Below are 72089 nucleotides of genomic sequence, written 5' to 3'. Positions count from 1 at the left end.
CTAAGGGCTCGTCATCAGCCAGATGTACCTTCCCAAAATTGCCAGAAACGTAGTCTTCCATTATCTCCACATTGCTGCAGGAGTGAAACGACGCCCCAGAATCCAATACCCACGATTCCATCGGACTACTGACGCTCAAGACCAACGTCTCGCCATCGTCATCAGACATGGTAGCGTTTGTTGTCTTCTTGTCCTTCTGATCCTTATTCTTATACTTCTTCGGTGCCTCACATTGATTTCTAAAATGCCCAAACTCATCACAATTCCAGCATTTAACTTTATCCAAATCCTTCTTGGATTGACTCCTTCCTCTGGAATTTGATCTTCCACGATTTTGCTTTCCCTTCGATCTGCCTCTCTGTTCTGTATTCAGTGCTGATCCCGAAGTAGAAGATCCTGATTCTCTCCGGCGAACTTCCTCACCAATCATCAGATCTCTTACTCTGTCAACTGTTAGTTTTGTCTCTGCAGCAGTAACTGCTGTCACTGTGCCAGCCCAACTCTCAGGCAGAGACGATAGCAAAATCAGGGCACGAATTTCATCATCGAATTTTATATTAACCGAGTTCAGTTGCGAAGTAATCATGTTGAACTCGTTGAGATGTTGTTGTACCAGCTTTCCCTCTTGCATTCTAAAATTAAACAATCGTCTAATCAGATGTACCTTGTTTGCCGTTGATGGTTTCTGATACATGTCCTCCAAGATCTTTATCATCTCCTTTGTCGACTTTGCTGCAGTCGTGTGATAAGCCACATCCTTGGACAACGATAGCCTAATCGCGCTCATCGCTTTTCTGTCCAGCAGCTCCCACTCCTCATGTTCCATCTTTTCGGGTTTGGTTTTTAAAGGCTTCCAGAGATCTTTACCGTACAGGTAATCCTCAATCTGCATCTTCCAAAATCCGAAATCAGATCCATCGAACTTCTCTACAGCAATTTTCTCGTCGATCCCCATCGTGATTTCTGCCTCTTAAACCCTAGGCTCTTGATACCAGTTGTTGGGAAATAAACACAGGAAATCACGAATATGAAAGAGAATGAACACAAGAAGTTGTTTACCCAGTTCGATACAATGTGTATCTACGTCTGGGGGCGATGCCAAGCCAGGGATTTCACTATATAATTTCAGGATGATTTAACAATGAGGGAGCACCTCTATTTATAAGTAACTAGAGAGCCCTAATTCTAGTCAAACTAGGAAACATATTCCATAAGGAAATATCTTTTAAGGAATAAATCTATCACAAGGAAATATACTTCAAGGAAACAAATCCTAAACATGGTAGGAGATATTTTAGGCTCCATAATTAACAGCACGGCGCTGCTCGATGCATCGAGCACGTCCGTGTCAGCGAGCAGGCGACGTGGCAGTGTGTGATTGGCCAACTGCATATCCGTTAGAAAATCATTTTTTTATTTTTTTTAAAATCGAAAATAATACCAAAAAATTAAAAAAATATATTTTCCAAATCCCAAAAAATGGCCATTTTTTGGCCCATTTTTCTGTATTTTTTTTATTATTTTTTTATTTTCCCCCAAAATCATCTATAAATACACACATTCATCATCCATTTTTCACATCAAATCATCTCTCATTCATCTCTCATTCATATTTTTCATACAACTTATCTACACCTTCATCTCTCACTCAAAACCTCAAATGGATTTCACTCATCTCATTGCGGAAGCGGAGCGCGAAGAACAAGAATACTACGAACAACATCGTGCCGCTTATGAAGCATATGTCGCAGGGAATACCCCTGCCCCTCCTCATCAACCAACTAGATCAACTCGCCGCTACATCCATCGTGACCGGGGGGAGCCCACAAAAGGCTCATTGCCGACTATTTTGCCGACCCGCCGCGGTTTCCGGAAGATTACTTTAGGCGCCGTTTTCGCATGTCAAAGCGCTTGTTTATACATATTGTCAACACATTGCCCGCCCGTGTTGAATTCTTCCAAACAAGTCCAGATGCAGCAGGTCGGCAAAGTCTATCGGCGTTGCAGAAGTGTACGTGTGCCATCCGACAACTCGCTACTGGGCAAACGGCCGACCTCTTCGACGAGTATTTGCATGTCGGTGAGTCCACTGGAATCCTTTGTCTTAAATATTTTTGCGAAGGCGTTCGTACAGCTTTCGGTGATGAATTCCTTCAGGCACCCACCACCGATGATTGCCAACGGTTGCTTCGTCTTCACGAATCAGTCCATGGCTTTCCCGGAATGCTTGGCAGCATTGACTACATGCATTGGAGATGGAAGAATTGCCCGACTACTTAGAGGGGGCAACACTTAATCGGCCACAAAGGAGGCGGCCCAAGACTTATCCTTGAAGCGGTCGCCGACTACCGCCTATGGATTTGGCATGCATATTTTGGTGTTGCCGGATCCAACAACGACTTGAACGTGCTCTATTCTTCACCCCTCTTCAATGATGTGTTGAATGGTGTAGCACCGACGATCGACTTCACCGTCAACGGAAATGTATACCACATGGGTTACTATCTCGCCGATGGTATCTACCCAAGGTGGTCGACTTTCGTGGAGACGCTCAGCAACCCGTAAGACCCGAGACGGGTTCTTTTTGCGCAGCGTCAACAGTCCGCGCGGAAAGACGTCGAAAGAGCCTTTGGGGTCCTTCAAGCCCGATTCAACATTGTGAAGGCCCCGGCTCGGCTGTGGTACGTGAAAAATATCCCCGACATCTTGTACACGTGTATTATCTTACACAACATGATTATAGTCGACAAAGGACCGAGGGCGGCTAGCTTCTACGACGGGGATGAAGCCGGGAGCTCAAGCGCGAGGTCTCCCCTCTCCCCCGCCGAGGTGTGCATACGGCGGTGGGTGAGAGGATCGAAACAAGGCACACATTGCGCGATACACGAACCCACGTTGAGCTACAAGAAGACCTAATCAAACACATGTGGGCGAAATTCAGCCATGAGTAGTGGGTTTTTTAATTTTATGAATTTAATTATGTAATTTTTAATTTTTAGGAGTTTAATTATGAAATTTTTAATTTTTAGGATTTTAATTATGTAATTTTTAACTTTTAATGTATTTTGTAATATTATTCTGGGTATGTGTAATGTATTTTAATTTTGTGGAAATGTTTTTATTTAAATTGAATAATGGAATGGTGGGACCCTTGTGCTCGTCCTTGCGAAAGAGCACGACTGTGGGTGTTGTGCTCTTGCCTAAGAGCAGGCAGAAAAAGTGGGGTCGGGCCCACAACCGTGTCCGTTGGCAAGAGCACGGTTGTGGGTGCTCTTACTTTTAATAAGTCGAGATAAAAAGTCAGCAGTTCTCTCATTATATATTTCATTTAGACTTGGTGTGAGTTTTAAGCAAATGTAAACTAAATTATGTGAAAAAAGTTAATTAAATTTGTATTATATTTTTATATACAATATTAATTTTATAAATAAGTTAATGAAATATGTGTCAAATTGGACATTAATAGTATATTTCTCAAAATCAATAGGCCTAGGTTAAAGATGTGACCACTTAACAACACTTGTAATAATAACGATTAACTGAAATGTGGCTAGATCTATTAACAATAGGATTCTCTTCCAACTAATAGACTGTTTTAGTGCTATTTCTTATTTTGTTTAAGGTTATAAATGCCTCTCAAATCATTTACATTTTAACTTAAATTCATTTTAATATAAATGTCATATTAAATACTCCAATAATTTTAATCCAACCATTTATATTAAACTCTAACTTAAAAGAATATTCTCTATATTATGTTTTTTTACTCATAAAATTTGAATTTTTTTTTGGTTTGGATTTAATGTAAACCTAAAGATTGGTATTTTTTCCCCAAAAACAACAAATGAGATTGGTTTTGAAGAACCTATCACATTTTAAGTTTTAGTGTACCCTTGGAGATGGTCTAAGTATTAATTAATAAGGAGCAATTACAGACAATAAATTAAAAGAATTTTTTTTGAAATGCTAATTTCATTTTCTTTATTTCAAAAGAAAGTAGAAATATTTTCTCTAGAAATGACCAATGTACTTTTTTATTCATATTGTCGTCAATTAGGACATGATTAAATTATGCTATTACTAGTAATATAACATAAAATACAAATAAAATAGAATAATATTAATATAAAAACAACCTTATGACTCGGATTTATTCAAAGTGGTTGTCCGAGGTGATTTCAATGTTTTTTTCTATACAACTTATAATATTTTTATAAAAAATATATGGCGTGCGGTTGTAACACAAAATTTGAGATGGACTTATGATGTGAAGCTTCTGTCTCTGCTTGTGTTTGTGACATGATTCCAATTTTATCATTTTATTTCCCCTCCATCTCATATAAGAAATACAATACTTTCTTCATTCAATAATTCAACTTTATGTACCTAATCTTTGTTTTTATCCTGCCACAAAATCATCACTAACTCTTTGATGGCTGTATTTTGTCATTGGAAACATTATTAATCAACAATAATTGTAAATGGTTACTTTCTTTGATCTTCTTTCCCGTCAACTTGTGGTTTATTTACTCTTTTTTTTTTCTCTCACTATTGGTTGAATTAAATTCGTAATATTCAAACGTAGATGACCAGAAACGAGTAGTTATAGTATACTATTTAAATGGAGAACTAGACTGAGTGCATCACATAATGGGATGATGAGTCTTGGATTTATTTTATTTTTTTGGCTTACAACTGCTATATACTCAAAGTGCACTCTAGCTAATTATATCTTGGTTTTCTTGTAATTGACAGTAAATTACATAAGATTGATATTATACTGACCAAATAAGTTTTTGTGTAATTTTGGATTGTTCAGTCAATGTTCAATGGTCATCCAAAATAAAAGAGCGAGACCTCAGTTTAAATATCTTTCATTTAGTTCAGGAAATGACAAAAAAAAAACAATTTAAATAAAATAACACTCATATGATACAACTATTAATGCATTTCCCATATTCTTTTCGTAAGCAATGATAGCCCCCCAAACACGACCTTGTCCTTGAATGTGAAAACAATAGCATGTTTCCACGCAAATTCAGCATAATAAAAAGGGCCAACAGCATAAGCAGGCAGCCAATTTCGTAAATTCCATACTTGCTTTATATATTTCGTCAAAATCAACTAAAATATTGGTCAATTAACACACACTAACCACCTATTTTTCAATTATTAAATGCTCAACTATACAATTATTCAATTCAATTACACACCCCCACACATCTAAAATACTCCACCTCATTTTAATCAAGCCAACTTTATCCTAAAAAATCAAATTAAAACACCCATCTCTATATATACACCCTCATATTTTCCACAAAGCTTGTGACTTTGTGAGGGTATAGAAATTAGCCACCCCTACAATAATAATATTTGAATGATCACACACACTCACCAACACAACACAAGAGAAGCCAAAATGGGTGACCATCATCCGGCTCATGGTGAGACGGACTCCGCAAATTCGGCTCCGATAACCCCGCGGCCGATGTCCGTGGCCCCGACCCCCCCAATCGTGTCACTCCCTCCCTCGCAGTTCCACTCGCCCTCCCTCACCCGATCGCCCCTCCTCACCCCGGGAGGCACCAACCGCAAAACGCCGCGAATCCGGACGCCACGTTTCATCACCCCATTGGGCAGCCCCCTTAGAAAGGCCATCAAGCTCACCAAACTCGACCCCCAAGATGCCTGGCTCCCAATCACCGAGTCAAGAAATGGAAATGCTTATTATGCAGCTTATCATACTTTGTGCTCCGGAATTGGGATCCAAGCTCTAGTCTTACCTGTCGCTTTCACCATCCTTGGCTGGTAAAATCAATCAAATTAATATAGTTACTTACTAATATTCATTAAATTTAGCATATGTATGGGTTTGATTAAATTAAGCAAACTCGATCTTGTTCAATTTTATAGGGCATGGGGCGTTATTGGCTTGACTTTGGCTTTCATTTGGCAACTATACACTCTCTATTTACTTGTGCACATCCACGAATCCACCGAAGATGGAATCCGTTACAGCCGATACATGCAATTAGCTAGTGCAACTTTTGGTATGTCACATGAAATACTATTACAAAATTTGTTTATACATATTTTTTCTTATGATAATATTTTTTTCCAAATAGGTGATAGGCTAGCGAAGTTTCTAGCGTCTTTTCCGATCATGTACCTCTCCGGTGGGACGTGCGTGGCGCTGATCGTGATAGGCGGCTCAACCTCAAAGATGTTCTACGGGACAATTTGTGGGGACGGGTGCACTTCGAAGCCATTGACGACCGTGGAGTGGTACCTAGTGTTCACGTGCGTGGCGGTGCTTCTGTCACAGCTTCCAAACTTGAACTCGATCGCCGGGGTGTCGCTGGTCGGGTCGCTCACCGCGGTCGGGTACTGCACCGCGATTTGGGCGGTGTCCGTGGCGGAGGGCAGGCTGCCGAACGTCTCCTACGACCCGGTCCGGTCCAAGACGGAAATTGCCAAGATTTTTGACGTGTTGAATGCACTTGGGATCATTGCTTTTGCTTTCAGAGGCCACAATCTCATTCTTGAAATTCAGGTGAGTTCATGCCATAACTCTAATCTTCCATTTTTCTCTTGAATTTAATGTTTCTTCAATATTCTCCAAGTTTAAAATTTAATGCATGATCACTGATTTTGGCTGATTTAGGCTCATAGTGGGACATTGGGAAAATTTCCATTTAATTAGCCCACATATTTGACTCAATATCATTATTTTGTGTTATATGTATTTGAATTAAGAAACTACACATATCTCACATCAATGATATCATATCATAGTATGTTACTATTACTCAAATAAAATATGAATTAAAATCGTAAGAAATCTTGACTTCTGACTGCTCTCAAATGCGGCAGAATTGACTTTTCAACAACAAATGTTTGAAGGTTATTTGCAAACAAGTCGTCATATTTTACAAATTTTTGCACAGGCCACCATGCCTTCCAGTGAGAAGCATCCATCAAGCATACCAATGTGGAGAGGTGTGAAAGTTGCTTATACGATTGTAGCGGCGTGCTTGTTCCCGTTGGCAATCGGCGGATACTGGGCATACGGTGGCATGGTTCGTACATTTTTTCAATAATATTCCATACATAATTAATAAGAAAGAATCTGACTTTCAAATAATTTTTGTATGAATCCACAGATTCCACCCAACGGAGGTATGTTAGCGGCTCTATTAGCGTTCCATAGCCGAGACGTTGCGCGGTCTATATTGGGCCTCATAAGCTTCTTTGTCATAATAAATGCCATATGCTCTTTCCAATTATACGGAATGCCTATGTTCGACGACATGGAATCCGCTTACACCACGAGGTCCAAGAAGCCGGCGCCCTGGTGGCTACGGGTGATCATTCGAGCAATGTTTGGGTTCGGATGCTTCTTCGTGGCTGTCGCTATCCCGTTCCTCGGGAGCGTGGCCGGGCTTGTTGGAGGGATCTCTCTACCGGTAACGTTGGCCTACCCATGTTTCATGTGGCTGAAGATGAAGAAGCCCAAAACATATAGCCCATCTTGGTGGATCAACTGGTTTTTAGGTCTTCTTGGAATGGGCCTTAGTGCTATTTTGACTGCAGCTGGTCTGTATGTTGTGATTGACACCGGTGTCAAAGTTAGCTTCTTTAAGCCTTAGTAATAAATTATTTACTTATACTAAATAGCTTGATAGGAGTTCAGGGGTAAAAAAATATCTCTCTTTTTATTATAAACTTACCTTCTATTTTTTTTAAATGCTTTTGGGCTGATATTTATTTTCCTGTAATTTGATTTTTTTTTTCACTTTGGGAAATTACTTAGTTTGTTAGTAGGTTTTGGGAGACAATCATTGTATTTGTTAAATGTAATATGAAGTTACTTTTATGTCAATTTTCTCTTTTTGGCCATTAATTGCCCAGATTATTTGGTTCTTTTAATATCACTATACGATTTATCAGTATATTAAAATATCGAAAATTGACACATGAATAGTGCAAGGGAAAAACATAGGTTCGGGTTCTGTCGTGGATGCTCTAAGTCGCGGGTGTCGTGTGGACCTCGTCAGTGGAACGACAACCTTATCGATGTTAACAATCCTTTAATAAGGGCTCGAACATAACTTTTCTTTACCAAGAATGCACAAGTAAGAGAGAAGAACATTTGCATATATAAATAGTCACTACAAACTAGTATTATCTCCTAATGATAAACACAAGAATCAGACTTGATCATACTAAGTGGCTTGCCCAAATGGTTACCTCTAAGGCTAACTTCACACATGACTTTTCTGTAGAACTTGGGCTTCACCAGTCTTCCTAAGATGTACGCCCTCGATCTTATTACAAAGCTTAGGTTCAGTGGCACCGACATGTCGTCCACACGCCCCTTTGCAAAGTCCAGAGCCGCTATCCCTCCATACAGGGGCACCTGCCGCCCCTGAACCACTGCAATCACTTTCCTTTCACTCTTCCTCGACTGATAAAACTTCATCATCTGCTCACAAACACGAACCACTTAGTAGTTTTCGACTAATTTTGAGCATTGTCACAAATAAGGGAGCATTAAGTTTTGAACTATTTCTAATATTAAGAAAATATCATAAGATTGTAAACACGACATACACAACTTTTTGCCGTAGTTTCTAAAAATGGAAACTACGCGACCACCCCTGAATGACACATCGAACGCAAGAACAATACAAAACAGTTAAAGAATTGCATGTCACTATTTCATTACCAATTCAGCCATGGACATACCACGTTGCCATGAAAGCTAGCATTAAAAACAGCATCCACACAAACGCGTGCCCTAGCTAATCTCATGTCGATAAAGTACGAGAGTGAAACAAGGGACGAAGGCAACTCACATGGCCGGATGCGACCTTGAGGTCAAAGTAGTGAAGCTCGAGGGGGGTGGAGGTGACGTGGACGCCAAAGAAGGTGGCTGGATTGCGATAGAAGATCTTGACCGTCGAATTCAAGGTGAGCATATCCGTTGGTACCCCACTGGCATCCATCCCAGCTTGTACATAAAAATTCTCAAACAAAATGTTCTGTCCACACCATATCATCACACTACTCAGTTTTCAATAAATGGATACACACTGAAACAGACCTTTGCAGTTGGTGATAGTAACATATCAGCACCAATCCTTATCAACTTACTATACTGAATTATTTTGATGCTTCCAACAAATTAAATTCCACTCACATTATTCCAAACTTGTAAATCCAATCTATTCACATCATTACAACAAAACTATTTCAATCATGTATTCTGAAGCAGTATTTTTAGTTCAAATTTTGTAGACTTGATGTGCCCCTTTCAAGTTAGGGTTACTAAAAAAAGGCTGTTCCATTGCTTTTAACCAGTGGAGTAAAAATCCTTTCTTTACGCTTCTCCACTTGTGAAAAGCTATTGACCGTTGGATATCATATAACCCACTATACACAATATGAGAACTCGGAGAGCGTGTTAACTCAGTAAGCTCAAGTAACGACAAGAGACCAAAACACCAAACAAACATAAAAAGTGAATCTTGACGCAATTTCCTGCTTCTTTTCAAGCATTCGAGGTCCACATTCACCGATCACGCATTCTTGCTTCAAAACCAGTAGACAAACTCGAAATCTAAAACACAAAAATGATACTAGTAATAATAAACCAAATTGAAACTAACCTTAACAAGAATCTTGGGCTTGTAAGCAAAACTCGCAGCCCAAAGAATTAAAGAGAAAATGGTAAACAGCACCACAAACGAGAGCAGGAAGCACGCCACGTAGAACCTCACCTGCAAATTAAAATTAACCGAAGTGGAAAATTAGTTTACTAAATTAAGACTAAGACACATTTAATTGAAAGACAATTGACAAAGATCTCATTTTTTTCACCTGGCCGCCGTCTTCTCTCTCATCCTCACCCTCTCCCTCCTCGCCGCCTTCCGCCTCCGGGCCGTCGTCGTCGTACTTGAGGTGCATTCGGCGCCAGCCGGAGGAGTGGCGGGGGTTCTTGAGGGAGGCGGAGAAGCGGGAGGTGGAGGACTCGCGGGAGTGGTGGATGGGGGAGCAGTGGTAGTGGAAATGGTGGTGGGCGGGGGAGGCGAAGGGGCTGGAGCCGTAAGACATCTTCTCGAGATCGTGGTGAGAGTGGGAAGGGCTCTGCACGTAGTAGAGGGGACGCCGGGGAGAACGCGGCGGCGAGGAGGCGTCGAGGCTCGTCACCTCGGAGTCGGATTTTACGTGCATTGCTACGCCCATTGATTCGCAAACAAACAACAATCCGATACTTTATTTATTTTTCTTCCTCAGATTTTGAAGAGAGAGGGATGGTTTGTTGTGTTCTGTTTTAATGGATGTGTGTACGCTTTTTTAGAAAGTGGCAGTAATAAATGGTTTTGCATTTGGATAATTTGATGGCTTTGTTTGTCTGAAAATGTTTGCGAATTCCGCGGTTAATTGTGTGTGAATTGAAATAGTAATATTTCTATTTTCTAATCTTAGAAAAAAAATATGATAAATTTATATTATACACAATTGCTGAAATTTAAATTGTAATTATATGATTTTATACATTAAATTTAATTTTCTTTGAAATTATTGAAATCTCAATTTTATAGTATAGGACTATAATTTTGCTAACTAAATATATTCAAGCTTAATTCGAATGCTGACAAAGCCATCTCAAAATTTGATCGATTATTTTAGATTTTAATATTGAGTTCGTCCACAACCTACACTACATTTTATACGTCACATCTCCATTTTCATCATATCATGACGCCTATGACCCATACTCTGCTTCAATACATTTATTTTCTTTATTTTCATTCATTTTATAAAATTAAACAACACTATATAATTTGAATTAAAAAATTTGTAAATAATACTTCCTCGTTCCTAAATTACTTGCAATATGTATATTCCATTTCGGGTCTCAAGCTACTCCTATCATTTCTTCTTTTAATAAAAAATTGTTTTTTCTTTTACTCTACCAGTAATACTTTATTTTCTTTTATACTTTATTATGTTAACTAATATTTAAATATCAATTTTTTATTTTATACTACTTAATAGAAAATTAGACTGCAAGTATGTTAGAGCGAGAGAGTAGATAATTTAAATTAAAATTTAGATTAATATATACTAGTGTTAATAAAAAATTATTAATATAATAGCTTAATAGATGATGTTGCATAATTATTAATTGTGCAATATAAAATCAGACTTATGAACAATTCAAGATTTTATACTATTACTATTTTATTACCTACATGTATCGTGGAGTATATGTCTCACTTATATATATTAGTTTTATGATAAAATGTGAATGAAATAAGTTGGTGGAATGTGAGGCCTACTTACCATTTATGGTAAAAAATGAAATAGGATTCGTATTATTGGACGGACCGAAATGACAAAACATGACTCTTACTGTGGGACGAATGGAGTAATTCATTCCTTGCGAAGTTTGTAATTTTCGCAGTTATCTCATTCATCTTATTTTTGGCTAAATATGTAATGATTTGACACCTAATTTTAAACATGTGGCAATGTTATAAATGTTATCTCTTTTTGAGCAAATAAAATTCTCTTCGGATCCATTGGGCAAGTGACCTTCTTTTGAAATATGGGCCACTTCAAGTATATATATGCCTTCACCTAAGTAATACCCCATACGATACAGACGGTCTTTAACAGTGAAATCGACGGTCGAGCCTTTACCTTTGTAGTGCTAGTTGAAGAGATGCGATGAGTTCAGGACGTTGTCTGACCCGACCACACCGAAGTAAGCATGTCAGGTCCTAGTCGTTGGTCAGCGATGGCTTCGAGGACCATCGTCGAGTGTGTGCCTTTGCACCCACTTGTGAACTAGCCTCTCCACGCGGTCAGACAATTCTTCAACGCACAATGCATACAATCTATGCTCTCCAACATTCTAGGAAATCTGTGCGTCTTATCGTGCAAATTCAGCAGGGACTTGCAATCAGCAACATTCGGCTTTCACGAATAAGTGTCGCCGAAAGCATCCACAACTACCTTGCAGAACTTCTTCAGACACTCGCGACCAGTTGTGTTAGTGGTGTGGACTGTGGAGATACTCATCGAAGATAACTGTCACGTCTCCGTAGGCCAACTGCCTAATTGTAGTCATGCATTTATTTAACGTCGACAATTCGGGTCTGTCGCTGGCATCGAGACACTGTTGAATTATTCATTATACGTGCCTCCAACGTGTTAGCAATGCACACGAAAAGAAGAGCATGCCACATTCTAAAATGCCGGCGAAAAACAGTAGGGGCCCACCATGGTTCCGCTGCAAAATAATCCGCGAAAGCTGTTCGGCAACTACGACATGCTCTCGGAAGACCGAATCCCGATGGAAGAATGGCATCGGTATATGTTCCTCATGCTGTTGCCGTCATTGTTGCACCATGTGCTAGTAATATCGCATACCATAGCCAACATGGCCCAATTTATTGTATCCGAATTCATTTACTAAAGTGATAGAGGAGTGAGAGAGAAATGAGATGGGAAAAGAGATTGGAAGACGTGAGAAATGGGGTAAAAGGGGTGTATTTATAAAGTAAAAATATGCAAAAAAAAAATAGAAAAATAGTCAGGCGCGCGATCAACGGTCGCGTGCAATAGCGCCGATCGCGCTGATCAGCACGCCCGACACGTTGAGATCGGCGGAGGCAGTGCAATAGGGACTATCACCCGACCAATAGTGCATGAATCATTCGTAAATGTAGTTTGATAAGCAACAAGGAAGATGAGTAGTTATGCATGACTCCTACCTAATAAATTTCTTACATGGTGTGGGTGGTCTGTGGATGGGGTTCTGAGAGTGTCCACTATAATGAGGCGCGGCTATAGCCGCGTTTGGGGAAAAAGCGGGGCGGAAGCGGGGCGGGTTATAGTGGGAAGGGTGTCCGCCGCGGGGGTGGACGCGGCGAGTGGGGCGAGATGCGGCGGACGCGCGATAGCCGTGTGCGCGGCGAGGACGCGGCGGGGGTGCTATAGCCGCGCCTATAGGCGCGGCGCCTATAGTGGAGACATTAGCCGCGGCGGTTGCATGCGATTTTTTTTTTCACTTCAATTCACCTATAAATACACCCCACTCCATTCATTATTTTCACACCATTCAAACACAACATCTATACAAATTTCTCTCACTACAATTTGGGGTCGGAAATGAACAATTTGTGGAGAGACAACTGGAATGCTCTGATTCAACAGGTGCAACACCAGGCCGCCCAGGAGGTAGCGGCCCGTTTGGCGGAGGAGGCAGAGGATGCGGAGGATCCGATCCCTCGCACCATTACTCATCGGCGGACAATCCCACGAGACCACGTCGGTGCTCACCAACGTTTAATGGATGATTACTTCGTGGATAACCCCCGTTATCCACCCGAGATATTCCGCCGGAGATTCAGGATGTCGCAGCGGCTGTTCAATTATATAGCGACGAATTTGGCGGAGCGTTACCGGTGCTTCACCCTCCGGCGTGATGCGGCTGGCCGGATCGGGCTGTCCACACAACAGAAGTGCACCGCTGCAATCCGACAGCTTGCCTACGCCGGACCAGCGGACATGTTCGATGAATACCTACAGATGGGTGAGACTACTGGCCTCACGGTGCTTAGGCAGTTCTGTAAGGGGATTCGGGAAATTTTCGGTGGGGAGTTTCTACGGAAGCCCAACCCGGATGAGTGTCAGCGCCTACTTGATATGCACGGGTCGGTGCACGGCTTCCCAGGAATGTTAGGAAGCATCGATTGCATGCATTGGGAGTGGAGGAACTGCCCCGTGGCATGGAAAGGCCAGTTCACTACTGGATTCAAAAGCAAACATCCAACGATGATACTGGAAGCCGTTGCGGACTACCGACTGAAGATCTGGCATGCGTATTTCGGCGTGGCAGGTTCGAACAACGACATCAATGTTCTTCAGTCGTCGCCTCTCTTCAACGAGGAGTGCCGGGGGGGAGGGGCCAGAAATCAGCTTCGTAGCCAACGGTACGCAGTACAGTAGGGGCTACTATTTGGCAGATGGAATATATCCGCGGTGGCCCGTATTCGTGAAGACTGTCCGCCAACCGGTAGGACCGAAGAAACAATATTTTGCGCGCAAACAAGAGAGTGCTAGGAAGGACGTTGAGCGGGCTTTTGGTGTCCTCCAATCGCGGTGGGCTATTATACGGTGTCCGGCACGAGTTTGGCACGAAGATGATGTCGCGAATATTATGTTAGCCTGCATCATATTGCATAATATGATAATAGAAGATGAAGGATTTGCGGCAGAGCGATGGGCGCCGGAAGAGGGTGCAAGTACAAGTCACGGTGTCGCCTCCGCTCCGATCCAGATGGGCGTACCACGGAGCAATGAATATTTGATCCAACGCTTCGCTGATATGCGCAGGACCACATCACATAACACAATGCAGGCCGATTTGATTGAAGAAGTGTGGGCACGTAGGGGAGGTGGTGGCGTTGTGTAAACTTGATAGTGATTTGTACTAGATTCAATGTAGTGTGTGATTTTAATTTTAAATATAATTTAGTGTGTAATCCTAATTTTAATTTTAATTTGTATTTTATTTTATTTTTATTTTTATTTTATTTTTATTTTTATTTTGATTTTTATTTTTATTTTTATTTTTATTTTTATTTTTATTTTTATTTTTATTTTTATTTTTATTTTTATTTTTAATTCGTATAGTCGGCTTCTTCTAATTACATATAGCCCGATAAAGTTGTTCATAATTACTTGAAATATTATAAAATAAAAGTTGATTATAAAATTTTGGGGCTATTGGAGGTGTCCACTATAGTGGCGGACACAAAATTTTGGGGCTATGGACAACAAAATTGGGGCTATTGACAAAAACTGGGGTGGGGCTATTGGGCGTATAGGCGGACACTCTGAATGTCAGATATCGCGAGGCGCCCAACGTTATCGGGCATTGTGAAAGTTTAAAGCCACCTGCGACCAAAAGATTTAAAAGTTGAGCTATAATTTTATTATCCACGAAAATACGGCTTTTGAGCTAGATTCCATTTTTTTTGAAATAGGAGTATACTATACCTATAAAAATTTATCATCAAAATTCATTAATGATACCATAATAAATAAGCAGCTTATTGTGCATATGGTTAATGATTAGGGAGTCCGTGTTCTAATATCTGATTAGTGTATTAAGTCGCTTATGCTTATTTAATTACTTTGGTCTTTAATTCCGCGGCTGCGGGAATGGTTTGCATAACGACTAACTGAATATTTTTAACAAAACTAAACTACTATACACAGCATTTTTTACTTTTATTTTAATATGCTTTCTAAACCGTAAGCCGCACTCTGTTTATCTTTCCATACTCACTTTTCCTGGGGCTACGGAAAATGCTTTGCAAATGATTAAATAAAATATTACTCCTACAACTTTTTCTATTTTTTAATTTAACATGGTTTCTAAGCTTAATTTCACATAACAAATTATATATATACAAACTAAAAAGAGAGAAAAAAAGATACACGCGCGAATCGAAATGTTTTTTAGCCTGATCCCTTTGAGAGATTGAAATAAAATCCACCACAAAACTACGTTTCTTGTTTTCGTATTATTGATTAATTGGCCCATAGGAGAGCGACGAGGCCCAAAATAGAGGTATTTAATTTAGAGTAAATTGTGGAGTAGTATAAATTTTTTTAATAAAAACATATTTAATTATTCATAATTATAATTGAATAAACGAATTATGACAAAACCAACAAAGATGTAAGAGGACAATTTTTAATATCGTAATATTCATTTTCTATTCAAAATTATTTGATAATGATATACTCTGTAACATTCAATAAAATATTTGTTTATAAAAGATTAAAACAAAAGAAATTATAAAGAAACACAGATTAAATACGTGGAACTTGGGAGCTTGGTCGCTTTACATTTGCAGATTAGTTTAGTGATGTGCTACTTGATAGACTTGAGAACAAACCTTTTTCTTTATTTTTTATTCAAAACTTCTGAATTATGGCCTACATTTGGAATTTGGATTTAGGTGTCTGGAACTTTGAATTATGCAATCATCGTGTTACGTTATGCTCTATCCGTCCACCATTATTAGTCTCATTTTTCATGGCGATATATATTTTAAAAAATATTAAGAAAAATGGATAGAAAGAAGGTAGTGGAATATTTGTCTCACTTGTATATACTCCGTATTAGATTTAAATGAGATGTGAGTGGAAAGATTTAGTGGAATGTGAGACTCTATTACTATTTATAGTAAAAGTGAACCGAGACTCTTATTCGTGGACGAACTAAAATAGAAAAACGAGACTCCTATTCGCAAACGGAGAGAGTATTATTATATGTTTATTATGTAAACATGTTGGGTATAGTTTCATGTATTATTCAACTAATTTAAAATTTTCTCCTTTAAAATTGAGAATCAAATATTTGAATGTATGTTTATACTCTCTTTATCTTATGTTAGTCGCACTTTTATTATAAGTCGTAAATTTGAGATTGATTTTTTGGTATACTTAAATTAGTAATTTAAGTGTAATGAGAGATCATTTTATAAAAAAACACTGTAATTAACTTTAATAAGTATAATGAACCGAATATTTAGGTGGACTTGCAACTTAAAATAATATATTTAAATTGCAGTATTTGTTTCTAAAAAATATTCAAATATTAATTGATTTCCATGTCCAATCCCATGATGATAAATGTTTTAATTATATATATTCATCACGACAATTAAATGTTTAAAGTGAACTAAGACACAAAAACGTACAAATACAAATGTTTATAGAGTATTTTAAATGGAAAGAAAAGTCAGCACAAAAAACTGGACAAAGCATACGATATATAGCCACAGAGATTTAAGAAAGTTCCATTGCTTCAGCTTATATTATTTACATATATTAATTGAGATATAACCTCCATGATACTTATAAAATGCAAGTTGAAATACAAGTCAAATTAAGAATATAATAGTAGTATATCTCATCAATGTCCAAGTTGTCAAACGCGTAATCCCAAATCCCAATCGTCTCACTCCTGATTGATTATAAGTTACTACTATACGTTACCAAGGTTTGGGAACTGGCGGTTCACGGTTCGGAACCGCCGGTTCCAGTTCAAGAAAGGCGTGAACCTGAACCGGCCCGGCCAAGGTTCGGCGGTTCCGGTTACTGAACCGTGAACCGCCAGAACCGGCGGTGCATATCCGGTTCCGGGCTGGTTTGTCCGGTTCGGCGATTCATTTTATTATTTTACATTGTAATTTTGTAAATTTGTAATTCAAGTAAAATATGTAAATATATTTGCATAAATAAAATTAGAATAAAGCGATGTTCAAATGCAATTTTATTGATACAAATTACAACTTCAAAATTACAAATTACAACTTTAAAATTGCAAATTACAACTTTAAAATTACAAATTACAACTTAAAATTTACAAATTACAACTTAAAAATTATAAATTACAAAAGACTTAAAGTCTTGATTACAATTTACAAATTACATATTCGAAACAAAGGGGAGAAAAAAAATAAAGGAAAAGGACTCGAGCTCAACTTAAATTTAAAATTTAAGTTGAGATGCTTACGTATCCTCAATGCCCAATTGCATTTTGGAATCAAAGTCCACGTAGTTCTCTTACCTTGCTTACCTTTTTGGCTTGATCGGAGGAATTGGCGCCTACTCTTCTTCGTCGGGGAAGTAGTCTTGGTCGGGTTGTACTACTTGATTGTCCCAATCCGGTTCTTGGTCTGTAATTTCGGCGGAGCACCAATCATCAAGTAACATGGTGGCTTCCATATTTTGCCCGGTGAGTCTACTTCTTCTGTCGTCCAAGACGTTGCCTCCAACACTAAAGGCGGACTCGACGGCGACAGTGGAAGCCGGAACCGAAAAGATCTCCTTGGCCATTGATGCAAGGATGGGAAAATCTTTCTCGTGTGATCCCCACCAATCTAGGATGTCGATTTGTTGGGGAACGGGACCTCCTTCTTCCTCATTGAATGAAAAGTGTGAGTCAAAATATAAATCTAACTCACTTGTCGAATTTGCCGTCCTTCCTCCGCTGCTGAAGCCGTATAGGTCCGCCAATTAGGATTGGGCGTCGGGGTCATTAACTTGGAAGAAGCCAAAGTTATGTGTTTGACAGAGGGGTCTAGGTCTCACTTGGTGGGTAGTGTTATACTTGGCTTCGTAATCGTGAAAGAGAGCCCGCAAGTCGAACTCAAAACTTCTTTGGAGGCTTGGGAGGTGGGGGAGGTTTATTTGGAATGTTTGGGCTAGGTTTATGTAGTTGTCGTCGTCCTCGTCAGTTTGCAAAGCTCGGAGTGGTTCAAGATCAATAGAAGCCAAATTGTTGTAATAAAATTCTAAAATTTTGAAAGTACCAACTAGTTTCCACTTTGGATCCAAAACCTTGGCAAGCAAAAAAACAGTTGGGATCTCATTGAAATACTTGAGTCATTTTTCAACCATGTAATATAAAACACACATTAACTCAAGATTGTGTGTGGAATTTTTCATTGCAGTTTTAAAACCAAGTGATATGATCATGGAATGTTCTAAAACACGAACGGATGTGCTATTATACACCCGATAACTCAACAGTGGCATTTCGAAAACCTTTGAATAATTTAAATAAGCTCATGCTTTGATCCCAACAAGAAGATGTTAGATATAAATCATCAACATGGTAAGTTCTATAAAAATCAACCAAATATTCTATATGCTCTAATGTAGAATGCAACATATCATATGTAGAGTTTCATCTAGTAGACACGTCTAAAGTAAAAGTTGTGTACCTTATTTTCTTCTAGTGGCAATACTTCTTCCACGCCTTGCCAATTTGAGGCTTCTAGTAAATCAAGGATACAGCTGTAGTAATAGGTTGAATATGTCTTTGCCATAAAGACAAAACATCTTGTACACATAAGTTTAAAATATGACAAATACATCGTTGGTGAAAATACTTACCACTTATCACCGGGGAGCAAGCCGCAATTAAATCGGATATACTTGCGGTGTTAGCGGTTGCGTTATCAAAACCAACCGAAAATATCTTGTTGCATAACTCATACTCATTCAAAACTTGAATAATTAGAGATGCAATTGCTTGTGCGGTGTGTGAGGAAGGAAATTGTCTAAAACCAATTAAACGTTTATTTAAAGACCAACTATTGTCTATAAAATGACATGAAATTCCCATGTAAGAATTTCGTTGGAAAGAATCCGTCCACACATCGGAGCAAATATTAACTTTGTGCCCCAAAGTGGATAGAAATTTTCCAACCTCTCTTTTTTTGTCAAAAAACTGACGATTGTTAGATCTTTGAGCAGTAGAGGGAGAATTCTTTTTGTAGCAACATTAAAAGAGGTTTGCATAGTAACTTCATATTTTTTGTCATTAAAAAAATTGAACGGCAAATGTTTCATTGCCGCCCATCTTATCATAGCATCGATAACATTTTTGGGGTCATATTTAAATAGAGGCGTACCTGTTTGAGACGATGAGCCGTAGGGGAAGTTTATTTGGCTTTGGGACTTAGTATGCCCATATTCCACGGGGTGTTTTGACTTCAAATGGCGATGGAGAGTACCAAATCCCCCACCGGTTCCAAATGGATAGACTTTATCGCAATAGTTGCAGTATGCTTTGAACTCACTTGTCTCCACGGTAGTGGTCGGATCATTAGGATTTGAAATTACCACCGGGACCTTCTTGTAATGTTTGGTGAAAATATCGGATTTCAACTTGGGAGGCATCTTCTTCTTTTGTCGTCCTGCGGAAGGAGGAGGAGCATCGGCCTCCTCATCATCATTTTCGCCTACTTGACCGGTGCTAGAAGGGGGGAATTGATGCGATCCATCACCGCCTTCGTCCGACGATAGATTCACATCGTACTCGAAACGCGAAGCCGAATGTGAATGCCCCTTGTTGGTCGTCGTCGTCGGCGGCGAGGGCAAGTAACAAGGCCGCATTTCGATCTTTTTCCTCCTACGAAAATTATACAACTAAGTAAAAATACTAACACAAAAATAAAACACATAGACACATAGATGATGAAAAATGAAATTATAAATTTAATAAAAATGAATTAACAAAAAAACTAAAACATATTAGAACTTACTTGAGCTCGAAGAGCGGCTCGCCTTCCCACCTCCTCCGCAACTTGTGCTCTAGTAGGGGCACGTCGACGACGAGTATCACTTTGATCTTGGGCAATTCCTTTGCCCCGATCACCACCACGACGAGATGAAGACATGATATTTATGAAAATTGAAAGTGGAGAATAGAGAATAGTGTGATTGTGTGAAGATGATAACGTGAACAACGTGAGTAAATTATGAGCGCAAATAACGTAAACAACTTGAGAGAATGAGGATGGAGAAGAGAGAAATTGAGATTGAGAAGAGAAATTCTTATTAACACAAGAATGAGGTGAGTAGAAATGAAGAGGAGGGGTATTTATAGGGGAAAATTGTGATTAAATTTTAAAAAAAAATTCAAATTTTGAAATTTTGAAAATCCGGCAAACATAAGTAAAAGGTAAAAATTAGGCTTAATATCTAAACTCATGTGGACAAATCATGCGTTGCTAAAAGAGAGGTTTGAAAAGGAGAAGGAAAGCACGAAGAAATCTAAAAGTTTCAGGGGTATTACCTCTAGGAAGAGCGGTCGGAGGGGAGCGGCAGAAGCGAGGTCGACATCATTAGTGCCGCGTTGGCGCCGGAACCGCCGGTTTTCAGCCGGAACCGCCGGTTTCACGCGTAAACTGCCGGTTTTTCGGTGGAAACCGCCGGTTTCGTCAACGGTTTTCTGACAAAAACCGGCGGTTTCTGACCGGTTTCTGAAAAGCCTATTGTTAGGTCGGAAATAGGCCTGAAAAGTTGTCGGGAACCGCCGAACCGGCGGTTGGAAACCGGCGAAACCGGCGGTTACGGTTCGCCTAGAATTGAAACCTGAACCAGCCCGGTGGAACCGGCGGTTCCGGTCACGGTTCGAACCGCCGCCGACGGTTCCGGTGACGGTTCCGGGCCGGTTCAGCCGGTTCGGTTCGGTTTGGTGACGTCTAGTTACTACTACCATGCTGTCCAATAAACAATAGTATAAGTCTTACTAGTATTTTTATTTTTATTTTTAGGGTGGTCTCACTATTTATTAATACATGAAATTATTAATTTTCCTCTTCAACATAAAATAATACTCCTAGGATCAAAGCGAAAACAAATCTTATATCAAAATTAAAATGAAATGTGATTCATTAGATCAAAATATAATATTCCCTCTGCCCTTAAAAATTTGTCACTTAATTCTATTTTCATTCGTCTCCAAAAATTTATCACCTTTTATTTTTATCAGTTTTGGTAGTTTCATATTTCATTAACTCAATTACACTCACATTTTAATATAAAACTAATATATAAAACTAGGACACACATTCCACTAATTTTTTCAAACCATATTCTATTATATTTCTTAAAACTCGTTTTCACTTTGGCAGTGGACCCCACATTCCACTAACTCACATTTTAATATAAAATTAATATATAGAAGTAGGACCAATATTTCACTAACTTTTTCAAACAACTTTCTATTACTCTCTCCGTCTTCAAAGAATATGCATTTTGGGTTGACATGAGTTTTAATGTAAAATGAGTAAAGTAAGAGAGAGATACAGAGAAAAAGTAATAAAAGTATTGTTAGTGGAGAATGAGTCACACTTGAGAGTAAAAAGTTTCAAAATTAGAAAGTACATATTCTTGTGGGACGCACTAAAAAGATATTCTTGTGGGACAGAGAGAGAGGAGTATCATTTTTGGTAGTAGACCTCGCATTCCTCTAAATCATTCTCACTCATATTTTAATATTAATACTCCATCCGTCCGCCAATAAATGTCCCATTTTTTTCTTTTTCGTATATCCGCCAATAAATGTCTCATTTCATTTTTATTATATTTGGTAAATGGACCTTACAATCTACTAACTCATTTTACTCATATTTGAATATAAAACTAATATATATAGGTCTCACATTCCACTAACTTTTCTATCCACTTTATTAGTACATAAAATCAAATAATTTCTTAAAACACGTGTCAGTCATTATGCATTTAATCATGAACGGAGAAAGTATATAAAAGTAGGACCCACTTTCCACTAACTTTTTCAAACCACACTCTATTACATTTCTTAAAACTCATGTCAAGTTATATGGTGGCAAAATTATTAGGGATAAAGGGAATACTATAATATAGGATTAAAGTGAAAACAAATCTTATACTTAAAATTAAAAGACTAAAGTGTGATTCATTAGATCAAAATATAGATAGTGGAAATTTAATTAATTCTTGTTCATTATCTAAACACCGATAGGAGATTTTGGGATAAAATGCTATTGACTTACAAATATATTTATACATATACAATTCTAAAATATATATAACATATTTTTTCAGGATTATATACAACGCACTTATGTACAAAAAAATCAAGATCCCCTATCATAGGAGTGCACGAAACCCTAATGAAAATAAAATAAAATGTAACAATATTTTAAAGACTCTAAAATATCACACATAAAATCAAAATGAGAAGTCTCCTGTGAAATCGCTTCACTTCTAATCTAGATGTGTCCAGTAACTTATTTGTCATTTTATTTTATGTGCAATATATGTCATTGGATATTGTTTTAAACTGAATTCTGTTGAATCTGATATAAAAGTTGTGTAATGATATATGTTAAACACTCCCATAACCAAATGACTAAAATATTAATTAAGATTATTAATTTATGTGTATTTACTAAAATATTATTGCTTTTGGCATTGTTAATTCGTTATGGTGCGTGGAATTAGGAATTAAATAATCCAACACGGGAGGTATAGCTAATTCTAGATGTGCATACAATGCAATAATTATTTGTACGTTGTGCTAAGATATTTGTACAATTGGGATGTGGGATATGGTTTTGGTAGTCTGAACCCACCGCTACGCTATCTATCTATTCCTTGACGCCTTTTGTTTGTCGATTTCAAAGCATCCCCAACGGTCGTGGAATGCTGCTCGTCCGTCCTTGCCGCTGGCAAGGACACGCTCCGCCGCCGCTGCGCTCTTGCCGCTGGCACGGACGTGCTCTTAACTAAGAGCACGGCCGTGCCAGCTGCAAGAGCACAAGGCGTCGATGTGGCATGCTCTGATTGGCCAGTTGATTTATCATTTTTTATTATTATTTTTTTAAAAAATCGAAAAAATCTGAAAATTTCAAAATTAGTTAAAAAAATATTGTCTCACTTCCTAATAAAATATATCCATTTTTTTCACACTTTTAATTTTTTTTCCATCATTTTTACCCCAAAATTCATACTTTCATCTATAAATACTCTCATTTCAAACACAAAAAATGACACTATACTAAACAACTCTCTCAATCTCAATTTTTAGGATTTTAATTATGTAATTTTTAATTTTTAGGAGTTTAATTATGTTATTTTTAATTTTTAGGATTTTAATTATGTCTTTTTTATTTTATTTGTAATTTGTATTATTTATTGTGGTTTTTAATGAATTTTAATATTATGGAAATGTTTTTGTTTAATTGAATTGTGCTCGTCCTTGCGGAAGAGCACAGCTGTGGGTGTTGTGCTCTTGCCAGAGAGCAGGCAGAAAAGGCGGGGCCGGGCCCACAACCGTGCCGCTGGCAAGAGCACGGTTGTGGATGCTCTCACACACATTACATTTTCAACTCGTCTACTAATGCCATTCTGTTTCCAGTTCATCTTCATTCATAATTTAACTTCTCTCTCATCCTCCTATTTAAATCAATCCTTCACAAATCACAACCTCCCAACCCTCAACTTTGGTTCCTTCATTCATTACGATTGTAAACAAGTCCTTGTAATAATCTTGCATATCCTGGTTTTGATTTTGTGTGTGGTCGGAGGCGCGAGAGCCGAGGATCCTTACATATTCTTCACTTGGACGGTGACATTTACCCTTTAGGCGTTCGACAACATGTGTGTATATATATCTACATTCATGCATATATAACAATCTTTGAGATTGTACGTACATTGCTTTGATCTTATTTTTGTCATAAAATCATCGGTTTTAATGTTCGTTTCGTGTATTATCATGCGAACCGCACATATGAACCTGTCTTATCTAAAATAAGAAAAATCTATCATCGTTCTAACGCATGTCATGCACCATTTCAAATGTAGTGTAATATAGATATGTGAGTTTTGATTAATATATAGTAGTACTATTGTTTTCACTACGTAGATTATTAAAAAAAAATTGTTATATGGGGTCGTTAAACATTGCAATAGTGTGTCAGTGATTGAAAGAAGCGAAAATACTCATCTCATTCTATTCGACAAAAGGTGAAATAAACCGTTTATGCATGTATTCATATCCATTATATGTGGATATAAATATTTAACTTTTATTCCAATTTTTCATTTTCAGGGAATTTTAATAAATGGGCAATTTCCAGGACCTGATATATATTCAGTCACAAACGATAACATTATAATCAACGTTTTCAATAATTTGCCAGAGCCATTCCTCCTCTCATGGTAAGTTATAACAATTTCATCAAATTCTTTTTTTATTATTTTTAATCTTTATAAATTAAAACTATTTATATAGCAATCGTGATACACATAATTAACGCGGAATAAATTGTGTAGTACTAGGGCGTGTTCAGTTTCCATTTTTCGCTTTGGGCAGAATTGAAACTGGATGCTAATTGAGTGGGTGGGGCCCACCAATTCTTGAATGAATTAGAACGTTCGGTAAGCTTGAATTGGAATTTTTCTCTGCAACTTATTTAGCCAAAATTATGTGTATGGACTAGAAAAACCCTCCCCCTCCACCATGCGCCACCTCCTCTCCAACACTAATTTGGTTATGTGGAGATGCGTGCAGTTGGGGAATTCATCACTCAACACATTGTTTCCTTCCTCTCATCTATTGCTAATTTCTCAACAAATTTGGCCGTGAATGGAGTCCAGATTACCATGCCCAACGCAATTGCATTACTCTCTCTCACCGTGGTTAGATCTGAATCAGAATCATGAGGATGTGGAGCGACAGCCTCACCGACGCCTCCTCCCTCCGCCGCCCAATCCAACGTCGTCGTCTCCTTCGAGATCCGTCTACACCGCCGTCGCCATCGGCTCCCTCCGCTTCCTCGAGGTTGTCCGCTCCAACATCGCCTCCTCCGGCAGCTCCCATATCCACTATTACCAAGCCAGCCCCCTCTCAATCCGAGACTAGAAAATCATTAGCGTTGCGGGCTGAAAGCCGCATCCTCCGGCGACAATAGTGAGGCGGAATGAATCTTTGTGGAGCAAGAGAGAGAGAGAGAGTCAGTAAAGGGATGAGAAAGAGAAGAAATGAAAATGACTAGGGTAAAAAGGTAATCTTGTTCCAATTCTGGGTTTGACTAGCACGCCCAGTTCCAAAAACCACCTCATCTTCAAGATTTCATTTTGGCCCATTTCCTATAGTAACACTGGGGTAAAAAGATAATCTTGTTCCAATTCTGGGTTTGACTAGCACGCCCACTTCCAAAAACCACCTCATTTTCAAGATTTCATTTTGGCCCATTTCCTATAGTAACAGTGCGGGCCCAACCCATATCTAGGACTTTCAAGGATTTAATACAAGAAACTGAACACTAGATATTACCCAGAATTAGGCCTAATTCTTGGCCCGTTTGTTATATGCAATTCAAATGGATTATTTCAACAGCACGCCTTTAATTTAATATCAATAATTAATCCTCTACATGGTATTATTAAGTGTGAAAGTGGGCTGTCTAATTAGGCATGCAAGCTGCATAAATTATTAATTTATATATAACCTTAGTAGGACTGCGCGTTACGTAAAGAATGTGCTTTGTCACAATCTAAGTCTTAATGCTTTTAATATACATTGATAGCCGTAGGGCTGGCAATTTTCGACACGACACGATAATCTGACACGAATTCGAACGAAATTATTGGGTTGGGCCAAGTCTTATTGGATCTGTGTCCTTATCGGGTTGACCCATTAAGAACCCGATAATTTCGGGTTGGGTTCGGGTCGGATGCGGGTCGGATACGGGTAACCCATTAAGAAATAATATTTTTATTTTTATTATTATTTTAAAAAATACATATTACTTTAATTTTTAAATTTCTTATAAATTAGGTTTAAATAGTATAAAATGAATTTTAATTGTGTAAATTATGTTAAAAATTAAGGTTTAATCGTGTAATATTAGGTTTTAATCGTGCAATATCAGGTTCGGGTTGTTATCGTGTCGTGTCAACCCATATTATATCGTGTCGATAACGGGTTCGTGTCGGGTGCGGGTCGTGTTCGGATTTGAAGGTAGCAGGTCGGGTTCGTGTTCGGATTTACAGTTTCCTTAACAGGTCGAGTTCAGGTTAGACCTTATTGGGTTGGGTCATTATCAGGTTGACCTGATAACGACCCAATCCGCACTATTTGCCAGCCCTAGATAGCCGTATAGGCATTTCTCTCTCTAAGTTTGCTAAAATATATTAGGGATGCGCTTGACATGGAGTCTCTCCATCACAAGATAAGCGAAACATTTTTTAGCACGAAATTTAAAAAGTTAATACATTTTAAGGGTCAAAGTAGATAGAGTAAAGTATGAGATAGAGCAGGTGAAGAAGTAAAATGAAAATAAAGTAAGAGGATAATAAAGTACGAGAGATGATTTTTTGCTAAAAAAATGAATGACTCACTTATAATGGGACATTCTAAAAAGGAATATGACTCGCTTATCTTAAGAATGAGGGGTATTAAGAGTATTAACACAGACCTCTTAAAATCAAAATAATTCAGAGCCCAATATACATAAAGTAAATAAACTAGTCCGTACATTAAATTAATTTGCTTTTATCACAATCAAGTCTAACTAACTGCATTTTTACCTTGCTCGTGCTAATTTGATGATCACATTCTCCCTTCGACTTTAAATGCATGAACGTTACACTTCCTCCCCAAAGTCAATTCTTTTCCTTATAAGTGAAGCATTAAACTTTCTTTTCCTCAATATATCCTTAATTTAAATAAATAAAATCAATAATTTTCAAAATTTCAAATAATCTTAATTACAATTGCACCCTTCTGATAAGTCAAAGCAATGGCCATTCCTAATAAACACATTTTCTATTTCTTACTGTGGACTCAAGAGTGGGGTCCAGCAACGAAAGAACTCGTTCCAAGACGGAGTATATGGGACAGCATGTCCGATCCCTCCTGGCCAGAACTTCACCTACACAATGCAAATGAAAGATCAAACCGGCAACTTCTACTACTCCCCATCTCTCGCTTTCCGCAAAGCTGCCGGTGGATTTGGCGCCATCCGCATCCTCAGTCGCCCCGGAATCCCCGTCCCCTTCCCCGAACCCGACGGCGACTACCAGGGGCGGACCCATATATACTTAGGGTGGGGCTAAAGCCCTTAACAAAATGGTTTTTTAATCTTTTTTCTTTTATAAATATTTAAAATTTATCTAAATTTAAGGCAAATTAGTATATAAAAGCCCTTATAAATAAGCTAAAACACCCAAAAATATACTTTAAAATAAAATTTAGAAATCATAGCCCTTATCGTTATTTATTTTTGCGTCCGCCCCTGGCGACTACACTATCCTTATCGGCGATTGGTACAAAGCCAACCACAAGGTCTCATAATCATTGCACCACCATCTTAATATTTTGCATGATGCATTGTTGTATTTGGAGTTGCAATGACTGAACTTCCATCGTCTCGAAAATGGCAGGTGTTGCAGTCGGTTCTGGACTCAGGGAAAATGCTAACTTTCCCTGACGGCGTTCTCATCAACGGGAATGGTGGAAACAACACTCAGTTTACAGTCGAACAAGGTACGATATAAGTTGTCTAAATTGAGTACTATGGGGTCTACTATCTAAAATGGAAAAAAAAAGTAAGTTTGACTTTTAAATTGTGGACCTCTTAAAATAATAAATTGAGATATTATTTCGTGGACAAGGAGAGTATAACAGAGAAGACTTTTTTTTATTAATTAGTGTGTTGTACGCAGGGAAAACATAGAGGCTGAGAATATCAAATGTGGGATTGAGAAACTCACTGAATTTCAGAATCCAAGGGCACAGCATGAAGCTGGTTGAAGTGGAAGGCACGCACACAGTGCAGACCATGCTATCCTCGCTGGACGTCCATGTAGGCCAGTCCTACTCCGTCCTCATCACCGCTGACCAACCTCCTCAAGACTACCACATTGCCGTCTCGACCCGCTTCTCCTCCCCCCGTCCTCACCTCCACTACTCCACCTCCCGATCCCCTGCCTCCGGCCCTCTTCCCCCTGCCCCCGAAGACGTCCAATGGTCCCTCAACCAGGGCCGTTCCATCAGGTAATACATACGGGTGCTCAGGGGAGCAATAGCCCCCCCTAATTTTTTTTTATTTAAAAAAACAATATTTTGAAATTTATATTATAATATATTTTTCTGTGTCCGCCCCTTTCTAACTTTAACAAAATTTTATAATTTTCGTAACAGGACTAATCTGACAGCGAGTGGACCGAGGCCAAATCCACAAGGCTCGTACCACTGCGGCCAAATCAACATATCAAGCAGCGCTATGATGTGAACGGCGTGTCGTTTGTGGCAGCCGACACGCCCCCTCAAGCTGGCGGACTACTTCAGCATTGACGGGGTGTTCCGCGTCGGGAGCAGCCGTCTCGCGAGACATCCGCAACGACACGGCGGTGATGGGAGCTGACTACAGAACCTTTGTTGAGATTGTGTTTGAGAACAGAGAAAACATCTTGCAGAGCTGGCATCTTGATGGATACTCCTTCTTTGTAGTAGGGTAAGCTCCCTATTAACTCATCTCATTTCATTTGCCACATTTATTTAAGTTAAGATCAATTAGACTATGAAAAGGGAGATGTCTCATTTCTTTTGCCACATTTTTGCAGGATGGATGCAGGTTCTTGGACACCTGATAGCAAGAAACAGTACAATCTTCAAGATGCTGTTTTCCGCTCTACAACACAGGCTAGAATATGTACAAGAATCATAATGTGCCATTTTTAGTATAAATTAAGGTTATTTGTTAACATAACCATTCATCTAATTGAGTGAAATCATAGTCTTTACCTAAACTATCTCATTGCATTTGTTATTTATTCGATTCCCTGTTTGAACTTGCTTGAACTGTTTCATTGTGTTTTTATCTTACAAGACTTTGAATTTTAGCATATGGGACTTATATATTTGGAACTGTTTCAACACAGGTTTATCCCAAGTCTTGGACAGCAGTCTATGTTGCACTAGACAATGTAGGAATGTGGAACCTCAGGTCAGAGTTCTGGGTTCGACAGTACCTCGGACAGCAGTTTTATCTCCGCGTCTATACACCGGTCTAGTCCACCAGAGACGAGTATCTCATTCCTTCAAACGCCCTTCTCTGTGGGAGAGCTGCCGGCAGAAGCTAGTACATAGTAATGCCACTTGTATAACCTCAAAAGTATAGCTTCAAATGCACCTACTTACCGTCTCATTCTTTGTTTTTCTTTAAAATAAGTCATGAAGAAAAATCTATATAAGTTTGAAATATTTCATTCTTTAATTATCATGTTTCATGTTGTGTAGTGTATCAATTCTTGAATTCACAATGGAGTAGTTTTCGCTGTACCTCTTCAAAATAAGTTGTGTAATGTAAGAAAATGCTGCATATGTATGAAATCTTTCATTCTTTTTAGTCCTAATACTAGCACGAGAAATATGTCGTCTACAACGTGCTAAAATTCTTATTGCTCGACAGAAAACAGACATCATATTTCACGACACAACAGAAGATACAGCATAGTATACACTGATAATAAGTATGACAAAAACTGAATGAATCAGTACACTCATACGTATGCACTTGAAATCGAAAAGAGAAACAAGAGTTCATCATCTATAGGCCACATCACCAGAACCCGACTTGGCAAGTCTGCTTAAGTCTCTCTCATTTCCGGGATCCATTTGCACGAGAAGATCCCCACTCCTTTTCTGGATATCTAACACGTGATTTGGCTCTGCGAGGAATTCTAAGATCTGCCAAGAAACAGAAGTAGCTTATTAAAATTTGCCAATTTCTTTTGTAACGGGCACTGTTCTACTAACAGGATCAAAAGAGCAGCAGATGATGTACCGTCTTCATTGTTGGCCTCCTAGAAGACGAATGCAAGAGACACAGGCGTGCTATGATCATCATGGCTTTCATCTCATCATCGTTGTACTCTTCATTTAGGCTGGGATCAATAAGGCGTTCGTATACACCACATGTCAGCAGAGACCTTGCCTGCAATTTTCATCAGTAATCTTGATAAGGTGATAAAAAAAAATTAAACATTTTGGCTCAAAACTAAATTTAATTACCCAAAGAATTAGACTTGCTTCATTTGATGCTTCATTTGTTCTAGTAGCTTCCTTCCCAGTTATCAGTTCCAACAGCAAAATCCCATAAGCATACACATCGACCTTCTCATCAACTTTTCCATACATTATGTACTCCGGGGCTAAGTATCTGAACTTCTCGACTACATGAGCCGGCCTTCTGTATGTAGTGGATCTGCTGACTGACGACAGATTGACTATTGCAGCTCCAAAATCAGACAGCTGGAAAACCAAAGCTAAAGTACTTACAAAGATAAACTGTATAAAATTTTTCCCATTTGTTTTGTTGAAACATTAGTCTTAAAAGGAACATCTTTCTTGAAAGAAATATCACAATGTTGAAATATAAATCTTACTAGTGGCCTTCCATCTTCTTGAAGGAGGATATTTGCTGAGTTGATATCAGTATGTATAATCGGAGGATGGCACGAATGAAGATACTCCAACGCCTTAGCCACACCAAGTGCAACTTGCAGTCTCTCACACCATTTCAACTGGTTAAGCCTTTGCTTGAGGCTTGAATCGCTTAAGCTGTAAACGACTGCACGCATTTCTTTAAAGTTACAATATCCAAGGATTTGAACTATGTTTTCATGTTTCAGGCCACTCAAAACCTCCTCTTCTTGAAGAAAAACTTCTTCAGCCTCATTGGAGCCCGAGTCTCCGAGAACCTTCACTGTCACTGCCTGGCCGTTTGCAAGAACTCCCTTATAGAGTCGACTGTTTGGACCTTCCCCAATCAACATATCAGCTCCAAAACTTCCCGTAGCATGCTTGAGTTCTTTGTACGTGAAGCACCTGTCACGGCCTCTCGTTTCCACCATGACCGATCTTGGGAACAATGTTGGAGACAAATTTCCACTCTGGGATTGCTCTGAAGTTGAAGGTGCTGTTGATGAGGATGGCATGGACCAAGATTTCCTGACTTGAGGCCTGGACATATGTGGATCGGAACTGCTGGATTCTGATAAAGACGACACAAATGTTCGACAAACTCTGGAGCTGGATCCTTGCTGTGAGGTCCCCATCTGTTGTAATATGACTTTCCCTCCACTGTCCATTATCAGAAGCTTGCACGTAGGAGGCAAAGCTTTCAGGCATTTGGCAACAGTTGTACCTTCTGGGCTGCGTACATAAAATCGTTACAACGTAATGGTGGTCAGGGTGGTGAAGAGCAAGAAAATTACCCGCTGCTGCTGCATCCAACAGCAAGAATAGTTGCAAATGTTACTCTAACTTGGTGTGCTAGTTCTGCTATGTAGCAGCTTCCACTACAAATCTTGACTTCAAAATCCACCTTATTACAACATACAATGAATCAAACAAATATGTCTAAAACTTTCACTATGAACAAGAAGCAAAGAAAAGATTCCAACCTGCTTTGATTTGCAGATATCTTCATACATGTGGAATGTATTGGCATCGAAGGCATCATCTTGGTGCTGCTGAACATGAATTGCAAGCACGCTGTCCCCACGCACAACGACCAACTGGAGCAACCTCAACAAAACTTGTCTACTGCAAGTATCAGATTTCAAGCCAACAATGATTCTTCTTCTGCTGCTCACTGCCTTGCTCCTGAGCCGCCCCAGAATCCCTCGAGTCATTCTCAAATTTCCATCCATAACACGCAGTCGATGTTTCTGCTAAAAACGACCATCCCATTGCAGGAAATATCACTTCAGCTCTAGACTAGGCTTGAAAATCTGCCAAACTGCTGTGAGATTTTTCAAATTAGGGAGAGCTGATATTGATAACTGTGGACCCTATGCTTAAATTTGTTGTTGGTTTAAGCATTTAGTGTGATGTCTGACTGGAAATTGATAACATAAAAAACAAGTAATGCAGCTAACTACCATCATAACTTCTGTAGTGAAATTAAATAAATTACTAGCATGCAAACACTTACTACTGTTCTTCTCTAGATTCCTCCATTATTGTTAGGCACGACCATTATTGTTGTCCTTGATAGCCAAACAACAGTGGACTTTCATTAATGATCCAACCCAAACACCCAAAACCATATAGTTTCGAAGCTCTCTTCACGATTGATGGGGTACGTACTAAACAAGCCCAATAGCAGTGACAGCTCGGCCAGCCCAAAGCCCAAGAGTTCAGTTCGGCATTACCAAAGAGTTCGGCCTCAGCCTACAGCTCGGTAAAAGCCAACCAATCAAGCTCTGCTCTCAGGTCGGCATCAAGCTCTACTCTCAGATCGGCAACCAAAGCAGTTCGGTCTCGGTATTCGACCGAACAAGGAGTTAGTGGACCCATACCGGATGTCCAACACACCCACTACCACGTGATGTCAGTTCAGGCCACGATCGTAGGCCATGACCTACGCTTCACCCACGATCTTAGGCCATAACCTACACGACATCCACGACTTAGGGTGGTGACGCAAGCCATGATCTGAGTTCATTATATAAATAGAACTTAGATCTGATAGAAGAGGTTAGAATCTCTCTAGAGAAATAATCATATAGCAAGTCTGTGTTGTAAGCTGTAATTCGCAGATCAAGCAATACAAACCTGCCCCCATTTCGTCAAGGTCGCGACGAAAAAATCAGCGACTTTATGACAAGATTCCACAAGGAATGCCTGCAAGTAGACGATCTCAACGATCTGCTTGTCATCTCGGCATTCCAAAATGGAATCCTGCCCGGAGCTCTCTACAGGAAGCTCGTTGAGTGCGGTCCGCAGACAGCTCAGGAAATGTGGGACATTGCGGACCAGTACTCCCGGGCCGATGAGGCAGACCGTCGCAAACGGTCGTTAGACAGCTCATCGTCCCGAGGAGACAGGAGGAAGCCCGATCATAGCGATCAGGGACATCCTCGCCGGACTCCTTTTGGCGATCAGGGACATCCTCGCCGAACTCCCTTTGAAAGGATTCAAAGGACTCCGGTGCAAGACAGATTGGGACCCCGTCTCAATCCCGAGAAGCCGCCCGCTCAGTTCGTACCGCTGAACAAGCCGAGAGCGGAAATTTTCGAACTGCACTCTGACCTGTTCGAAAAGCCAAAGCGGATGACGAAATCAGCCGCGCGCCGACCCCAGGATAACTACTGCTCCTACCATCAAGACCACGGTCACGATACCGAGGAGTGCAGAAACTTGGCTGCAGGTATCGATGTTCTTGTGAGGGCAGGGACATTGAAAAAATACCAAAGCAAGCAGTCAAAGAAGAATAAGAAGCAGAGAGGGGCGAACTGCGCTCCTCAGGATCCGAAAAGGCAGCCGGATCCCGAAGACGATGACGAGCCGCAATATGATGGAGTAATCCTGACTATTGACGCTCTCCCTGCCGGGAAGACCAAGTCGTCCCTGAAGTCAGAGCGCAGGGGCTCCAATCGAGAGGAGCCAACGCATAAAAGGCTGAAGCAGGACGAAGTGATTACGTTCTCGGATGCTGATCCCGTCCCGGCCATCTCTCCTCACCAAGACGCCATTGTCATCCAAGCCGGAGTGGCAAACAAACTGATCCACAGGGTGTTTGTGGATACAGGAGCGTCAGTCAGCATTCTTTTTAAAGAGTGCTTCGACAAACTAGAAGTGGACCCAGCTCGGCTCAGCCCGGCTCCGCTTCCCCTGAAGAGCTTCGCCCAGGAGGACACCCGCCCTGAAGGTATTATCAGCCTTCCGATCACGGTGGGGAAAGCGCCTACTAGCTCCAGTACGATGATTGAGTTTTTCGTGGTAAAAGCTCGGTCCCCGTACAACGTCATCCTGGGAAGAGACTGGCTCAACACAGTTCGGGCCGTTTGCTCCACCTATCACCTCACCATCAAGATCCCTACTAAAGGAGGGATAGCGGTCATCCGAGGTGACCAAAAAAGAGCAAAGGAATGCCTGCAAATTGCGCTTAGAAGTGCCGAGCAGTCAGATCGGCACCACCAAGCATAGCAATCACAGCAGCCGGAGTCAGAGGCGATGACCGAAGTCATACCGGAGCCGAACTCGATGACAGTTCAGCTGTACGAAGACGATCCATCCAGAACGGTTAAGATCGGCTTCGCGGGAACGCCTCTACTTCGGGAAAAAAACCATCCAGCTCCTCAAGGAGTACAAAGACGTCTTTGCATGGTCTCCGTTGGACATGACCGGAGTGCCCCCCGAGGTAATCACTCATCGTTTAAATATTGATCCTTCGGTCCGGCCGATAAAACAGAAGCAAAGACTCTTTGCGGCAGAACGAAGTCAAGTCATCCATGACGAAGTCCGTCAATTATTGAAGGCGGATGTGTTATTCGAAGTGAAGTATCCTTCGTGGGTGGCCAATCCTGTCATGATCAAGAAAAAGGAAGGAGGATGGCGGATGTGCATAGATTTCACCGATCTAAATAAGCACTGTCCCAAAGATTGCTATCCCCTTCCGAACATAGATAAAAAAGTAGAAGCTCTGATAGGCTTTGAAATTTTTTGTTTTCTTGATCTATACAAAGGATACCATCAGGTTTTAATGGATGAGATTGACGCTTCAAAAACGGCCTTCATTACTGATTTCGGCATTTTCGCTTATAAAAAGATGCCATTCGGTTTAAAGAATGCCGGAGCCACTTATCAAAGGATGGTAGACAAGCTTTTTCGGCACCTGATTGGAAAGGAAGTCGAAGTATATGTTGACGATATAGTCGTCAAGAGCAAAAGCACCTCGGAGTACGAGCACAACCTCAAGTCCACTCTCAACGTGCTCAAGAAAGCCAACCTCAAACTTAATCCCCAAAAGTGTACCTTTTTGGTAGATTCGGGAAAGTTTCTGGGTTGTTGGGTTTCAAAAGACGGACTCAAGGCAAACCCCTCAAAAGTTCAAGTCGTTCAGAACATGGCGATGCCGAAGTCCATACATGACGTGCAAAGGCTAACCGGATGTCTAGCCGCACTGAGTCGATTCCTTTCCCAAGCAGCCGAAAAGCAACTGCCGTTCTTCAAGGTGTTGAAAAAGGCACCAAAGTTCGAGTGGGGAGCCGAGCAGAAAAAGGCCTTTGACGAGCTCAAAAGTTATCTAGCCGAGCTTCCTATTCTCTCTGCTCCAGCCGAAGCCGAAGTACTATTCTTATACTTAGCGGCATCGGATCAAACCATCAGCGCGGTGCTTGTACGAGAAGAAGGCCTAAAGCAGTTTCCCATCTACTTTACAAGCCGAGCATTAAGAGGTCCAGAAACAAGGTATCAACCTCTGGAAAAAATTGCTCTGGCGTTAGTAAATGCAGCAAGGAGACTGCGGCCATACTTCTATGCTCACAAGGTATGCGTCTTAACCGATCTACCTCTTCGGCAAGTTTTGACCAAGCCAGAAGCATCAGGCAGAATCGCCAAGTGGGCTATAGAGTTGGGAGAGCACACAATTGAATATCTACCTCGGAAAGCCATCAAGGGACAAGCCTTGGCAGATTTTCTTGCAGAAGCGAAGTTCGATCAAGCAATTCCTATTATTGCCGAACAGAAGAATTCTGCCAATGCCGAACTAGCACAGCCCTTGGAATCCGAAGTAGAGCCGCCGGACTGCTGGAGCGGATTCGTAGATGGAGCTTCAAACAAGATGGGAAGTGGAGCTGGTATTTTACTTGTCGCTCCCGACGGACACGAGGTAACCTACTCACTTCGTTTCCTATTCCCCACTACTAATAATGAAGCCGAGTACGAAGCCCTCCTGGCCGGACTCCAGTTAGCGCAGAGTCTACTCGTCAAATCTCTCAAAGTCCATTGTGATTCACAAGTCATAGTAAATCACATGTTGGGTACAAGTGAAGCCCGTGACGAGAGAATGAAGAAGTATTTGGACAAAGCGCAAAGCATCAGCCGAAGTTTCTCCTATTTCCGGATAATCCGCATTCCCAGAGCGGAAAATAGCCGAGCAGATACCTTAAGTAAGTTGGCCTCAGATCCGAGCTCAAAGGCGGAAGAATTAATGCATCGAAGCATTGATGAAGCCGAGGTACATTCTGTATCCAGCTCGCCGAACTGGATGACGCCGATCTTGCAGTATCTGGATCAAGGACAATTGCCCGAGGATAAGAGAGAAGCTCGGAAGATCACGTGCCGAGCTCTTCGGTACGAACTTCATGAAGGAGTCCTCTTTAGAAAGTCTTACCTCCAGCCGTTATTGCGGTGCGTAGGACCAGAAGAGACGGACTACATCCTCAGAGAAGTTCATGAAGGATCGTGCGGTAGCCACATCGGAGCCAGAGCTTTAGCTAAAAAAGTTCTGAGATGGGGATATTATTGGCCAACCATGGTACAAGAGGCAGTGCAGCTCGTCAAGAAGTGTACGAAGTGCCAAATTCATGCAAATGTCCCAAGGATGCCGCAGACCGATCTATACACTATGCAAAGCCCTTGGCCTTTCATGCAATGGGGCATAGACATAGTGGGACCACTTCCTCAAGCTCCTCGGCAAATGAAATTCCTTATCGTTGCCGTGGACTACTTCACGAAGTGGGTGGAGGCTGAACCTTTAGCTACGATAACGAGCTCAAAGGCATTGGACTTCGTCTGGAAGAACATAGTGTGCCGATTTGGCATACCCCACATCCTCATCTCGGATAATGGGACTCAGTTCACCGACAAGACGTTCAAGAATTGGTGCCAAGAGCTGAACATTCAACAGCGGTTCACTTCGGTCTCCCATCCCCAAGCAAACGGACAAACGGAAGTAACGAACCGGATTCTGGTGAAAGGGTTAAAAGCTCGGTTAGAACAAGCCAAAGGACAATGGGTAGAAAATCTCCCTCAAGTCCTATGGTCCTACCGAACTACACCCAAAACCTCCAACGGTGAAACTCCGTATAGCCTGGTGTACGGCACTGAAGCCGTAATTCCGGTGGAGATCGGCGTACCCAGTCCCCGAACCCTAAATTTCTCCTCAGAAATGAATGACGACGGACTGAGAGCAGAACTAGATCTCGCCGAAGAAAGAAGAGAATTGGCGTGCATAAAAGCAGCCAAGTATAAGGAGCAAGTAGCCCGGTATTATAACCAAAGGGTGAAAAAGCTTCAATTTCAAGTGGGAGATCTCGTCTTGAGAAACAACGAAGTAAGCCGAGCAGAAAAGCTGGGCAAACTCGAACCCACATGGGAGGGTCCATATCGGGTGTCCGAAGTCCTCGGCAAAGGGTCTTATAAATTGACTCACATGTCAGGAGAACAAGTACCCCGAACATGGCACGTCTCCAACCTCAAGAAGTTCCACTTGTAAGAGACAAAGTCCGGTCAGTCCGTCTCGTGTCTAGTTCGGTCATAGGGGTATGTGTTTTTATTTGTTTGTTTTTTACTTGTACCTTTTACTTGTCGTTTTATAAAAAGTTTAAAGTTTTTTCTTTCGTCTTTTTCATTTTTTCTCTATGTGTTTTGTCCCTATGTGCTTGTCGTCTCTTACAAATGGTACCAAGGTATATCGTTCTTTAAAGACTGATCCCCTTTTTAGATCGATTATTAAAGACTATTGTGAGTCCAAGCTTCCAAGGAGGATATAAGACCACAATTCAGCTTAACAAGCAGTCCGTCTGAAACGAACTGCAATAAGCCAACGATTGTGAGTCCAAGCTTCCAAGGAGGATACAAGACCGCAATTCAGCTTAACAAGCACTTCGTCTGAAACGAACTGCAATAAGGGAAAGTCCGATCCACGCGATAAACCTCGCCGAATTAGGACGACCAAGTTCGGTCAAAGAAGTTTACCTCATAAGACCGGGGACGACCATGTCTAGTCAAAGAGGTTTACTGCATAAGACCACTTCGGTTAACTGGGAAAGTCCGATCCACGCGATAAAACTCGCCGAATTAGGACAAGGGAAAGTTCGATCCCGGCGACAAAAATCGCCAAATTAGAACACAAACCAAGTCCGGTCAAAGATGTTTATTTCATCAGACCAAAGACGAGTCCGGTCGAAGATGTTTATTTCATCAGACCAAAGACGAGTCCGGTCAAAGATGTTTATTTCATCAGACCAAAGACGAGTCCGGTCTAAGATGTTTATTTCATCAGACCAAAGACGAGTCCGGTCAAAGATGTTTATTTCATCAGACCAAGGACCAAGTCCGGTCAAAGAAGTTTACTTCATAAGACCGAGGACAAGTACGATGAAATTTTTTCGCTAAGCTGTAAATACAGTGTTAGAAGCGAAAACAAAATTTCATTTATCAAATCTTGTTCGGCATACAACTCCGCTACCCTACAAAATGGCGTTACGCTATTACAAAGGACTATTCTACTGTCCAGGGTTGCTGAAGTTAAGCCACCTATCTGCAAAATCCTCTGGAAGCCGAGTTCGGTTGTTCCGAGCAGATGAAGAATAAGCAGGACGACGAGATGCTATCCTCGACCCAACGCCTCTTCCCCGAGCCCGAGAAGTCCTAACACCTCGGCGATGAAGAGTCTCTGCAATAAGCATCTGCTGATCTTGCTCGCTCATAGTCACAACTCCTCGGCGAATTTCAGTCCGTCCCCGTCTTGACGATTCCGGTTGCTCCTGAGCCCGTTCTCGTCTTGACGTTTCCGGCTGTTCCGGAGTTCGTTGTTGGCTGGGAGTAGGATTTTGAACAAGGGAACCAGAGGTTTGATCTGGAGTGCGAGCATCTGTTGGCGCGATATGCCGGAGGAATCTCTCAATTGAGGGACGCCGGGCAAGAACAATGTCATACCGAGAAGCCCAGCGCCGCAATGATTTCACGACTTGTTGGCAAGCCGAGCTCTCCAGCGCATTGTTCCTCCGGAGTACATTATACTCCTCCCACAGTTCGTCAACTCGTTCCTGAACTTCTGATATGGTCATTCCCCCGCGCACACGGATGTAATCCTCATACGCAGTCCTCTCAGCAATGGCCGTATTCAGCTCGGCCTCCAGATCTTTCTTATCGGACTCTAAGTCCTTGATATCGGCCTCCAGCTTCACTAAACGAGCCAGAAGCTCGTCATTCTTCGTCTGATCGGCTATAGCTCTTCTCTCAGCTTCGTCCAAAGCCGAAGAGTACAGCCGTTTCCAGTGAAGTATCTCCATCTCCTTGGGTACAAAGCAGCTATATTAGTTCGGCAGCTATACCGAGCAGATAGTAAAATACAACAGGAATAAAGGCGAGTACGAAAAGCTATACGAAGACAAATGTAGAGAATTTTTCATTCACAAGGAAAATTTTTTACACTAGGGCTTCAAGGCCATTTTACAAGGAAGAAACTAGACTAAGAGAAGGGAGACGAAATCATACTCCGCCTGCTTCGTCTCCGGCTCCTCGGTCTGGTACAGCTTCCTTCTCCTGGGCTACCTCAGCCTCGGCCTCGCCTCCTGCCGGCCTCGCCTCCGCCTCCTGATCGGCCTCCTTCTCCGGATGCCCGGCCTGATCGACTTCGGCCTCCCGCTCCAGCGGCTCGGCCTCACCCTCTCCGTTGTAAGTCGAAGCGGGTGAAACGGGTCCCACGGAGGCAAAGATAGCCTCCAGGTTCTCGTCCCGATCAGCTCGACAACTCCGGACTCGGTCTGCAGAAAGCAGGACCGAGGATGAAGCGAGCTCCTCAAGGAGCGGCAGGTTCTGAAGCCGAGCAGCTATCTCTCGGCTGTACAGAGGCAGCACGACGTCGGGCCCCTGCTCGCCCTTATCGGCAATTAGCCTTACCAGACTACCGACAAAGGCCGAGAACTGGCTGCTCAAAAAGAGTCTCTCCGTGTAGGCACGGAGACCCTCTCCTTGGGCAACCACGGCGGCAGCATCCCTCCGTTTCGTCTGCTCTCGCTGGATGACGAGCTGGTTTTTGGCAAACTGAGCTTCATCCTGGGCCGAAATCCTAGCAGCCCTGGCTTTCTCAAAGTTTGCCTCAGCCTGCTCGGCCCGGTGACAAGCAGCCGCCAATTTCCTCTGCATCTCGGCATAGTCGTTGGACGCTTTGGAGAGTTCGACGGCGACGAGCTTGGAGAGCATATCATTCCTCTGAAAATGGATAAGGAAAAAAGTTAACAGAGGGCACCAAAATACAAGACAGAAGCCAAGCCAAGGAATCAAGAAGACAATTCACCTCGGCGAAGTCCGTGGGCCATAAAAACGGCTCACAGATATGCTCCGAAGGAGGCGCCAAGACCACGTCTTTCTCTGGCGCCCTTGGGGGCTTCTGGGTCTTCCCCTTCTTTGGACCCGAAGAGGTCTTTTGCCTCTTCGGATTCTTCTCGGCATCAGGCGCCGAGCTGGTAGCCTTCTCTCTCTCCGGCTCCACAAGCTCGGAGGACTTTCTGATAGCCTTATTCAACATGAACACTGCCAAAAAGCAAGAAAGCAAAGTCAGATTTTCTTCGTTGAAGCAGTAGAGCATAAAGATAAAGAGAAATCCTCACCCTCGGCCTCTTCGTCCGAAGACGAGATGTCGAACACGACGTCGCCCTTGACGAGCTCAGACTCCGTGTATTGTTTCCTAACTATGGGAATCTTGTTGAGCTCGCCATCGAGCTCGTCCAACGGTTCAGGCCGAGGGTGACGGATAACGGACTCCGGCCCTCTCCAGGGAAAACTAGGAGCCGCGGTCCTATCATAGTAGAAGAAGCGATTTTGCCACTTCGGCCACTTCGTTTTACAAAAGGCCCTAAAGGGCTGTAAAGGGATCAAGTAAAACCAAGACCCCTTCCTCTTAAATTGAAAGAATTTAAGGATCGCCTTCAAAGACAAATCCCTTCCTAACCTACGGAGTTCGGCAGCGAAGGCCGACAAGTGCCTCCAAGAGTTCGGAGTCACCTGGCCTAAAGGAAGCTGAAAAAAATCTAGTAAATCTATAAAGGCAGAAGGGAGGGGGAAACGAAGCCCGCATTCTAAGCAGGCCTCATACACGGTGACGTAACCCTCCGGCGGGGAGTCAGCCCTGTGATCACCGTCAGGTACCACCGCCTTCCCCCCAGGAAAAGAGTATTTTTCGTAAAGGGATATCACAGTATCCTTACTCAAGATACTGTGAAAATACTCTACGGTCTTCTCCCCGGATTCTTTCCGGCTAGAAGACCCCTTACCCCCTTTCCTAACGCTACCCGACTCCGAAGAAGAAGAAGAAGACATTTTTCTTACTTTTTGAAGGTGAAGGTAGTCTGAAGAAATTTTTGAAAGCGGAAGGAAATTTTTCACGCAGAAGATAGAGAGTGCAGAAGAAGCCAATAGCAAAGGTGTTCAAATGATGAAGAAAGACGGTATTTATCAGATTTGGAAAAGATTTCAAATCATCGCACCGTTTCATATCCCACCTTTTCAGGATTCAACGGCCGGATTTTACTGTCGCATTTAATGCCGCATTTAATGCAGTCACGCGCAGGGCACGTCCCCTGACTTCAGCCTCCCCCGTACCCTTTTCCAGAATGCCGAAGTGACTCGCTTCGCCGAAGTGAATCACTTCGCTTTTCGGGGGGGGTAGTGATGGGGTACGTACTAAACAAGCCCAATAGCAGTGACAGCTCGGCCAGCCCAAAGCCCAAGAGTTCAGTTCGGCATTACCAAAGAGTTCGGCCTCAGCCTACAGCTCGGTAAAAGCCAACCAATCAAGCTCTGCTCTCAGGTCGGCATCAAGCTCTACTCTCAGATCGGCAACCAAAGCAGTTCGGTCTCGGTATTCGACCGAACAAGGAGTTAGTGGACCCATACCGGATGTCCAACACACCCACTACCACGTGATGTCAGTTCAGGCCACGATCGTAGGCCATGACCTACGCTTCACCCACGATCTTAGGCCATAACCTACACGACATCCACGACTTAGGGTGGTGACGCAAGCCATGATCTGAGTTCATTATATAAATAGAACTTAGATCTGATAGAAGAGGTTAGAATCTCTCTAGAGAAATAATCATATAGCAAGTCTGTGTTGTAAGCTGTAATTCGCAGATCAAGCAATACAAACCTGCCCCCATTTCTCCCCGTGGACGTAGATTTACCTCAGTAAATCGAACCACGTAAAATTCTCTGTGTCGTAATTTATTTTTACGAGCATTCATCATCATCAAAAATTCGCCGATTCATCAACGATACTACCCAACATGACATGATACCAGCACGTTAGAGGAGCACCGGTGGAAGGAATCGAATGAGTCAAAACCACAACAGCAAACTTATTTATTGATCTCGACCTTTGGGGCTGAGTTCAATTGGTTGTATACACAACAGTTTTCGTCTAATGCTGAAATAATTGCATCAGCACAGCATCCGCATAACTGTGAAAACTGTATCACTTAACTCTCTCTCTCACTCACACACACACACTGATAAGGGTAATTCACTTATCAAGATGCCAGAGACGATAAAAGAGATAAAAGAGAAGTCCCGGCGGAATCCCGTCGACAACTCAAGCTTAAACAAAGTGCGTAAATGTTAAATACCCTGACTTAAGGAACAAGAAAATATCCTAAGGGCTTGTTCAGTTTATGTGAGATGGATTTGCCAGAAATGAAACTTGGTTAGAAATGAGGTTGGACGGCCCACCTAATTAAAACGCTGACCCATCATTCAGTGTACAAGAAATAGGGTTGTTTTCCTCCATTTATTTATTTATTTTGGGAGTCCCGAATTAGGAATGGGTTCTGGTTTGACGAAATTGCCCCCTAATTGAGTGTAGTCGTGCGTAGGGCTGGCAAAATATACCGTAATATCGAAATACCGCACTTATCGTACCGAAATCTATCGGTACGGTAAAGGTATAGATTTTCCTATACCGTGGTATACTGCAATATACTGCATTTACGATATTTGCCAAAAATTTGATATATATGTTGTATTTAAAATTTATATAAAAAAATAGTTAATATGTTAAAATCCCTAACCATACTTTCATATTTTAGTTCAACCGCCCCCAACCCCAAACATATATATGCAAATCAAGTCCACTGTATAGATTTGATTATGGTGTAGTTTTAATCTTTTGGAAATTATTTAAATAAGTAAAATTTTATTTTAAATATTTGGCTATAATAGAATTTTTTTAGTATGAAACACAAGTATTACGGTATGTCATACCTTATTTTTGTATACCGTATTCGATATGTCATACCTTATTTCGGTATAATGTAAAAGTACGGTATACCGCAATACGATATGGTATACCGCATAGACGGTATGGTAACAGTATCGAAAATAATCATATCGAATTTTGCGGTATACCGCAATGAGGTATACCGAAAAATTCGGTAAGGTATAAGTATGATATTTTCTCATACCGCAATTTGCGGTACGGTATGTGGTATGACATTTTGAGTGCGGTAAACCGTACTGTGGCACCCCTAGTCGTGCGAGGCAATTTGGGGTGGAAATTAAAAAGGCAAGGGTAAAAATAGTATTTTCTCTTCATATCTTGATTCAACTTCCGATGCAAATTCAATTCTTACCTCTTTCTTAAGAATTGAAATTGGTCCATTTCTTCAAGTAACAGTGCGGGCCGAGGTGAATTACAGGGCCATCAAGAACTATGTCTAATATAGTGAACACTCGTTTATAACAAGAATTGACACACTATCTGCCTATAACCGATAAGGTGAACATGTCCTAAACATATATGGAAAAGATATGACAAATCACTAATTAACTAATTAATAAAGATATGAGGATCTTCATATAGATATGCACGTATCAACTCCCTCACGGTTAAAACTCACCTTGTCCTCAAGGTGGGAACCACGAAGCAACGAAGAGTGTTGAAAATTGAAGCTTTGGTGAGTTATTTCCTCCTGGATCAAATGTATAGTGGTAGGAAACGTATAGATCATGCTGCAACCGGTCACCAACGCCATTTTTTTGGAACTTGTGGTTCTCTTTTAAACCACATTTTGCCATTATCGCCACCATTATTTTCAGAAGTGGTCTCTTCTGCAATATCAACTTCTCTTCTTCTTCTTGAGCAACCCATCTAGAAACCCGGCTGTCTTCCTTGGACCCAGAAAATGGTTGTTCCTCCTCGTCCATGAGATGCATTACAAAAACATCACAAGACTTCTTTGGTGTTTTGTCAATTTTGGCGCGTGTTTCAACCACCGCCTCTGCATCATCCTGAGGCTCATTCGTAACAAGAAATTATTCTTCTTCTTCATTCAATACAAAGTAGGCTGGTGGCAGAATTGCAGCATCAACGGCCATCGACACTATGGTTGAGTGGCAAAGACTCATCGAATGGAGCAGAGGCTGCAGCACAGCAACAGGCTGTCCGTGGCAGTTTTGGCTTTATGTTGTCGCTTTCGGGGAAATTGTCGAGGCTATAAATGTCGGGGTTGAGCTCGGGACGTGTTGTTGTGGCATATCAAACCAAAAAGAAGATTCACGGAGTTGTGGTTGCTGCGGAACAGCAGCGGGCAGCGGCACTGCTGAGTGGTGGTTAATCGGTGGAGAAAACACCGTGCAATCAAGCTGCCAAGGTTGTGCGGCGGTGTACAGCGTGGCTGCGTCGGGTGGATCAGGCTCGGGCCGGAGTGGAGGGAGCGTGGTTGCTGCCCTACGCTCATGCTCAATCAATCGGGTCTCGAGTCGGGCGTGCCAAGCGAGGATATATTCCAACGTTGCAGCTATTGAATTCAGTTGCAAGTCTTCGGACGCTTGCGATATCTCCGGCCATGAACGAAGATTGACTTCGACCATGAGTTCGAGGATGAAAGCACCAATTTGATAAGGGTAATTCCCTTATCAAGATGCCAGAGACGATAAAAGAGAAGTCCCGGGAGGCAGAATCTCATCGACAACTCAAGCTTAAACAAAGTGCGTAAAATAAAACAGAAAGAAACGTAAATTCATATATTCATTCATTCGTTCAATGAAAGGAATAACAATGACAACTATTTATAATGCTAAATACCCTAACTTAAGGAACAAGAAAATATCCTAAACATATATGAAAAAGATATGACAAATCACTAATTAACTAATTAATAAAAATATGAGGATCTTTATATAGATATGCTGGAAGTGGAAATGCCAGTTAATGTAGTAGTAGATAGAAACAGACAATCTCTTTCAAGAGAAGTAGCTAATTTTACAAATAAACCACGCAGACAAATTCTGTAAAGCAAGAGGTCAATTGGGATGCATTCACATAAACATACATGGTTGTATTTAAAATGGTTTTTAGATAGTTCGCTTTATTATCTCAATCTACTGCGTCGAGCTGAGATGGAACACTGCAAATTTGGTGGAGGAGGTGGAGGCGGCCCAAGCTGTCTCGCATAGGCATCAACATATACTCACACAGATATGAAACATCAGCTTATTTGCACAAGTCCCAGAGAAAACTCATTGGGCTTCTAATGAAAAGACACGCCTACGCCTACGCCTACGCCTACGCCTACGCCTACGCCTTCTCAGCTACCTGCACATTCAGATCGAGCAAGAGTAAGTTGCACTATTTTTTTAGCATTAACATCTAGGGTAACACAAAGGCTCGAAAAGGTAATAGCTCGAAAAAGACACCGTATTTACTATTTAGGCACTCAACACATAAGTGGGATTTTTCTGTTCTTCGTGACAAGCCAACCAATGTAATAAGATAAAAGAAAGCCCAATACATGATATATCAATTTTTCATCTAAGAACTTTCCTTTATTGAAGGCAATACTCCAATTGTAACTCCAAAACTAACTTATTCAGATGAAGCATCTTATCCAAAGTTGTGTAATATAATATGCAAAACTGACTACATACACACAGCAGCACAAATACAATTTCTTAAAACGGTTTGTTCAGGCTTGTGATTCAAGTAGTGAAACAAAAATCACTGTGTTTAATCACGAAAGCGTTTCAAATATATCATCACACTCATTACTCAAGGCAAGTTTTAATCATTTATTTGTCTAACCACATTCAAACACGAGAATACATTTAACTTTAACAAGGATAAACTTCATGAGAATAAACATAACAACAGAACAAGGATTTGGCATATAATTAAACAATTAGCTGACCATGACAATTCCACCCAAAACAACTAGAATCATTCAATTACAGATTTACAGTTAACACTCCTAATAACTTGTTCTCATCCACATGCAATAGAAATCTAGCTAAACAGTCCAGAAGCTTAGATAACATGCGTATAAATCTTGCAATTATTGCAATCATCTTTTCAAGTAAAATTGGTTTTCACCTGGTTAAGAGGGTTGTCAGGAGATTTCTTCCAGAGTTTCCAAATCATATCCTTGTACTGAGTGTGCGTTAGACCCGGCTTCTCCGCCTTCAACTTTGGGAGCTCAGCTTCTTCAAAAGCCTGCAGACATAAACAACACATCAAAACGTAAACAAAGAATAGCTCAACTCAGTAGGCTATGATCAACTTCAAAAACCACATACTGCTGTAACAATGTAATATGAGCTTATATTAGCTCAAACAACCAATTCCCCTCAAACACCACTCAGAAAAAGAACATAATTACCTTATCTCCATTCAAATCACATATCTAAAGCAGTTAATTCGGCTAAATTCAGAATTCTAACTCTCAAGTCTAATTCCAATTCGAAAAATCATACAAATTTTAAAAAAAACACAAATCAATCATGCTAATCCGGCTAAAATAAGAATTACTCTAAATCTGATTCAAATCGGCATTCTAATCAAGAGAATTTCACCAATCAACCCTACCTTAAACGAGGCTTTGAGCCTCTTCTCCGGATGTTTGTCCACCGGCAAACTATCGACCATAGTCATCCGCGCAAGCGCTTCATCAACCGACCTCGCCTCAATAATCGAATCATCGCGATTGGTGTTCTCCACGCTCACCATCCTTTCGTACTCCTCCTCCTTCGCCGTCCGGCTCTGCTTCCTCTTATCCTCCTCCGCACGACGCTGCAACGCCGCCTGCTCCTGCTCCCTCCGACGGATCAGCTCCACCTCCGTCACCTTCGGCAGGGGCACCGCGACCCTATTCGCCTTCTTATCCGGCTTCGTGAGGCTCTTCTCCAGCTCCTTCTCCTCCAACTCCGCCAATCGGCGCACCTCGGCTTTCCGCGCGTTCGCCTCGGCTCGTTTCTCGGCTTCCTCCTCCCGCTTCTTGGCCGCTTTCGGCTTATTTGCCTCGGCTTCGCGCCAGTACTGCTCTTCCTTCTCCTTCTCCACGCGCTCCTTCCGATCAGACTCGGTTGCGCTCCTCCGTGCCCTAGCCGCTTCGGCTTTGCTGTTCACACCCATTTTCTTCGGCATTTTCTCGGATTAAACCTGGTTTTCACAACAAAATTTTGACAAATTTGTGCCAATCTATCAGATGATTGTGTTGATTGGATATTAGGAATTGCGATTCGAATCGGATTGATAAAGAATATGAATATCGACTAGGGATCAGAATTTAGAAGTACTGTACTACTACTACTAACAAAGAAAATCAGAAAAAAAAATGACACGTGACACGATTTGAGTTGGGCCTTTCCCGGTTCGGCCCAATATAGTATCTCTGTAATATAACCATTGGAGTAGTCAGTTAGGTTAGTGTTTGTCTAATAATTTGTAATCTTTTTTACCCAAATCACTATAAACCTTATAGATCCTTCATTGCTACATGTTAGTATTTATTTTCATTAAACGAGTCACAATAGTCAGGATTTATTTCACCCAACACTAACAAAGTTGGAGCTAGTCCACTTCAATCACCAACGTCATCATCCTTGATTTGGAGCTTGTCCGTGGTTACTAGTTTGTGGCCCAACATATACTGTATTTCACATGCCGATAACAATCCGACGACGGCATAGAGGAAAGGGGCAGCCTCGGTGGCTGCGAGCGAGAGTGGCAAACTATATGATTCCGCAATTCGCCAAAAGTAAATTCTTTCTTGGTCATAACATCTGAAACTATACAATTCGCCAAAAGTAAATACTCTCGTAGAGTTAGTTCTCTTTTTTAATAGGAAGATGAATAGAAATTAAAAGGCTCGACTCAAATCTAAAATCTTTGGCCTCGGACTTAACAACTCTACCACTAAGTTAACTCACACACACATAGTTAGTTTTGTCATTATATACATCTTATTTTCTGTTAAATTCTTGTACAGTATATAACTTTTAGATAAATACGTGCAACCTAATGCATGTTTATATTTTATTTAGTGTATGTGCCACACATACAATAGACGTCAACTGCAACCGAGGTTGCCAAGGTTGGACGAGTAAAGCACCGTCGCAATGTGATTATGGTTCAACTCTGATAGTTGATGGATCGCTTTTACGATTGTTGAATCTCTAGGGATGAGGTTTGTCAAATTCGTTACGTTCGAAAATGGTGCCTCACACTTCTCCAACAGAAGGCGGACATACTTAAGCTCCTCCCTAGTTAATATTGTTTTTGTTTTATTTATATAGTATTAGTATTATTTTTTGGTATTTTGTGTGAATTATTTGGCAAAATCCCCTATTATCATAAAAAAATAATGAATTATTATCTCGAAATTTAGAATGTATAGCCCCAATTAAACAATTTCCAGCGTCCACCCTTAATCTCCAATATCTATTTGCCCGAGTGCTTGACTGTCACTAATACATGACAAGTTAAAGAATACTAGTGTTGTTTTAGTGACCGTTGCTTGCAAGCTCTCTGGCGATTTTTTAGAAGTTTTCTCATCTTATCACATGTGGTATTTTCAAAGGCGTGAATCCATCGTGTTGGCGTCAACAAGACTATTTCTATTTTTATGTTGTCGATGAGTAAATCTATAAATTATTGGACAATTATTTTCAAGTTAAAGTATATTGAAATTCTAGGCGTGCAAGATATTGAAATGAAGTTTTTTTATTGAATGCATAAATGTACTTTATAGACGGATGAAAATTCAATAATTTTGGCCCCTTTTTCATTCAAAATTTAGCAAATTCGTCAAAACAATTAATTAATTAATTAAAAGTTATTCAACATACTCACATATTAAAACTATGCAATACTTAATCAAATTCAGCTAAATGTTACTGCATGTGAAAGTCATGTGAACAGAGTCAACAGACCGTGAATAAGATTAGGATAAATTATAAATATTGAATAAAACTAAAAAATGTGGGGCCATAAGCATGCCATGTAACGTAAGAAATTTTAAAAAAGACGTTTCTCAATTTATAGGACTTACAAAGGTTAATTTAATGTACATAGTTATACTAAAGTATGATATTTATATTAAACTAGTTACTCCTATTGTTTTTTAAATATAAAATTCTTTTTTTATGTTCATTTTGTTAAAATAGGAATTTTCCAATTAAGGAAACATCTTTCTCTAGTGTGACCCATTTTTCACTATCACATTTTTTCTTTCTATTTTTCTTTTATTTTACCAATTCTGCATTACAACCCGTACCATTCAAAAGTTCATATTTTTAGGAAATGGAGGGAGTTAAAGTTTTTATTTGTTTCAAGTTAAGCACTTAATTTTATAGTATTTCATTATTACTTGAGGTTTATTTCAGAAAAAAATTACTTAATTATATTCTATGTGGCAATTAAAACGTCCACATATATTATCTCTTGAATCATACCCATTACTTTCCACATCACAGGACAAATGCAACAAATGAATAATTTGCAAAAGAAAATTCGCAATTCTGCAAAACCTCCCCAATTCTCAAATGAACTTTCGCAAATTAGAAGCTGATGATGATAATTCGGTAATCGGAAAATCATTTTTTCTTTGGCAAATTATTCTTTCTAATGATTTAAGGGAAAATCGACGTGGTTGTTTTAATTCCCACATGAAATATAATTAAATAAAAAATTGAATTAAACCTAAAGTATATGAAAGATGGTGTTAAATAACCAATCTATCTATACATATATAAAAGGGGAGTTTTGGGGTATTTATGGAATTACTATTCTTGACGCTAGAATGAAATTCTATTTACTACGTCCATTGGGTTGTACATTTATGATTGAATAAATAAAGTTGTACTTTCCATTTTGTGCTCTATGTTTATATAATGTAGATTTTAGTGTTGGGTAGAAATTGTTTATAAAATTGTTTATACATGTAATTTGTATATGAAAAACACTTTATTAACAGTTCTTTAACTAAGAATCTATGTTGATGAATGTGAAAATTATTTGCATGATATGAAGAGATTATGAATAGCATTCATAGATTACATGATTAATTATGTTATTTTCTCCTTCGATGTAAGATTACAGTGAAAAATACAAGTTTATTTATCAATGTGATATAAAATTATGCGAAAAAATGATCAAAAATCAATCACATTGTTTTCTGCTTCTGCTCCATTATATTATTTGTGTGTCGAGGCTCTCAAACAGATTGGATTTTGCATCTTTTGTGATTATGAGAAGGCATGTGAACCGTTTTTTCAAATTATTGCATGTTAATTGTTCAAAACATAACTCCCATCATCATTGTGTATCAACATTTGTCATTGCATTTTAGTCATTACTCTATATTAATTACCCAAAAAATAACTCTCATCATCATTGTGTGCATCAAATGCACATCTTATATCAACCGTTTACAACAATCTAATATTTTGCCTACATTCAGTCATACACATGAAAAAAAAAATAGAGAAACATCGTTAATAATAAATTTAATTTTAACCTAAGTGGAGAATGTGAAAAGTTTGAAAAGAGCCTTATGGTTCATTTTTTGCCCTATAAATATGACATTTGATCTATCCACACATACCTACTTACCTTATACAGCTCAAACTTCATCTTTTTGTTCTTCCCACGAGTAGCAAAGTTGATACCATGGAACCATTCCACACATGGGCGGATCCAGGAACTGATCATCGTGGGGTCGGGCGAGATAAGGAATTTACTACAATCTTTTGTTGCGCGCGATGAAAACAACTCAATTTTTTTTTTATTTGAAATAATATCATACTCCATTGGTCTTATCATAGATGACACACTTTCCTTTTTGGTTTGTGTCAATCAAGATGACTCATTACTAAAATTAGAGACATCTCTACTTTATTGCTTCTCTCATACTTTACTTTCTCTACTTAACATACTCCATAAAATAAGGTCATAAAATTTTATGTCGTCCAAGGAAGGGGTTATCTCCTAAAGACGGAGGGAGTAAATTTCTCTCACTATATACTATCAAAATATAATTCAATCAGTCATCCTTAATATTTCATTTTTTTTCTAATTTGTCACATTAATTTTCACTAATTACAAAATTATGTCAAATATAGGTTGCCTTGAAAAAATAATTGTGCAAGACTAAATCATTTTTAAAAGATCATATGAGCATTTTTGTTCATTAGATAGGAAAAATATTATGTAACGTTTAGTTTAAGAAGAATTGAGAATTTAGTATAATAAAAAGATTTAACCTTTTCTTTTTTAAACTAAGCTAGTTTTTGAAAAAATTTAGGTTTGTGTTGATTTGATTTAAATTACGAAGATTATACTCCCTCCGTCCCTGAAAAGTTGTCACCTATTTCCTTTTTCGTCCGTCCCTAAAAATTTGTCACATTTCACTTTTACCATTATTTGGTAATGGACCCCACATTCCACTAACTCATTCCCACTCACATTTTATTTTAAAACTAATATATAAAAGTAGGACTCACATGCCACTAACTTTTTCAACCCACTTTCTATTATATATTAAAAAACTCGTGTCGGGTCAAATAGTGACGAATTTTGGGGGACGGAGGGAGTAATAAATTATGACTAAACCTTTTTAATAGATAAACGTTTAGAATAATTAGAGATAAATTAAAAATTTTAATTAGTTTGATTTAGCTTGAAAATAGGTAATGCAATAGGTCAAAGTAGAGGTAAATATAAAATCTGCTCCTATTTCCTAGAATTAAGTATGATCCAGTTGGACACGCCTCTTTCCTTCTTTTTATGTAAAGATGTATAACATATTTCCTCCTAATCTCTCTATTCTATTCTATTACGAGTGAGAAAAGAAAATGGATGGACTTTGTCTCACAGCCATCACCTTCGACAGCGTCCGCTGCCGTCGTGCGACTCTCTCCCATTTCTTTTCTCTTCCAAAGTTTCCTCTGTTGTGAAACTAGATGGGGATGGGGCAGAAGCTCTAACGTCGTGGGGTCGGCAGCTGAAGGAAGGTGTTTTCCGGCGGTTCTCCGAGGTCGACGGTGGGGTCGGCCGACCCCACTCGACCCCACCTGCATCCGCCGATGATTTCACACCTTGCTCGATGATCTACAACTAACGAAAACTAATTCAATTATCAAAGTCCGTTGTATCCATGTCTATGAAGTTGTCGCTCCTAGAGACAGAACCAATATCTTGAGTTTAGAATGTGTGCTTCACGATCGAATGGTATGTTGTTTTGTGCTTTTTAGTTATGTTTTTAGAAGTTGCAACCAAACGGCATTGATACTATTTTTAACTAATTAAGAAGGTTTCTCATTTATGTTACAAGCTGCAACCAAACGGCATTGATACTATTTGCGGTTGCGGCTCCTCGAATGAAGATCTCAAACATGCCCTATTGACTTGTCTTAAAGCAAGAGCCGTGTGGCAACATTGGGAAAAATGTGAAACAAGTTTATCACTTCCATTTGTAGAATGTTATCAAACTATCAAGGAGTTAAACAACAAACATGTGATGATATTTGGTGGGCACGCAGCCAAGCGGTATGGAGTGGGAATTGCTTTCCACCCGGAGCAATTATTGACCAAGCACGGGAAACACTTGTGGAATGGCAAACGACACAAGGTGGAAAACAAACATGCCTTCACGTAGGCCCCATAGTTCCTCGCGAACCTTCACAATTCAGCACTGGAACAGCCCCATCCGAAAGCTGGCGGTGTTACACGAATGCCGCTGCATTCGCAGAGTCCAATATGAACAGCACATGTTCTTTATTGCTATCGCATGACAGTTCATTTCTTAATGCGTTTTCATCTTGTTAATATGGGATTGTGCCTCCTCGTATATCTGAAGCGATAGTCATTCGTACTACTCTGCAATATATTTCTCAACATTGTCCTGGACCAGGTATCATATACACAGATGCACAAGAAGTAGTTTTCTCCATTATGAACACATCACCCGATTGGTCCGAATACGGAGCCATCATATCGGAATGTCAACAATTACTACTACAGAGACCTGATGTGGTAGTTGCTTGGGTTCGGCGATCAAACAATATGTTAGCACATATTCTAGCTCGTAACTCATTTATGTATCCTCTCTTTATGTTTTGGTCTTTTATTCCGGATTGTATCGTTGAATACTTTTAATCAATCTACCGTTGTTTCTTCAAAAAAAAAAGTACTAATTAAATACACACTAGTATTAACACCCGTGCTATGCACGGGACATAAAAGTTTAAAATTATAAATACAAAATAAATGAATATATAAAACCACAAACCATGTATGGCTATATCTTTCACTCAACTATTACATACATTAGTACGCACAAAAATAAAATGCATATACAAAATGCACAAATACACACAAAGTGACAAATGACAAAAAAACACTACACAAACATCTAAGCCAAATAGACGTTTTGTTTTGTGAGAGATATATAACAAAGACACATTCAATAAAAACACGTGTAAGATGGGGAGAATCCTCTGCTGTGTTATACTATAACATAGCGGGGGTTGCTATGGTTAAACGTAACCACTATCATATGAAAAGCAGTAGTATGGTACATTGAGCGGCACATAGTACTCTATTCTATTTCGCTCATTGTTTTTTCCCTATTAATTTCTTTAATTAAATATCCGGTGGGCCAATGCAACTTTTTTACAATGAATAGCCTTACTACCAATAAACTTGTAGAGCTTAATAGAAATTTAAAAAATGAAAACAAATTAGAGAAGATATTGCTTCTTATTGAATGGTTGTAGAGTTTGATCTTTAAAAGAATTTAGAATCATAGCATAAAGTATCTAAATTGACCAAATGCACATAGTAATAGTTTTTTTTATTTAAACTGAAAATATTGAATGGCTTGGTTGACTAAAAAATGTCTTTTAAGAAATAGGCCAACATGAGCAAACAAATAAAAAATAAATGTTTTTTCACAATTTAAATTCAATACAGGAAAATATACCTAAACATGAAAAAATAAACTATGAAAAATTAAAAAATACTTGAAAATTTTATCGTCCCTCTTGAGTTGAAGTAACACCAAATTTACGATCTAATATAAAGAAAATAACGTATAGTATGCGTTCGTATTAATAGAAATGTTAAGTGTGATGCAATATTGTTCTTGGTTTGATATTGATATTAATTTACTTTTGCTTCTTTATCATTATTATTTGGTATTTTATTAATTATTATTTGGTTTAGGCAAATTTTATTTAAATCTATGATAATATAGTTACATTAACTAAAAAAATACTCCATTATATTTTAATTAACTTTATTATTTAAATTTTAATCATATTATAAAAAATTTATCGTGTCATATCATATCATATTTTGGTCATGTAATATCATATTTTGGTCATTAACATGTTAAGCTAAATTGTATTATATTTAACTTACAGTTACTAACGGTAGGCTGGCTTTTTTTTGCATGGCACGATACCCCGCACGATCATGTACGATGTTATTGAGTTGGGACCTCATAAGAATCCGATGATTTCGTGTTAGGTTAGGGTTTTACATTTATCGGTTGACCTCATAACTGCCAAATCCACACGATTTGTCAAAAAAATAATAAAAACAAAATAGTAAAATATTTATTGACTGATAAAAAAAGAAGTGCAATTTAATCTACCATGACTGACAAAATACTCACTTCATTCCACTTAAGATGGTCACATTCAAATGAGATTCCTATTAGAGACATAGGGAGTAATTTGCTGAACTTGGAATTTTGAAAATATACCAGAAGTTTATTTTCTATTAATAATGGAGTGGAGAAATTGCAAAATGTTGGAGAAGATTGAGCGAAAAAGGAAAAACCAGAAATTACTCCACTTAAACTGACATTGCCATAATTTTAAAATTACCGATATGTTATACCCAAGAAATTAAACTTTGTGCCAATCAATAACCCAATATTAAATCCTAAAAAGCTTATTAAACCTAAATATTAGTAGTAAAATTCAGTTAACATATTTTAACCCTAAACATAGAGACATTTGAGCGCCGCTTCTTCCTTCACCTTCTCCGTCAATGCCACCACCACTTCCGCCTCCATTACAGTCTTTATGGGTGTTACAGTTACCATATGCGGAAGCAAAGTCCCTGAAACAACTTGCTCCGCGCCGAACATATAGCTGCTGCCTCACTCAGCATCATCTCTTCTGAAGCGAGTGGGGGAGACGGCGGCGCCGCCCCGACCACCCCCGTCGAGCCGCTCGTTCCGCCGTGCCCCGCCTACACCGCTCCTTCCGCTATTTCGCCTGCAAGCTTCACGCCCGCAGCCGCCTATCGCTCTCTCTGTTTCTCTCCCTAATCGGCGCCGCCCCCACCACCGCGTTCCCCGCCGCTCCTTCTGCCGATGCCCTGTTTCCTCCTCATCTCCGGCATCTCTCAACATCCCTCAATTTCTCTCTGCCCGTCTTAGCGCCGCGCCTTCGTCGCCGACCTGCCTGCATTGCTACGTAGCCGGCCCTCACTTTCTCTCTGCCAGCCACCGCTCCGCTTCCCTCAGTCTTGCCGCCTGTGGTTGGAGCTATCGCCGGATTCCAAAATCCTGCTATGCAGTCAAAAGATTAGAAAATTAGTCCCAAAAAAGATGCTGATTTAAATGATGGTGTGTGTATAGCAGGGATATGGATCCTCTGCTGTGCAATTTTGCACAGCAGCTCCTGCTGTTGCTCACAAAGTAATAAAAAAATTAAATAAATTAAATAAATAAATAAAATAAATATATATTATTTTATTTGTGTATTAGAAACAGCAGGAGCTGCTGTGCAAAATTGCACAGCAGAGGATCCATATCCGTATAGCAGTCTAGTCTTCTTTGAAAAGCTAATTCTCTGCATTGGACCAATTTTTGCCCAGTAAAATCTGGCTTTTTTTGTCTCAATAGGCGATTTTCTTGCCCATAAGTGCCCACGTGTCAAAAAAAATTGCTCTTTTCTAAACAAGCCCAACAGCAATGACGGCCCATCAGCCCAAAGCCCAAGGAAGAGTATGAGTTCGGCATTACCAAAGAGTTCGGCCTCAGCCTACAGCTCGGTAAAAGCCAACCAATCAAGCTCTGCTCTCAGGTCGGCATCAAGCTCTACTCTCAGATCGGCAACCAAAGCAGTTCGGTCTCAGTATTCGACCGAACAAGGAGTTAGTGGACCCATACAGGATTTCCACAACTTCCAACACACCCACTACCACGTGGTGTCAACTCAGGCCACGATCGTAGGCCATGACCTACGCTACATCCACGATCTTAGGCCATGACCTACACGACATCCACGACTTAGGGTGGTGATGCAAGCCACGATCTTAGTTCAATATATAAATAGAACTTAGATCTGATAGACAGGGGTTAAGCTCTCTAGAGATAAAATATCATATAGCAAGTCTGTGTTGTAAGCTGTAATCCCAGATCAAGCAATACAATCTTGCCCTCCCTTCTTCCCGTGGACGTAGATTTACTTCAGTAAATCGAACCACGTAAATTCTTTGTCGTAGTCTTTATTCTCTACCAGCATTTACTAACATCAGAAATTCGCGGATTCATCACTGGCGCCGTCTGTGGGAAACAGAGAACAAAATTTGTGATAAAACGAATTTTTGACCCTTTTCCACCCCAAAAATGCGTACCAGATCACGTAACACCCGTAACACCGTTCGCGATAACCAGGAGGAAGCTAGTCCAGCCCGCAGCTCTGGGAAACAGCCTCGGGAGACTACCTCCTGTTCTCACGGTGAAGGAACTAGCCGCTCCAAAAGCCGTCACACCGAGTCTTCCCAGCAGCCCGATTTGAACGAGGCTGTCAAGCTGTTTTTGGCTGAAAAGCAGGAGGAATTCTTAACCTTCCTGCAAAAAAGCCAAAAGCAGCCGGAGACGAAAACGGCGGATTCTCCCTCTCCCTCCATACGAGACAGTCACTACCGCAGTAGTGTCATGTCTTCCAGGAGAAAGAATCCTCGGTACCGGAATCACAGGAGAACTCCATCTCCTCCATACCGAAGAAATGTCGGGTTCGCCATGTACGGAGCATTGAGGACTCCGTTCTCGGACGATATTACCCGAACTCCCCTACCACAGAACTACCGAACTCCGTCGATAACCTATGACGGACTCGTGGATCCTCATGATTTCTTGGGACGCTATCAATATAACATGGCGAACCAGGGTCTCAACGAGGTCCACATGTGCAAGCTGTTTCCCGAGCTGCTCATCGGGAACGCAAGAAGGTGGTTCGATAGCCTCCCCCAAGGCAGCATTAGATCTTACCGAGATCTAATGGATGCATTCCATAGGAGGTTCTTTCAGAAAGCGGAAGTCCGAATCACTTCGGCTCAGCTGCTTTCCATTCGTCAAGGTCGCGACGAAAAAATCAGCGACTTTATGACAAGATTCCACAAGGAATGCCTGCAAGTAGACGATCTCAACGATCTGCTTGTCATCTCGGCATTCCAAAATGGAATCCTGCCCGGAGCTCTCTACAGGAAGCTCGTTGAGTGCGGTCCGCAGACGGCTCAGGAAATGTGGGACATTGCGGACCAGTACTCCCGGGCCGATGAGGCAGACCGTCGCAAACGGTCGTTAGACAGCTCATCGTCCCGAGGAGACAGAAGGAAGCCCGATCATAGCGATCAGGGGCATCCTCGCCGGACTCCATTTGAAAGAATTCAAAGGGCTCCGGTGCAAGACAGATTGGGACCCCGTCTCAATCCCGAGAAGCCGCCCGCTCAGTTCGTACCGCTGAACAAGCCGAGAGCGGAAATTTTTGAACTGCACTCTGACCTGTTCGAAAAGCCAAAGCGGATGACGAAATCAGCCGCGCGCCGACCCCAGGATAACTACTGCTCCTACCATCAAGACCACGGTCACGATACCGAGGAGTGCAGAAACTTGGCTGCAGGTATCGATGTTCTTGTGAAGGCAGGGACATTGAAAAAATACCAAAGCAAGCAGTCAAAGAAGAATAAGAAGCAGAGAGGTGCGAACTGCGCTCCTCAGGATCCGAAAAGGCAGCCGGATCCCGAAGACGATGACGAGCCGCAATATGATGGAGTAATCCAGACTATTGACGCTCTCCCTGCCGGGAAGACCAAGTCGTCCCTGAAGTCAGAGCGCAGAGGCTCCAATCGAGAGGAGCCAACGCATAAAAGGCTGAAGCAGGACGAAGTGATTACGTTCTCGGATGCTGATCCCGTCCCGGCCATCTCTCCTCACCAAGACGCCATTGTCATCCGAGCCGGAGTGGCAAACAAACTGATCCACAGGGTGTTTGTGGATACAGGAGCGTCAGTCAGCATTCTTTTTAAAGAGTGCTTCGACAAACTAGAAGTGGACCCAGCTCGGCTCAGTCCGGCTCCGCTTCCCCTGAAGAGCTTCGCCCAGGAGGACACCCGCCCTGAAGGTATTATCAGCCTTCCGATCACGGTGGGGAAAGCGCCTACTAGCTCCAGTACGATGATTGAGTTTTTCGTGGTGAAAGCTCGGTCCCCGTACAACGTCATCCTGGGAAGAGACTGGCTCAACACAGTTCGGGCCGTTTGCTCTACTTATCACCTCACCATCAAGATTCCCACTAAAGGTGGGATAGCGGTCATCCGAGGTGATCAAAAGAGAGCAAAAGAGTGTCTGCAGATTGCGCTTAAAAGTGCCGAGCAATCAGATCGGCACCACCAAGCATAGCAATCACAGCAGCCGGAGTCAGAGGCAATGACCGAAGTCATACCGGAGCCGAATTCGATGACAGTTCAGCTGTACGAAGACGATCCATCCAGAACGGTTAAGATCGGCTTCGCGGGAACGCCTCTACTTCGGGAAAAAACCATCCAGCTCCTCAAGGAGTATAAAGACGTCTTTGCATGGTCTCCGTTGGACATGACCGGAGTGCCCCCCGAGGTAATCACTCATCGGTTAAATATTGATCCTTCGGTCCGGCCGATAAAACAGAAGCAAAGACTCTTTGCGGCAGAACGAAGTCAAGTCATCCATGACGAAGTCCGTCAATTATTGAAGGCGGATGTGTTATTCGAAGTGAAGTATCCTTCGTGGGTGGCCAATCCTGTCATGATCAAGAAAAAGGAAGGAGGATGGCGGATGTGCATAGATTTCACCGATCTAAATAAGCACTGTCCCAAAGATTGCTATCCCCTTCCGAACATAGATAAAAAAGTAGAAGCTTTGATAGGCTTTGAAATTTTTTGTTTTCTTGATCTGTACAAAGGATACCATCAAGTTTTAATGGATGAGATTGACGCTTCAAAAACGGCCTTCATTACTGATTTCGGCATTTTCGCTTATAAAAAGATGCCATTCGGTTTAAAGAATGCCGGAGCCACTTATCAAAGGATGGTAGACAAGCTTTTTCGGCACCTGATTGGAAAGGAGGTCGAAGTGTATGTTGACGATATAGTCGTCAAAAGCAAAAGCACTTCGGAGTACGAGCACAACCTCAAGTCCACTCTCAACGTGCTCAAGAAAGCCAACCTCAAACTTAATCCCCAAAAGTGTACCTTTTTGGTAGATTCGGGAAAGTTTCTGGGTTGTTGGGTTTCGAAGGACGGACTCAAGGCAAACCCCTCAAAAGTTCAAGTCGTTCAGAACATGGCAATGCCGAAGTCCATACATGACGTGCAAAGGCTAACCGGATGTCTAGCCGCACTGAATCGATTCCTTTCCCAAGCAGCCGAAAAGCAACTGCCGTTCTTCAAGGTGTTGAAAAAGGCACCAAAGTTCGAGTGGGGAGCCGAGCAGAAAAAGGCCTTTGACGAGCTCAAAAGTTATCTAGCCGAGCTTCCTATTCTCTCTGCTCCAACCGAAGCCGAAGTAATATTCTTATACTTAGCGGCATCGGATCAAACCATCAGCGCGGTGCTTGTACGAGAAGAAGGCCTAAAGCAGCTTCCCATCTATTTTACAAGCCGAGCATTAAGAGGTCCAGAAACCAGGTATCAACCTCTGGAAAAGATTGCTCTGGCATTAGTAAATGCAGCAAGGAGACTGCGGCCATACTTCTATGCTCACAAGGTATGCGTCTTAACTGATCTGCCACTTCGGCAAGTGTTGACCAAACCAGAAGCATCAGGCAGAATCGCCAAGTGGGCTATAGAGTTGGGAGAGCACACAATTGAATATCTACCTCGGAAAGCCATCAAGGGACAAGCCTTGGCAGATTTTCTTGCAGAAGCAAAGTTCGATCAAGCAATTCCTGTTATTGCCGAACAGAAGAATTCTGCCAATGCCGAACTAGCACAGCCCTTGGAATCCGAAGTAGAGCCGCCGGACTGCTGGAGCGGATTCGTAGATGGAGCTTCAAACAAGATGGGAAGTGGAGCTGGTATTTTACTTGTCGCTCCCGACGGACACGAGGTAACCTACTCACTTCGGTTCCTATTCCCCACTACTAATAATGAAGCCGAGTACGAAGCCCTCCTGGCCGGACTCCAGTTAGCGCAAAGTCTGCTCGTCAAATCTCTCAAAGTCCATTGTGATTCACAAGTCATAGTAAATCACATGTTGGGTACAAGTGAAGCTCGTGACGAGAGAATGAAGAAGTATTTGGACAAAGCGCAAAGCATCAGCCGAAGTTTCTCCTATTTTCGGATAATCCGCATTCCCAGAGCGGAAAATAGCCGAGCAGATACCTTAAGTAAGTTGGCCTCAGATCCGAGCTCAAAGGCGGAAGAATTAATGCATCGAAGCATTGATGAAGCCGAGGTACATTCAGTATCCAGCTCGCCGAACTGGATGACGCCGATCTTGCAGTATCTGGATCAAGGACAATTGCCCGAGGATAAGAGAGAAGCTCGGAAGATCACGTGCCGAGCACTTCGGTACGAACTTCATGAAGGAGTCCTCTTTAGAAAGTCTTACCTCCAGCCGTTATTGCGGTGCGTAGGACCAGAAGAGACGGACTACATCCTCAGAGAAGTTCATGAAGGATCGTGCGGTAGCCACATCGGAGCCAGAGCTTTAGCTAAAAAAGTTCTGAGATGGGGATATTATTGGCCAACCATGGTACAAGAGGCAGTGCAGCTCGTCAAGAAGTGTACGAAGTGCCAAATTCATGCAAATGTCCCAAGGATGCCGCAGACCGATCTATACACTATGCAAAGCCCTTGGCCTTTCATGCAATGGGGCATAGACATAGTGGGACCACTTCCTCAAGCTCCTCGGCAAATGAAATTCCTTATCGTTGCCGTGGACTACTTCACGAAGTGGGTGGAGGCTGAACCATTAGCTACGATAACGAGCTCAAAGGCATTGGACTTCGTCTGGAAGAACATAGTGTGCCGATTTGGCATACCCCACATCCTCATCTCGGATAATGGGACTCAGTTCACCGACAAGACGTTCAAGAATTGGTGCCAAGAGCTGAACATTCAACAGCGGTTCACTTCGGTCTCCCATCCCCAAGCAAACGGACAAACGGAAGTAACGAACCGGATTCTGGTGAAAGGGTTAAAAGCTCGGTTAGAACAAGCCAAAGGACAATGGGTAGAAAATCTCCCTCAAGTCCTATGGTCCTACCGAACTACACCCAAAACCTCCAACGGTGAAACTCCGTATAGTCTGGTGTACGGCACTGAAGCCGTAATTCCGGTGGAGATCGGCGTACCCAGTCCCCGAACTCTAAATTTCTCCTCAGAAATGAATGACGACGGACTGAGAGCAGAACTAGATCTCGCCGAAGAAAGAAGAGAATTGGCGTGCATAAAAGCAGCCAAGTATAAGGAGCAAGTAGCCCGGTATTATAACCAAAGGGTGAAAAAGCTTCAATTTCAAGTGGGAGATCTCGTCTTGAGAAACAACGAAGTAAGCCGAGCAGAAAAGTTGGGCAAACTCGAACCCACATGGGAGGGTCCATATCGGGTGTCAGAAGTCCTCGGCAAAGGGTCTTATAAATTGACTCACATGTCAGGAGAACAAGTACCCCGAACATGGCACGTCTCCAACCTCAAGAAGTTCCACTTGTAAGAGACAAAAGTCCGGTCAGTCCGTCTCGTGTCTAGTTCGGTCATAGGGGTATATGTTTTTATTTGTTTGTTTCTTACTTGTACCTTTTACTTGTCGTTTTTTAAAAAAAAGTTTAAAGTTTTTTTTCTTTCATCTTTTTCATTTTTTCTCTATGTGTTTTGTCTCTATGTGCTTGTCGTCTCTTACAAATGGTACCAAGGTATATCGTTCTTTAAAGACTGATCCCCTTTTTAGATCGATTATTAAAGACTATTGTGAGTCCAAGCTTCTAAGGAGGATACAAGACCACAATTCAGCTTAACAAGCAGTCCGTCTGAAACGAACTGCAACAAGCCAACGACTGTGAGTCCAAGCTTCCAAGGAGGATGCAAGACCACAATTCAGCTTAACAAGCACTTCGTCTGAAACGAACTGCAATAAGCCAACGATTGTGAGTCCAAGCTTCTCAGGAAGATACAAGACCACAATTCGGCTTAAGAAATAAGCACTTCGTCTGAAACGAACTGCAATAAGGGAAAGTCCGATCCACGCGATAAACCTCGCCGAATTAGGACGACCAAGTTCGGTCAAAGAAGTTTACCTCATAAGACCGAGGACGACCATGTCTAGTCAAAGAGGTTTACTGCATAAGACCACTTCGGTTAACTGGGAAAGTCCGATCCACGCGATAAAACTCGCCGAATTAGGACAAGGGAAAGTTCGATCCCGGCGACAAAAATCGCCAAATTAGAACACAAACCAAGTCCGGTCAAAGAAGTTTCCTTCATAAGATCAAAGACGAGTCCGGTCAAAGAAGCTTACTTCAAAGTCCAAATACGAGTCCGATCAAAGAAGCTCACTTCATAAGACCGATGACGAGCACGATGAAATTGTTTCGCAGAGCTGTAAGTAAGCAGTGATAAAAGCGAAAGGAAAAAATTTCATTTATTAAATCTCGTTCGGCTGACAATTCAGCTCCCCTACGAGAAGGCATTACGCCATTACAAAGGACTATTCTACTGTCCTCGGTTGCTAAAGTTAAGCCACCTATCTGCAAAATCCTCTGGAAGCCGAGTTCGGTTGTTCCGAGCAGATGAAGAATAAGCAGGTCGACGAGATGCTATCCTCGACCCAACACCTCTTCCGCGAGCCCCAGAAGCTCTAACCCCTCGGCGATGAAGAGTCTCTGCAATAAGCATCTGCTGATCTTGCTCGCTCATAGTCACAACTCCTCGGCGAATTTCAGTCCGTCCCTGTCTTGACGATTCCGGTTGCTCCTGAGCCCGTTCTCGTCTTGACGTTTCCGGCTGTTCCGGAGTTCGTTGTTGACTTGGAGTAGGATTTTGAACAAGGGAACCAGAGGCTTGATCTGGAGTGCGAGCATCTGTTGGCGGGAAATGCCTAAGGAATCTCTCGATTGAGGGACGCCGGGAAAGAATGATGTCGTACCGAGAAGCCCAGCGCCGTAATGATTTCACAACTTGTTGGCAAGCCGAGCTCTCCAGCGCATTGTTCCTCCGGAGTACATGATATTCCTCCCACAGTTCGTCAACTCGACTCTGAACATCTGATATGGTCACTCCCCCGCGCACACGGATGTAATCCTCGTACGCAGTCCTCTCAGCAATGGTCGTATTCAGCTCGGCCTCCAGATCCTTCTTATCGGACTCTAAGTCCTTATTATCGGCCTCCAGCTTCACTAAACGAGCCAGAAGCTCGTCATTCTTCGTCTGATCGGCTATAGCTCTTTTCTCAGCTTCGTCTAAAGCCGAAGAGTACAGCCGTTTCCAGTGAAGTATCTCCATCTCCTTGAGTACAAAGCAGCTATATTAGTTCGGCAGCTGTACCGAGCAGATAGTAAAATACAACAGGAATAAAGGCGAGTACGAAAAGCTATACGAAGACAAGTGTAGAGAATTTTTCATTCACAAGGAAAATTTTTTACACTAGGAGGGCTTCAAGGCCATTTTACAAGGAAGAAACTAGACTAAGAGAAGGGAGACGAAATCATACTCCGCCAGCTTCGTCTCCGGCTCCTCGGTCTGGTTCAGCTTCTTTCTCCTGAGCTACCTCAGCCTCGGCCTCGCATCCTGCCGGCCTCGCCTCCGCCTCCTGATCGGCTTCCTTCTCCGGATGCCCGGCCCGCTCGACTTCGGCCTCCTGCTCCAGCGGCTCGGCCTCACCCTCTCCGTTGTAAGTCGAAGCGGGTGAAACGGGTCCCACGGAGGCAAAGATAGCCTCCAGGTTCTCGTCCCGATCAGCTCGACAACTCCGGACTCGGTCTGCAGAAAGCAGGACCGAGGATGAAGCGAGCTCCTCAAGGAGCGGCAGATTCTGAAGCCGAGCTGCTATCTCTCGGCTGTACAGAGGCAGCACGACGTCGGCCCCCTGCTCGCCCTTATCGGTAATTAGCCTTACCAGACTACCGACAAAGGCCGAGAACTGGCCGCTCAAAAAGAGTTTCTCCGTGTAAACACGGAGAGCCTCCCCCTGGGCAGCCACGGCGGCAGCCTCCTTCTGAGCCTCCCGGTGCTTCGTCTGCTCTTGCAGGATGATGAGCTGGTTTTTGGCTGACCGGGCTTCATCCTGAGCCGAGATCCTAGCAGCTCGGGCCCTCTCAAATTTGGCCTCAGCCTGTTCGGCCAGACTACGAGCAAGATGCAACTTCTTCTGCATCTCCTCGTAGTCGTGGGATGCTTTGGAGAGCTCCACGGAGACGAGCTTGGCTCTCTGAAGATGAACAAGGAAAAAACTCAACAGAATGGCCATCAAAAAATGTGGAAAAGAAGCCAAGTCAGAAAGCTTACCTCCACAAAATTCGTCGGCCATTGAAAAGGCTCAGGGACGTGTTCCGGGATGTCTGCAACCACCTCGGAGATGACCAGGTCTTTCCCCGGCACTCTTGGGGACTCATGAAATTTCCCCTTCCCTTTAGCCGAACACGGCTCCGGCTCTTTCGGATCCGAAGAAGAGGTTTTTTGCCTCTTCGGATTCTTCTCGGCTTCAGACGCCGAGCGAGGGGCTCTCTGCCTCTCCGGCTCCACAAGCTCGGAGGACTTTCGGATAGCCTTATTCAGCAAGTTCACTGTCAAAAAACAAAAAAAAAAAAAACAACAAAGTCAGATTTTCTTCGTTAAAGCAGTAGAGCATAAAGATAAAGAGAAATCCTCACCCTCGGCCTCTTCGTCCGAAGACGAGATGTCGAACACGACGTCGCCCTTGACGAGCTCAGACTCCGTGTATTGTTTCCTAACTATGGGAATCTTGTTGAGCTCGCCATCGAGCTCGTCCAACGGTTCAGGCCGAGGATGACGGATAACGGACTTCGGCCCTCTCCAGGGAAAACTAGGAGCCGCGGTCCTATCATAGTAGAAGAAGCGGTTTTGCCACTTCGGCCACTTCGTTTTACAAAAGGCCCTAAAGGGCTGTACAGGGATCAAGTAAAACCAAGACCCCTTCCTCTTAAATTGAAAGAATTTAAGGATCGCCTTCAAAGACAAATCCCTTCCTAACTTACGGAGTTCGGCAGCGAAGGCCGACAAGTGCCTCCAAGAGTTCGGAGTCACCTGGCCTAAAGGAAGCTGAAAAAAATCTAGTAAATCTATAAAGGCAGAAGGGAGGGGGAAACGAAGCCCGCATTCTAAGCAGGCCTCGTACACGGTGGCGTAACCCTCCGGCGGGGAGTCAGCCCTATGATCACCGTCAGGTACCACCGCCTTCCCCCCAGGAAAAAAGTATTTTTCGGGTAGGGATATCACAGTATCCTTACTCAAAATACTATGGAAATACTCTACGGTCTTCTCCCCGGACTCTTTCCGGCCAGAAGACCCCTTACCGCCTCTCCTACCGCTACCCGACTCCGAAGAAGAAGAAGAAGACATTTTTCTTACTTTTTGAAGGTGAAGAAAGTCTGAAGAAATTCTTGAAAGCGGAGAGAGAATTTTCGCAAAAAAGAGAGAGTGCAGAAGAAGCAGTCGCAAAAGTGCTTCAATGATGAAGAAAGGAGGTATTTATCAGATTCGGCGAAGATTTCAAAATCGTCGCACCGTTTCGAATCCCACCTTTTCAGGATTCAACGGCCGGATTTTACTGTCGCATTTAATGCAGTCACGTGCAAGGCACGTCCCCTGACATCAGCCTCCCCCTTGCCTTTATCCAGAATGCCGAAGTGACTCACTTCGCCGAAGTGATTCACTTCGCCCTTCGGGGGGGGTAGTGATGGGGTGCGTACTAAACAAGCCCAACAGCAATGACGGCCCATCAGCCCAAAGCCCAAGGAAGAGTATGAGTTCGGCATTACCAAAGAGTTCGGCCTCAGCCTACAGCTCGGTAAAAGCCAACCAATCAAGCTCTGCTCTCAGGTCGGCATCAAGCTCTACTCTCAGATCGGCAACCAAAGCAGTTCGGTCTCAGTATTCGACCGAACAAGGAGTTAGTGGACCCATACAGGATTTCCACAACTTCCAACACACCCACTACCACGTGGTGTCAACTCAGGCCACGATCGTAGGCCATGACCTACGCTACATCCACGATCTTAGGCCATGACCTACACGACATCCACGACTTAGGGTGGTGATGCAAGCCACGATCTTAGTTCAATATATAAATAGAACTTAGATCTGATAGACAGGGGTTAAGCTCTCTAGAGATAAAATATCATATAGCAAGTCTGTGTTGTAAGCTGTAATCCCAGATCAAGCAATACAATCTTGCCCTCCCTTCTTCCCGTGGACGTAGATTTACTTCAGTAAATCGAACCACGTAAATTCTTTGTCGTAGTCTTTATTCTCTACCAGCATTTACTAACATCAGAAATTCGCGGATTCATCAGTATAGCAGTCTAGTCTTCTTTGAAAAGCTAATTCTCTGCATTGGACCAATTTTTGCCCAGTAAAATCTGGCTTTTTTTTGTCTCAATAGGCGATTTTCTTGCCCATAAGTGCCCACGTGTCAAAAAAAATTGCTCTTTTCTATATTTATAAATGACCAAAAGGGCAAATAAAATTAATTCACAATTTCCCGCCAAAAAGGGCAATATTGACTTTTCATCCAACTGCCACTTTAGATTAGTATAGATTATATATTTTACTCGATGTTATTTTCACATGACAAGTTTATTCATACTTTTTTAACAATGATCTAATTATATAATAAGTGACAAAATATAGTTTAAAGGAGTTAAACTCGATATTTTCCAACAAAATGGGTGCTTAAGCTACTCATAATAAATGTTGGTAAACAAATATTACAAATTCAAATTTCATATTGAAAATAATAAAAAATACGAAAGAAAAATCAAATTACTACCCCTTGGTTTATTAATTACAATTTCGTGATGCACAATCACGGGCCTATAAATTCAATCGGGTCAAAACTTAACCTTGATTTTTCTTACGTGAGCGAAATCGGCTGATCCAACAACAAGACAAAGGAAAATATGGTCAAAAGGATTCGATTATTGGATTTGGTGCAAATGATCTTACATTTCATAACCCATACCCAAATTAGAAGTTTATGTACCTTCCAAAATCATTTCGTTTTTTATCCATGAGAGTATCCGCATCGCGTCTCGATGAGGACTCGGTCTCGTCTCTATCGCGTCTCGATGCGGGCTCGGTCTCGTCTCGGAGAGACTAGACCGCATCGAGACAGCGATGCAGGAGCGTCGTCGAGTCCCGTCGCGTCCCACGTCTCTCCGTGAAGATGTGGCTAGCGAGCTCCCGTTCGTCCGTGACGCCCACTCGTCAGCCCGCGAGCGGACGTCGTTTATATCCGTTAAAAAATGTTTTTATTTTTTTAAAAAAAATTCCAAAAAAAATCGAAAATAAAAAAAAATTAATTTTTTTAAAAAAAATTCCCAAAAAATACTGGCCGTTTATAGCCATTTTTTCAATTTTTTTATTTTTTTTCTATTTTTTCAAGCCCCCAATCACTTCTATAAATATCAAATCATTCCCACAAATTATCCACCATAAAAAAAACTCTATATTCTCACTCAAACACTCTACATTCTTCATCTCAATACATTATTCTTCTCCCAAATTTAATCCATTCATGGATCCATTTGAGCAAATGCGTCGAATGATGGACGAATCACTAGAAGCAGATCGACGTAGGGAGGAGGAGGAAGCCGCGGCGCGTCAAAAACGACCCCGGAAATACATCCATCGTGACCGGGAGGAAGCCGCCGTAAGGAATCTGCATCACTTTCCATGATTATGCGGATTTCAATAAATTGTAATATTATGATTTCAATTATGTATTTTTCGTATTTTCGGATGTTGTAATTTTCGTGGTTTTTAATGATTTTATGAATTATTAGTATTAATTTGTTGAAATATTAATTGAATTTGTTGGAAATAAAAATAAAAAATGAAATTGAATGAATAATTAAGGGATGAAATGGTTAAGAGATGGAGGGATGCACGTGCTATCTCTTAGTTAAGAGATGTGGTAAAAGGTGCACTGAGACCCATGAACAGTGAATGGATGAGACGGTTAAAAGACGGTATTGAGACCGGGATGCGGATGGCATGAGATTTTTTCAATGAATGTTGCTTTTGCCTCGAATCTCGATAGGAAATTAAAGTAGTTTTATTTTTTCAATTCATTATAATTTGAATGTTAGGAATATAGCAATTTGGGCCACCAAAGGGCAAAGGCAAAAAAAATGTTATGTTAATAATTGTGTGAAGTAAATGGGGACTTGATAAAAATTCAATTATGCACAGTACAACTTTTAATGAATGTATACGGGCTTCCACTATATGATTCGGTAGTTGGGGCTCAATAATTTGTCCATTTTTTTTTATAGTATTGTAGTTTGACATGCTAGAAAAATAAACCGGCTTATTTACAAAGTGAACTCCTGGGAAAATCGGGTTTGTGGGGGAGTTTACACTAAATATTACGTAAATGTACCCATTTTGTTATCTATTCCACAAATGGGAAAAACGCCAACCACATTGGCGTTTTTATTAGTAAATACGCCAACGTCATTGGCGTGTTTTAAGGTAAATACGCCAACGATGATGGCGTTTTATACTTGTGCCGTATTTTGGGTGTATGCTCTCGGATTGTAATTACGATTAAACACGCCAACTTGGTTGGCGTGTATAAATAAAAAAACGCATTTGTAAATGGCGTGTTTTCTTTGTTGAAACGCCGAACATATTGACGTTTTGTAAAAGACGCCAACCGGAGTGGCGTATTTACTTAATCATGAAAAACGCCATTCTGAGTGGCGTGTTTAATCAGACTGATATACCAGGCGTTCCTCCCCCAAATCGCGAAAACCTCACAACACACAGCCTTCGCGATTTCTCCAGCTGCGCGCCTTCTCTCCGTGATTTCGGCCTACATTCATCAATCGGTGCTATTCTCCCCCAAATTCATCTATTTTATTCGGTTAGTATGCTTACCTTTTACATAATTATAGTAATTGGTGGATAGCTAGGGTTTGTAATGGGTTGTGAATTGAGTAGAAATATTATGCATTTTGGATTGGTTGAATGATATTATTGTTGATTATTATGTTGGATTGTGTTGGGTTTAAGTTAATTTGTGTATAAATTTGATTATAAGCCTAAACCCTAGGGTTTTTATAGCTAAAAAATTGGGCAAATTGTTTTGATTTATGTGGGTTTTGGTTGATTAGTTTAGATTGTTAAATTTGTTTAGGTTAGGCAAAATTGAAATTGGTAGGTTGGGCGAATTGTTAATTGAAATTGTTAATTTTGTGTAGGTGAATTGGTTTATGATTTTGAATGTGCAATGTTGTGTAACTTGCTTATTTGATGTTGGTGTTCAATTTTGTGATATTGGATTAAATTGTATCTAATTATTGAAATGGTTTATGGTTGGTTATTGTTGAATTTGGTTTATGAAATTGGATTAAATGTTATGGTTGGTTATTGTTGAATTTGAATTATGTAGGTAAATTATGGCATCATCTTCAACCTCTCGTCGTCGGCTTGCATGTGGTCCTGCGGATCCATCTGTATTATATTTTCAGAGACAACACGTCTCTAACAACATATGGGCAGGAGTTCCATCCGAAGATGTACGCTGCCGACGATTTGAAGGAAAAATTTGGGATGTTCCCATCCAGCAACATGTCTTGACAATAGTGGACCAGATGGGGTTTGGGGGTATGTTAAGGTGTGGTAAACCAAAAGAAATTGACCACCATCTTATCACAGCTCTGATTGAACGTTGGAGGCCAGAGACTCACACGTTTCACTTTCCAGTCGGTGAAGCGACTGTGACACTGGAAGACGTGGAGGTCTTATGGGGCCTGAAAGTTGATGGAGAGGCTCTGACAACTTACATCCCCCCCGACGGACGCGGGATATTGGACGGACAGGTGTATGGATTTTCTAGGATTCATACCGGAAGCATCCGAGTTGAAGGAAATGGCTTTTAAGCAGACGAGCTTATCGCGCCAATTGAGGATTGAGCTGTCTAATGACCACGAACACTACATATATGCTCAGCGGGCTCGTATCTATTGTCTGCTATTACTTGGTGGTCTGATGATCCCCAACGCCACCGGAAATAAAATTCCGTTCTTCTACCTACACTTTTTCATGGATATAGAACGGTGTTCTACATATAGCTGGGGTGGGGCGACGCTTGCTTGCTTGTACCACAATTTGTGTGAAGCGGCCGTTGGTCAGAGGACGGATGTAGGGGGAGCCTTAACTCTATTACAACTTTGGGCTTGGGAGAGAATCCCAAATATTAGACCGAGGATGCTAGATCCCGTGCATACAGACTATCTACCATGTGCAAGCGCGTAAGTTGTTCATTAATTGCGTTTTTAAACTTAATGTTCATCAATTTTCGTGTTCTTCGCTCATAATTTAAATTTTTTAGATGGAATGGCCCGGCGTCATATGTAAAAGCACCCGGACATTGTGTTGAAAATTTCCGAGATCAGTTCTCCATGATGCATCCTAATCAGGTACTTCATATATTTATAAAATGTTTTTGGTTTTTTGTTTTTTGTTTTTATGGAAATTATTTTGAAAAATTTGTATCACATGTAGTTTATTTGGAGGCCTTATCTCCACCGGGAGTTGCCGGAAAGTTGTGATGCCGGTCGTCCTATATGGATGTCGATCACAACGCTTATTTGTTGGAATCTGGCTGAGCCACACCTGCCACACCGAGTGTTGCGCCAATTCGGGATTGTCCAACCGTATATCCCGGATCTCCCCCGGTTCCACGGTTCTGATTTTTTGAAACAGGATCGCCGTGGAAAAGCTGGTCGGAATTGGGTTCAATGGCACGCCAATTATATACAGGAGTGGGACAACAGACACTTTACGATATGGACTGATCTGGAGGACAGTACTGAGCCTGTTGCAACGGAAGAATATATGAATTGGTTTCGCCAGATCACTGTGGTGTATTTAACCAAACCCGGCGTGCATGCTGAAGAGGGATTCCACGAAACCGCATCTTCTCATAACTTTACGGTACATTATTCATACTTAACTAAACCCTGATTACTTATTCAAATTCATATTATGATATGTACTTAACTTTGAAAAATTGTAGGTGGAGACGCTTCACAAAATACGTCACTATCTAAGTGGTCGAGCTGCGACAGGACATTTCTGTCCGGATATGGAAACCATTTCGAGGATGGT

General features: G+C 41.3%; 4 protein-coding genes and 1 pseudogene across 4 annotated transcripts; 2 read left to right on the top strand and 3 right to left on the bottom strand.

Annotated features, from left to right (window-relative positions):
* Nucleotides 1-5319: 5319 nt before the first annotated feature.
* LOC121748852 (lysine histidine transporter-like 8) lies at nucleotides 5320-7899 on the top strand. Its single transcript, XM_042143399.1, has 5 exons — nucleotides 5320-5808; nucleotides 5914-6050; nucleotides 6126-6553; nucleotides 6948-7079; nucleotides 7164-7899. Exons 1-5 carry the CDS (start codon nucleotides 5378-5380, stop codon nucleotides 7647-7649), a joined length of 1614 nt encoding a protein of 537 aa, XP_041999333.1. The 5' UTR covers nucleotides 5320-5377; the 3' UTR covers nucleotides 7650-7899.
* A 237-nt stretch (nucleotides 7900-8136) lies between these two features.
* LOC121746970 lies at nucleotides 8137-10380 on the bottom strand. Its single transcript, XM_042140942.1, has 4 exons — nucleotides 9883-10380; nucleotides 9672-9782; nucleotides 8859-9044; nucleotides 8137-8485 (listed from the first exon to the last, which is right to left on the bottom strand). The coding sequence occupies exons 1-4, from the start codon at nucleotides 10246-10248 to the stop codon at nucleotides 8192-8194; spliced, it is 957 nt and encodes a 318-aa protein (XP_041996876.1). The 5' UTR covers nucleotides 10249-10380; the 3' UTR covers nucleotides 8137-8191.
* A 12402-nt stretch (nucleotides 10381-22782) lies between these two features.
* On the top strand, nucleotides 22783-29802 carry LOC121749221 (annotated as a pseudogene).
* Nucleotides 29803-29821: 19 nt separating this feature from the next.
* LOC121746972 (probable serine/threonine-protein kinase PBL21) lies at nucleotides 29822-32269 on the bottom strand. The gene is made up of 6 exons (XM_042140944.1): nucleotides 31855-32269; nucleotides 31666-31775; nucleotides 30835-31603; nucleotides 30461-30700; nucleotides 30234-30383; nucleotides 29822-30136 (listed from the first exon to the last, which is right to left on the bottom strand). The coding sequence occupies exons 1-6, from the start codon at nucleotides 32101-32103 to the stop codon at nucleotides 29993-29995; spliced, it is 1662 nt and encodes a 553-aa protein (XP_041996878.1). The 5' UTR covers nucleotides 32104-32269; the 3' UTR covers nucleotides 29822-29992.
* A 13070-nt stretch (nucleotides 32270-45339) lies between these two features.
* On the bottom strand, nucleotides 45340-47754 carry LOC121749007 (coiled-coil domain-containing protein 124-like). Its single transcript, XM_042143615.1, has 3 exons — nucleotides 47046-47754; nucleotides 46554-46673; nucleotides 45340-45779 (listed from the first exon to the last, which is right to left on the bottom strand). Exons 1-3 carry the CDS (start codon nucleotides 47601-47603, stop codon nucleotides 45762-45764), a joined length of 696 nt encoding a protein of 231 aa, XP_041999549.1. The 5' UTR covers nucleotides 47604-47754; the 3' UTR covers nucleotides 45340-45761.
* Between the last annotated feature and the right edge of the window lie 24335 nt (nucleotides 47755-72089).

This window comes from Salvia splendens, chromosome 9 (genome assembly GCF_004379255.2).
Source record: "Salvia splendens isolate huo1 chromosome 9, SspV2, whole genome shotgun sequence".
Taxonomy (NCBI): domain Eukaryota; kingdom Viridiplantae; phylum Streptophyta; class Magnoliopsida; order Lamiales; family Lamiaceae; genus Salvia; species Salvia splendens.
Note: the sequence above shows the minus strand (reverse complement) of the source record. Positions and strands in the feature narration are given on the sequence as shown.

Excerpts from the sequence above, each read along its gene's own strand:
- LOC121749007 (XM_042143615.1), bottom strand. The coding sequence starts at position 47,603 with ATGCCGAAGAAAATGGGTGTGAACAGCAAAGCCGAAGCGGCTAGGGCA. Across the intron at positions 46,674-47,045 it reads GGCTCAAAGCCTCGTTTAAG|GCTTTTGAAGAAGCTGAGCT; the intron begins GTAGGGTTGATT and ends TTATGTCTGCAG.
- LOC121746970 (XM_042140942.1), bottom strand. The coding sequence starts at position 10,248 with ATGGGCGTAGCAATGCACGTAAAATCCGACTCCGAGGTGACGAGCCTC. Across the intron at positions 9,045-9,671 it reads AGCCCAAGATTCTTGTTAAG|AACATTTTGTTTGAGAATTT; the intron begins GTTAGTTTCAAT and ends TGGTGTGGACAG. Across the intron at positions 8,486-8,858 it reads TCAAGGTCGCATCCGGCCAT|ATGATGAAGTTTTATCAGTC; the intron begins GTGAGTTGCCTT and ends GTTTGTGAGCAG.
- LOC121748852 (XM_042143399.1), top strand. The coding sequence starts at position 5,378 with ATGATCACACACACTCACCAACACAACACAAGAGAAGCCAAAATGGGT. Across the intron at positions 5,809-5,913 it reads GCTTTCACCATCCTTGGCTG|GGCATGGGGCGTTATTGGCT; the intron begins GTAAAATCAATC and ends TCAATTTTATAG. Across the intron at positions 7,080-7,163 it reads ACTGGGCATACGGTGGCATG|ATTCCACCCAACGGAGGTAT; the intron begins GTTCGTACATTT and ends ATGAATCCACAG.
- LOC121746972 (XM_042140944.1), bottom strand. The coding sequence starts at position 32,103 with ATGGATGGAAATTTGAGAATGACTCGAGGGATTCTGGGGCGGCTCAGG. Across the intron at positions 30,701-30,834 it reads AAGAAGATGGAAGGCCACTA|CTGTCTGATTTTGGAGCTGC; the intron begins GTAAGATTTATA and ends TTGGTTTTCCAG. Across the intron at positions 30,384-30,460 it reads AAGCAAGTCTAATTCTTTGG|GCAAGGTCTCTGCTGACATG; the intron begins GTAATTAAATTT and ends TGAAAATTGCAG.